Below are 72,089 nucleotides of genomic sequence, written 5' to 3'. Positions count from 1 at the left end.
GCCCTGAGATTGTCACATATTTTTTGTTGTCATTCCATTTCTGTTCTGCAAAGATCTGTAGACTTATTGGGGGGGGGGGGGTAAACTCAACACCTTAATCTTTTTTAAGGGGGAGGTTAGATATAGTATACAGTATATAGACTGTGCGTTGTGTACATTGACTGTCTTTTAATCTTTTAAGCCGCTTTGATTGCTCCTAGATGACTCTGTTGGATCGTAAACCCATCCAAGGGCAACTGATATGAACTGATATAAATGGAAACAATCATGGGATTTTGAAGGGTTGGATGAACATGGGTCTTACAAGAGGCCAACCTCAGCAATAACTGGCCTTCTACAATTCTTAAGTCCAAGACTGACCAACCAATTGTGTAAATAAAAATGTGGCATCCAGTAATGATGGAGGTCCATGGGACTGTATGACATGATCATGGGTCATACAGTAAAAGAATTGATCTAATAACCACATTCTCCTGCCCTCTGGGTTACATTCTTTCTATGATCTCCTTAGATGTGAAAATTGCACGGCTATTACCAGAACATGCTTTCATCATGTACAAGGTGGTAAATGCTCTTTTAATGAAAGGTGTGACAAAAAACAAAGATGGTTAAGTGGCATATAGCACTCTGGAAGGAGGTCCACTTCTAACCCATGAAGTTGCCATTCCATTGTGCTGCCTCATTTCCTACCAAATAGCTACAAGTTTATGAAAAGTGCAGATGGGAGAAAATTTCATGCAGGCTTGGCACCATCTACACTACAAAATTAATGCAGTTTGACATTGCTTTAACTGTCATGGCTCAGTGTCATGGAAGTCTGGGATTTGTAGTTTTATGAGATATTTCCCAGAGGCAAGCCAAGACATCCCCTCCCCTGCCGTTCTGCTTCCTTGCACAGGAATGGGGCTAGATTCTCTACATCAGGGCTTCCTCATGAAACACATTGCTCAACCTTTTCCAGAATGTTTTTGCATATTCTTTTCATCCCTATTCTGGGCAGTCAGGAAAGGTAAACCAACATCTACTTTGTAGTCAGATACTCTGCCCTGGAAGTTATGACAATTACATACATCCCTCCATATTTGCGGCTTTGATATTTGCCAATTTGATTATTCATGGATTTGATTAATATAATAATAATAATAATAATAATAATAATAATAATAATAATTTGTTTTATTAATATACCGCTATTCCAAAGATCATAGCGGTGAACAGCAAGTAAGCTAATTAGCAAGTAAGCTAATTTGCCCCCCAACAGTCTGGGTACTCATTTTAGCTCCCTCCTCGGAAGGATGCAAGCCTGAGTCGAGCTTGGGCCCTTTTGCTGGTCTTGAACTCGCAACCTTGTGGTTTTGAGTGAATGGCTGCAGTACAGGCATTTAACCACTGTGCCACCAGGGCTCCTCCAGTGCAACTCTATGGTAAACTTTAATTAAAAGTTTCACTGGAGGACCTAGAGATTCCTAGAGAGGACACTCTACTAGGCCTTTGTAGCTCCTCCATTGCAGGTCAGTGTCTGTCGGACGTTGACCACAGAGTTGAGCTGGAGGACCTAGAGATTCATAGAGAGGTGTCCTCCACATGGTGTTTTTGTTATTTGTGGTTTTCCCATATTCACAGGGGGCTTGTGCCTCTAACCCTAGCGAATATGAAGGGACAAGTCTATTTCTAAATGCTATAAATCAATCCCCTGGCATCACGATTGTCCATCTTTTTATCCAGCCACTAGATGTCTTCATCTTTCTTTGCCATATGTTTTGCTTCGTGTTTTAACTCGAACATGCCGTTCACATGTGTTTAGTGTGAATCATACATTGTTGTGATGTTGTTAGTCACCTGCAAGTTGGCTTGAACTTATGGCAACCCCGGCCGTTCACAGCTCTGCTCCAGATCTGCAAGCTCCAGACTGTAGTTTCTTTTCTCAGAACTGTCTTCCCAAGAGCAGGTAAAACCCCTTTTTATTCCAACAGGTCTTTAATAATGACTGTATGGTTGTTTTTTTAAAGGAGAAACAGGCTTTGTATAATGGGCTGGATTTTTATTTATTTGTTTGTTGTTGTTGTTTTTAATGGGTCACGTTTCTTGACAGATTTTAATTTCCTGGGCTGGCATTCAGTACTGCAGCTAAAGGTTTGTAACCCAGAGTTACTGATCCGCAAGTGTGTAGAGCAGTGGTTCCCAACCTTCCTAATGCCGTGACCCTTTAATACAGTTCTTCATGTTGTGGTGACCCCCAACCATAAAATTCTTTCCATTGCTACATGCAAATATGTGTTTCCCAATGGTCCTAGGTGACCCCTGTGAAAGGGTCATTCGACCCACAAAGGGGTCTCGACCCATAGGTTGGGAATCACTGGAGTAGAGAGATCTTGTAGCACCTTTGAGACTAAGGACTTTTCCACACTGGGAAAATTGGAAGGTTATCCCAGCATCAATCCAGGGTCATCCATGGGGTTTCATGTTATTTCGAAAGAGAATATCAAACAACGTGGGAGGCAATGTGAAAGCGATCTGAACACAATCATGCGTCATCCCAGGGATAGGTAAATTCCAGGAAACATTGAATTTATAAATCCTGTTCCGCTCCAAATTTGCAGTCAGTTCACTTTTGCTTGGTATGGAGTGCACCAGAAATGTAAAATCCTCCGGACGCGATCCTGTCCTCGCTGCGCAGGTGCAATCATGCTAATTCGCAATAGAAATCCAATGGGTATTTACTCATGTGATGGATTCATTCGTATTGGCACTGCTTTCTCTTTTGGATGCATGCTGTTCCCATTTGTGTGTGATAAGGTAGTACGCAATTGTGTGCATTTCCGAATTGGCTGCACTTTCTTCTTTCGGAATGGGGATGCATTCCTCCGTGTGAAAAAGTCCTAACTGAAAGAAAGAAGTTGGCAGCATGAGCTTTCCTAGACCTCAGTCCATTTCCTCAGATGCATTTGGCAAGTAGACTGAAGGCCACAAAAACTCATGCTGCCAACTTCTTTCTTTCAGTTAGTCTCAATGGTGCTACAAGATCTCTCTATATAATGATTCTACAGACTAACATGGTTATATCTTTGAATTCTGATCCATAACTGATAAGACTATATTGGGCTTGCCATTTCAGTGGTCTAGCAGTCTGTGAATTTGACCACCAAGGGATTGCCATGCCCTGTACTATGCAGTGGTGGCACGTGCACATCAGTGTGCTCATATGGATATGCACACATCATCTCCCGTTGAATAATATGGGACTTGAGCATCCACGTTTCCCCCATCCGCTAGGGTCCCAGAACCAAACCCCCATCGAAGGGAAAGGGTCACTGTATATAGCCTTACTGTTAACATACATGAATGTAACTTAGGTAACCCAGACTCCTTAAGAGCCAGCTGCCGGATCAGGGAAAGGAGGCGTGTTTAGCTTCTGATCAGTTGTTTCCAGCCACCTCCAAAGAGCAAATCACAAATGTGACACTCAGAAGAAGGGCCCCTGTTGCAAGTCCTTACTGTAATATTACTTACTGCTAGGATGGGAGGTGGAAACATCTTCCTTGCAACCTGTTTGGAAGCTGAATGGATCTCCTTCACCTGCTGGCTCTTAAGGTTATGTCAGGAGACTTTACTTATGGTGCACCTACACTGTAGAAAAAATGTACTTTGGCAGGGTACAGACTGCCCCTTTTCGCAGAGGATTGGGGCTGGGGCAGCCATACCAGCAGCCCCAGTAGCCCCAATCTGGTGCTTCCCTGTGGCCTGAAAAAGGGGTATCCTTGGGGCTCCATGCCCCTGGACACCCTGGGAGCCACAGCCAGAGGAGGAAGGGGCCGTTTGGTGGCTGCGGGAACGAGGCGCCCTCCCAGAAGGAGATCCATTTCGGAGCTCCTTCTAGCACCGCAGTGAGGCCGCCGTAAGCGACCTGGGGCTGTGTGAACACATCACGCTCACACCGTGCCGTTTGGATGTGGTGTGGGCATGACGTCATAATGACGGTGCCTGTGTACACAGGACGCTGTCATTATGCCGCCTCTGGCATGTATTAGGGTTAGGGACATGATGCACACTTCCTAACCCTAGTACTGGTGCTGGTATGCTGCATTTTGGTGGTCTGTACCATGCCTTTGACACTACTTTAACTGCTATGGCTCCATCCAACAGAATCCTGGGATTTGTAGTTTTATGAACCACCAGCGCTCTTTGCCGGAGGAGACTAAAAGACCTTGTAAAACTACCAATCTCAGGATAGGACAGAGCGACAGCTTGTAAAGCGGCATCAAACTATATTATTTCTATTGTGTAGATGCACCCTTTGTTACAGAACTAGGTTGCCAAGGTAGAATGCTGGTGACGATAGTTTAATTGCTTTTTAACCGTTGCATCCTCTGGATGTTTAACCTTGTTTTAAATGTTTAAAAGTTACCGAAATTCCAAATGCTTTCGGGGAAAGAAGAAAACATCTGTCACATACTCTTTTCCAGCCACACGTTTCAAATGAGCTGATTCTCCTTCTCTGTGTCAGGAAGAGTAAAATGACTCCTGGAAACCAATGAGTCAACATACCGAGGCAGATAGAGAAGCCGGGAGGCTTTCTGATTTGAAAACACGCTCAACCACCCTTAACTTGTAAACTCATGTTACCTGCACTCATTTCATCATAGTTATTTCTGTTAGTCAGCGATGAGGATTCCAGCATCAGTGCTAGAAAAATAGCTTTAATCATATCCTTTTTAAAATTTTAATAAAAGAAGAAAAGGAAGATGGAGAGAACAGTCAGGGTTCGGGCACTAAAGGAAAGCTAGGACTGATAGTTAATGAAAATGTCATCATTCTTGGGTCCTTGCTCATGGGAGGATGCATGGAGCTATATAAACAAGTTCACCATCCTTGATTCCCTCACTCATTCATCAGTTCCTACTACTGCACTGAACAAGGTAAAGACTACTACACTCTTTAATATTTGAAGACAGGGTGATGGGCACGCATGAAAAAGTGATAACAGATTGGGGTGATGAATGTGTGGTCTATAGACCCCAAGAGACCCCAGGGCTCTTGTTGAGATTTCCAGCCCCCCAGTTTTTGGCAGAATGCTCCCATGCTTTCAAGGTGGCGCAGTGTTTAAATGCTGGTATTGCAGCCACAGGGTTGTGAGTTCGATCCCAGGGCTCCAAGGTTGACTCAGCCTTGCATCCTTTCGTAAGTTGGTAAAATGAAGACCCAGCTTGTTGGGGACAATTGGCTTACAAATTGCAAACCACTTAGAGTAGCGACGGAGCACCTTTTAGAGACCGAGTGCCCAAACTGCAACCCCAAACGCATTTATTTATCGCAAACTGCTGCATTCCTCTGGCTTTCTAGTATCAAACTCTGACAAACTCTGTGCTGGAGTGACACTTCATGTGCCCACAGAGAGGGCTCTGAGTGCCCCCTCTGGCATGTGTGCCATAGGTTTGCCACTACTGAGTTAGAGCAACGGTTCCCAACAGAAAACACATATTTCAGATGGTCTTAGGAACCAATTTTATGGTCTGGGGGTTGCCACAATATGAGGAACTGTATTAAAGGGACACGGCATTAGGAAGGTTGAGAACCACCTACTTAGAGAGTGCTGGGTTTACTGATAAGTAGTAAAGAAATGTAAATGCTATTGCTATGATAAAAAAAATTGTCATATTTAGGACACCCGTAGGCCATTATTTGTTGTTGTTGTGTGCCTTCCAGTTGGTCTGATTTATTGCCACCTAAAGTTCTCTGAGGCTGAGAATGTGTGACTTGCCTAAGGTTACCCAGTGCTTTTCCTGGGCAGAGAAGTGTTGATGTATATTATCATGGGTCAGTTGAAAGATATAGCTGTGTTAGTCTGTGAAATCAGTACACAAAGAGATCTTGTAGCACCTTTGAGACTGAATGAAAGAAAGAAGTTGGCAGCATGAGCTTTTGTAGACTTTAGGGCCTTTACCAAAAGGCCAAAATGAAGCTGCTTTGGGTCACTTTGGAGATATGCTGTTTAAATGCTGCATGCATCCTAAGATGCCAGAAGCCATGCTCCAGTCCTAAGGACTGGAGCGCAGCTTTGGTGCAGCTTCTGGCTTCTTAAGACGCCTGTGTCATTTAAATAGCATACCTCCAAAGCGACCCAAAGCAGCTTCATTTTGGCCTGTCTGTACAGGCCCTTTGGTCTACTTCTTCAGATGCATTTGGGGCATCTGAGGAATGCATCTGAGGAAGTAGACCTAAGTCTAGGAAAGCTCATGCTGCCAACTTCTTTGTTTCAGTCAGTCTCAAAGGTGCTATAAGACCTCTTTGCATACTCATCGTGGATCAATGTTCAGCACAAAACGTCTTGGTTTCTTGCAGCACCTTTTTCCCTCCACATGGCCAAGGTGACGTGCTGTTCGCAGTGCCGCTCTTCCCCCTGCTGTTGTGAGATGTGTTGCAGGACCCCGTGTTGCGAGGGTGAATCTTGCCATTGCTGTCCTCGCTGTGGCCGCTCTCCTTGTTCCTGCAGCTCTCCATGCTCCGGTTCCGATCCCTACAGTTGCTCCAATGTTGGCAGTTCTGAATGCAGTTATTCTTAGCAAGACAGATGCTGAAGACATCCAAGGGAAGCCTTGAAGGCACAGCAACGAACTTCTAACCTGATGACTTGTGTCAGATATACCATCCGTTTGACAGTCTATGGATGGAGGCCTTGCATTGACTGCATCATGGTAGCAGTGGAAGGAGCGTCTCTATCATCAGTGGGCTGCCCAGTACCCAGAAAAAAGTGGACATGCAAAAAGCCCACAAGAACTTTACTCACAGAAATAACCCACTGACACAAATGCACACACCGAAAATTGCACACATTGAAAAATGCCCATGTTGAAAATTGCAATTTTCCATGTGAACTTTTTTTTCAATGCGAGTAGTTTTGCCGAGAACCCAGAGTTGATGCGTTATCCTTCTGACATCTGGGCAATTGTCTGTTTCTGTAACTTAAATGCCTTGGGTTTTGCAAGACCCTCCTTTGCTCTCCCAATTCCATTTTTTTAACCTTGCTTTTACCTTCTTTTATTCTGTATATCATTGTACTAGTGCTGGTTTATGACCATAATAAAAATGAACCAAATCAGCTCTCCCAATTCTTTGAGTGACTTCTTTGCTGATGCAAAATTTAACAGTGTATACGTGAAACAATATAAATGGTTGCAAAACCTCATGTGTCTTCCATTTACGTTCCAAGCTGCAAAAATTCTCACCCATCTTTGATTCTCCTCATGAAAGTTTCCCAATGTCCTGGTAATTTTTTTTTTTTTTTGGGGGGGGGGGCATATTTTCAAATATGCTTTCCATTCCTAATTTCTGGACAGAATAATTCCTCCAAGCCTTTTGAGATGTCTGCATTGCAGAGGCTAACTCTGCCGAAAATCTGGCAGCCGTTTTATTTTCCCCAATGTGATTTCTGGAGAGAAAGGAAAACCTTTTTCTTGGCCAGCAAATGAATACCAATGAATCTTCTTTCCATTGCTGTTATGTAGCAGCTGGTTCTGTGTTGTTCATCAAATTACTCATCAGAAGAATTCAACTAGCCAGGCCTCCAAGGAGAATGCTTGGTGAGCTGATTCATCTCCACTTGGGAGCAGGTCTTTTGTAAAGCTAAAGAGTCTGTTCATGCACTCAGGACTTTTTGGCTTGCCACTAGGACACTGATATCATGGCTAGGAACAAATCTAACCTGCATCAATAGAAGTATAGTGTCTAGATCAAGGGAAGCAATAGTCCCACTCTATTCTGCTCTGGTTAGACTTCACCTGGAATACTGTGTCCAGTTCTGGGCCCCACAATTCAAAAAGGATGTGGAGAAACTGGAGCATGTCCAAAGGAGGGCAACTAAAATAGTGAAACCATGCCCTATGAGGAACGTCTTAGGGAACTGGGGATGTTTAGCCTGGAGAAGATTAAGAGGTGATATGATAGCCGTGTTTAAATATTTGAAGGGTTGTTACATCGAGGATGGAGTAAGCTTGTTTTCTGCTGCTCTAGAGAATAGGACCTGGACTAATGGGTCCAGGAAAAGGGATTCCAGCTCAACAATAGGAAAAACCTCCTGACAGTAAGAGCTGTTCGACAGTAGAACACACTCCTTCCTCAGAGTGCAATGGAGTCTCCTTCTTTGGAGGTCTTTAAACAGAGGCTGGATGGCCATCTGTCAGGGATGCTTTGATTGAGATTTCCTGCATGGCAGAATGGGGTAAGACTGGATGGCTCTTGGGATCTCTTCCAACTCTACGATTCTATGATGCTATGATTCTTTCAGTGACTCAATGTGACCAATGAAAGCCTGCAATGAGAATCAGTGGTGAACAAGTGAATCCTGACTTCATTTCTAAGCACCACAGTTCCAGAAGGATACTGACCATCTGGAACATGTCCAGAGAAGGATGACCAAGATGGTCAACGATTTGGAAACCAAGTCTTATGAGGGATGATTTGAAGGGCTGGGTGGGTTTGGCTTGGAGGGGAGAGGGCCCAAGGGTGACATGACAGCCATCTTTAAATATCTGAAGGGATGTCATGTAGAAGATGGAGCCAGCTTGTTTTCTGCTGACCCAGAAATTGGGGGGGGGGGGGGAATACAGACGGGTGGCTTCATGCTGCCGGTCTTTACCCCTCATTGGCGCTTCGCCAACCGCACTGCATGGCACAGCAGTGCTCCCTAAAAAGAAGCTGCCTAGAGCAACTTGTTTTTAGGAGCGCCATAATGGTGTTCGCACACCCTGATGCTGCTGCTTCCGGCGAGCACCATTTGGGTATGCGGATGCCCATGTGTCATTGCCATGTGCCCTGTGTAGGCAGGGTCATGGCAAGATGGCGCATGGATAGCACTAGCAGGGGTGGGCGCGTATGGATGCCCAGCCCTCCAGACCCTTAATGCGGCTCCAAACTGGTGCTTTACGCCAGTCTGTACCAGGCCTAGGACACAAGCCAATAGAATGAAATCAAAGAGATCCCACCTAAATATTAGCAAAAATATTTTTGCACTTATTGTAAGAGCTGTTTGTCAGTGGAATGGATTGCCATGGAGGGTGTGGGTTCTCCATTTTTGGGGGGATCTTTAAACAGAGGTTGGATGGGGAACTTTCAGAGGTGCCTTTCTTGTGTATTCTTCCATGGCAGGGGGATGCATTAGATGACCTTTGTGGCCCTTCCAACTCTAAGATTCTATCATTCTGTGAGTGGGTGATAATCTAAATGAGAAAGAGGCAATACAAACCAGGAATTTATCTTTTTCTGTGCCTGAATGCTGGCCTTACATACATGTTAGGACTTCTCCTGCCACCTTCTGGAGGTGCAAGAAAAATCCCTGAATTTCCTGGTCAGTTGCAGAGCACAACAGGATGAACGAGGTGGAGAGTAGAGACCAAATGTGTATATGATCTACTAATGGGTATGGACACTTTCATATATTGCATGTGCAAATGGTCATTTTTCAATGACTCAGGTTGGTATGGGTCACTTTCAGCCCTGCATAAGGCAGGAGAATTGCTACTTGCTGCATGAAAACCAGACACCATTCCCATTATGCTACAGCAAGCTTCCCAATTTTTAGGAGAAGGAATGCAGAAATCGTGGTTACTATGGCCAAGATTGTCCACTGCAGCCTACATTTCATTTTCGTTCTTCTTGTTGATGTTGTTAACTGTCCTTGAGTTGATCTCGACTCATGGCGACCCTGTGGATGGGACATCTCCAAGACTCCTTACATTTGGTAACTTTAAGAATTCATTTCTATTTTGCAGAAATGCAAGGAACTCCTATTAGTGGATGAATAAAGTGTGCATCTGGGCACTGGCAAGAGTGCTGTAATGGACATTAAACACTTTGGATGTATGTTGGACACTTTTGAAGTGCTTCTGATGCAAACTGGGCTCTTTTGTTGTGCTCTGGCACTTGCTATATAGTGTGCATCAGGGAGTGCCCCAATGCGCTCAGTGCCTCTTGCACATCAGTCACTCCACCATTGCACAGTGGACACTCATACACTGTAAGGTCATGGCAGCTCTTTGATGAAGATGGAAGTTGATTAACTACTCAGTTCACTTTTGAGCACATGTAAGGCTATTTGCAATGGTGCAAGTCCCAAGCAGAATGGCAACCAATGCTTTATTAGTAGCATTAGTGTCTGTGTGTCGACAGAGGAATTATTCAAAGTGATGAAAGAGAAAAGAGACTGAAAACATCCTCTTCCACAGTTGTTCCACAACCTCTCGGTGAACATGGAAGTTGCAAAACCACTAAGTTACATTTTGCACACATATAAGGTCATTTGCAGTGATGCAAGTCACAAGCAGAATGTCCACAATCAATGCTTTATTATTAGTATCATTGTCCATGTCGACAGAGGAATTATTCAAAGAGAAACAAGAGAAGAGAGACTGATAACATCCTATCCACAGTGGTTCCCAACCTTGGGTCCTTCCAATGTTTAGACTTCAGTTCCTAGAATTCCTGGCTGCTGGTCAAACTAGCTGAGGCTTCTGGTAGTTGAAGTCCAAAATGCTGGGAGGACCAAAGGTTGGGATTCATTGCCCTAAAAGAATAAGATTCCTACTTCATATACACAGCAGGTAGACCTCATTCTAGCACAACAAAGGGAAACAAGAAGAAGAGAAGAAGAACACCCTGAAAATTAAACAAAGGCAGGTACAGCACTGAAGGCAACACATGAATGAATACAAGGAGTCAACCATGCATTGAAGGCACCATATGCATGAATACAAGGAATCAACCATGCTTTGGCATCAAAGATGGTGGTAGTCCTCCTTGTACCTTCAGGCCGCAAAACCTGGACTTCATTCAAGCTTGTGCTTCAGGTTTTTCAGAACTTCCATCTTCTGTGGGTTCCTCCACACCTCCATCTTTTGTGGGTTCTTCCACACCTCCATCTTCCTCAAGTTCCTCAAGTTCTTCTTCAGCACCTACGCTGCTTGTTTCATTATCCTCAGGTTCCTCGTGACCAAGAGCCAGCACAATTATACAGGGAGCATGAAAATCATGGGAATCGAGATCATAGCAAGGGGGGTGGCTGCAAGGAGACGAACGCAAGCAAGGGCAGCAGCAACAGCAAGGTTGGAAGCAACAAGTCTGGCCAGAGCAGCAGCAGAGGGAGCGGCAAGAAGACTGGTCCAGGCAGCAGGGGGAGCGACAGCACTCCCTGAAACAGCAGGAGCGATAAGAACACTTCTTGCAACAACATGGGAAGTAGCAGCACTGCTTGGAACAGCAGGGGGAATGATGGCACTCCTTGCAAGAGCATAGGGAGCGACGACATTCCTTACAAGAGCAGGGAGAGTAGCAACACTCCCTGCAATTGCAGGGGGAACGATGGCACTCCTTGCAAGAGCAGAGGGAGCGACGACATTCCTTACAAGAGCAGGGAGAGTAGCAACACTCCCTGCAATTGCAGGGGGAACGACTGCACTCCTTGCAAGAGCAGAGGGAGCGACGACATTCCTTACAAGAGCAGGGAGAGTAGCAACACTTCTTGCAACTGCAGGAGGAACGTTGGCACTCCTTGCAAGAGCAGAGGGCGCGACGACATTCTTTGCATGAGCAGGGAGAGTAGCAACACTCTTTGCAACTGCAAAGAGAGTAGCAGTGCTCCTTAGAAGAGCATCGGCAGCATTGGCATTGCTTGCAACAGCAGGGGGAGCTGTGGTGGCATTCCTTGGAACAGCAAGGGGAGCTGTGTTGGCATTCCTTGCAAGAGCAAGTGGACTTGCAACACCCTTTGCAGCTACATAGGGAGTTGCAGGAGTTGGAACAGCACGGCATCTTTGCAGCGGGGAGGGAAGGAGGAGCTGGAAGAAATCAAGAGATAACCCATGAATCTGTGAATCGTGTTAAATACACCACCTTGCATCCTATGGATCAGTCCCAAGTAGATTAGAGCCATCAGATCTATTGTTAAATAGCGAGTCAATGACTTGGGTCCGGACCATCTGAAAGACTTTATCTCCCCCTACAAACCTGTCAAATCTTTACTATCTTCAGGAGAAGATCTTTTGCTTGGTCCTGCCACCATCACAGGCTCGCTTGGTGAGGCCCCAGGAGAGGGGCCTTCTCAGTGGCTGTTCCAATGGTAGCTGTTCGGTGGCTGTTCACATCACCTCCGGGTGTCTGAGGCTGAGAAAGTGTGACTTGCCTAAGATCATCCAGTGGGTTCCCATGACTAAGAGAGGATCCAAACCCTGATCTCCAGAGCTTTCAACCAATGCTCAAACTACTACCCCACATGGGCTCTGCAACATGGCTGACATTCCCACTGGCTTTACATCTTGGACCAACATCTTTAAAACTGCTATGGAAGTGTGCGAAGCATAAAATCCGGATGTATGCTTATTTATAAAGCCAAGTGTCAAAAGGATTCCAGATAATATTGTAGTGGCTATACACACACACACACACACACACACACACACACAAACACACACTCTTTTGCTTGGTAGCTTTTATCAATGGTGATCAATGAAGCTGAGATCCATTCAAAACAGATTTGACACCAAGGTCTGTCAACAAACCTCTACTCTGCAGGATCTAGTTGATGGACTTGCTCAGGAAATGCAAATTTGGTGAATTCATAGTCAAGGGTGAAGCAAATGAATTTTGCCCAGATTGTTGTCTTCATAACAAAGATAACATCCCAGTGAATTGGCTGGACAAGGCGAGGCAAATTTGGACAATCAATTTGGTTCGGACGAGTTGGGATCCATATTTTGCGTCCCAAAGGTATCAATAAATTAGCAGTCAATGAAAACAGCTAGATTCTTTGCAAGTGAAATATACAATGCTTTAAAATATGATCTGAAATGCTATGGATTTTACAAGGCCCTAGCTTCTCTGCACAGCGATGAAGAGACGTTTTCTAGTAACCACAAAACTGATGTCGAAGGCTTTCATGGCCGACATCCATAGTTTTTTGTGGGTTTTTTTAGCTATGTGGCCATGTCCTGGAAGAGTTTATTCCTGAAGTTTCACCAGCATCTGTGGCTGGCATCTTCAGAGAATGCTGGCATGGAAGAGTATATATACCCCACTCTCTTCCATACCAGCATTCTTGGAAGATGTCAGCCACAGATGCTGGTGAAACGTCAGGAATAAACTCTTCTAGAACATGGCCACATCACCTGAAAAACCCACAAATGTCTGAGCACAAAACTGTTAGGTAGACCAATTTGTGGCCTTCAGATCCCTACATGCAAGATTCCTAAGCCTTCATTTGGAATTCTGACTCTATTAAACATCACTGTTCTATTTTCATACTTCCATATCTCTCCACCCTCATTTATGACCAAATAGTCAAGTATAACTTACCTTTCTCAGTAAGAGGTGATGTGGAGTCCAGTGAGTGAATGGAGAACTCCACAGCGGTGGACCTTTTTATACAGTGAGGTTCACCCTTCTCTGAGAAGTGAGGAACTATCCAAGAATGGAAGGCTTCATTTTAGGACTCTATCATGCTACCTTGTGGTGTATGAATCTTGACTTTACTCATATGGGCCATTTTGAGTCAAACTGTTTTTAAGTAGTCACGCTGTAATTCTCTCTCCTGCCCAAGGCGGCACTTGAAAGAATCCTATATGTGGAAATGACAGGCTGCAAAGGCACCATATGAGTTGATCTTTGTAATCTAGCACCTTAAGGGTATTATTTTGTCACGTTTGCAACTTGGAGACTGGAAGGTGTTCCAGCTCATCCCACGATGAAAGACAGCACACACCAGTTGCTAACACAAATGACAGATTGGAACGTAAGTGGCGATAGTGACGGGTGGAATTTAATTTTTAATATGAATTTAAAACAGCATTCTTAATTTTCCAAGACTTAGGGAGCTGGGAATGTTTAGCCTGGAGAAGAGAAGGTTAAGAGGTGATATGACAGCCCTGTTTAAATATTTGAAGGGATGTCATATTGAGGAGTGAGCAAGCTTGTCTTCTGCTGCTCCGGGGAACAGGACCTGGAGCAATGGATGCAAGGAAAAGAGATTCCACCCCAACATTAGGAGGAACTTCCTGAGAGTAAGAGCTGTTTGACAGTGGAACACATTCCTTCCTCGGAGTGTAATGGAATCTCCCTCCTTGGAGGTCTTTAAACAGAGGCTGGATGGCCATCTGTCGGGGATGCTTTGATTTGGATTTCCTGCATGGCAAAATCGCATTGGACTGGATGCCCCTTGCGGTCTCTTCCAACTCTATTATTCTATGATTCTATTATTTTTTTAAAATGAATATGAAAGAAACCACAATCAATAGACTTGCCTGTCTGGGTTCGATTCCACATGTTAAATTTGAAGACTTAATGGTTCTCTCCCAGTTGCTCACTTCAGTAATCCGATGGACATTTGCTTTATTACTGGAGAATGGGGGGGGGGGGAGGAATAATATTCTACAACGTGTACTTGACAATAATTATGTTTTTTAATGTATTTTTATAGTTATTGCTCTTTTTGCTGTTGTTCTTGTTGGCTAGAATCCATGATCGCAGTTACAACTGTATAACCTGGAGGTACACATTTGTGACCGGTTCGTATTCACGATCCTTGTATATTCAATAGTGCACAGAATGCATTGTTGTTTGTTGTTAATAAAGACCTCATTGTTTTGAAGCAGTCCTTCATAACTTGTGGACGGAGGCATGGAACTATATAAGGAATTCCACTTCTCTAGAGTTCTTCACTCATGTGTTGGAGTCAATATCCATCCCTTTGCTGACTATAGGAAACCTCCACTTTCTGTTTCTTCGATCTTGGGCATCTTGATCTTTTGGTGCTTGCAAGTTACAAACATATCCCATTAATTTTAAGAGGGCTCCAGTCTTTCATCAGCTTTTCTTGTCCATGAAGCTCACTTGGGGATCGCTCATATGTACATGCCCCATTCCAAGGCTCACCTATGGAAACAGTGGACCCCTCCTTACAGTCAAAAGTAATATATAGTTGGGCATTGGAACTTGTGAGGGATATGTTCCAGACCCCCCCCCCCCACCGCAAGTTCCAAAATGCATGCATATTCAGGTCCCATAGGCTTGAATGGGGCGCATGTATGCAGGGAGCATGCCACAGGTGTGCGCCCCGTTCATGTTAATGGCGGTCGCCCCTCCACACATTTCCAAGTCCATGGATCTCAAATCCGTGGACTTGGAGGGGCAACTGTATAGCATGCTATTTATGTTTTTAGGTGGCCAAAAAGTAGAGATACATACAGTACTGGGAAACATTGGAGGATACTTGCCCATAGGGAATTATTGAAGAATACTTGCCCATAGGGAAACATGTCGGGGATGCTTTGTTTGAGATTTCCTGCATGGCAGAATGGGGTTGGACTGGATGGCCCTTCTGGTCTCTTCCAACTCTATTATTCTATGATTGTATGATCAAACAAATTCTGAGAGTACTTTGTGGGCTATTGGAAGCATTGTTTCCCCATCAATTCATATCCTGTTCCATAAGAGTTCCCCAGAAGGAGGATCATGATGTATGAAGGTTAAGATACCAAATAGAACAGCGGTTCCCAACCTGTGGGTCATGACTCCTTTGGGGATCGAATGACCCTTTCATGGGGTCGTCTAAGACCATCGGAAAAAACATATTTCCGATGGTCTTAGGAACCGAGACACCACAATTTTATGGTTGGGGGTCACCACAACATGGGAAACTGTATTAAAGGGTTACGGCATTAGGAAGGTTGAGAACCACTGAAATAGAAGCCTTCATGTATGGTAGCCAGGCAATATTGATAGGATCATTGATTAGTGAAACCATACAATATGAAACCATGGGTCAATTCCTCAGTGCCATGCCTAGTAGCGTAAAGTGTGAGAGACGTGGTGGTTGCTTGACCAGTTTTGTCTTGGTTCCTTCCAACTCTACCTTACCTTCTAACTACAAAGTTGCCATGCTTTTCCAAGTCTTTTTGCTCCCTCTGCTGTTGCAAAGAGTAAGTGTTGCTCTGGACAGTCTTGCTAATGCTGCGCCTTCCTTTTCTTGCAGATCCTCTTGGTGTGATTCTTCTTATTGTGGTCCCAAATGTTATTATCAAAGCCAACATAAGTGCTGAAGAAATCCAAAGCAAACTTTGAACAGAAGAAAGTTCTGTGGACCTGAAGGTCTGGGTACGACGACCATCAACATCAACATTGGTTTGGGCCCAGCTAGTTGCCTTCTTCCATTTGTCGCGCTCAGTTCCCGGAGATGTGTGACTGTCTCCTTCAGTTTGCTGATCTTGTCTGTCTTTATTCTTTATTATGCCACGTGTGAAGAAGGCATGCGCCTTGTATATCTAAAGACGTGCCCCTCCCCAAATTTTCTTGGAGACCCGGGGGTATTTTGGCATGTTTGAGGGCCTTCCTGAACTATTCTGGATTCAGGAGATGACTTTTTAACAACAGGAACTGGGCCTAAATTCATCCATGGGGAATTTGCAAGAAACTGCCTCCAACTCACAGAGGTCACACTGTATAGAATATATATATATGGTAGAAATGCCCTCCATATCCCCTACAGCACATTTTGGAAGAAAAACAAATAAATCTGACTTGGGGAGTTACAAATCAGCCCTGGGGGTTTTACATGAAGCCCCCAAGCCACATTTTGCCCACCTCTAGCTATTGGTAGATGTGGCCTGTAGATAGAGGTCCTTCAAACCCTTGCAATGAAATACCAAGGACTGAGAATATTATTGTCTGCATGCTTCCTCCACTAGTTCTACCACTAAATATTGGCTCTTTCCTATTTGCAAAAATGAGGGACAGAACTATTCCATAGGCCTAAATGCAAGCCTTGAATCAAACTACTAGCCCAGCTAGACTACTAAGCGTCTCTCTATCTGGCACTGGCTCTCCAATGCTTCATCCAAAATATCTCACAAAACTACAGATCTCAGAATTCCATAGCATTAAGCCATGGCTGTTAAAGCAGTGTTGAACTGGATTAATGCTGCAGTGCAGATGTAGTCAAAGAATCTCAGACTTAATTCTGGCAACCTTTATGTAAGTAAGAAGAGCTGCAACAACTGGATTGTCAGCAAGGAGAGGACAAACAGGAATGCTGACCAAAGCAACAGAGGGAACTGAAGCGTTGCTTCCAAGAGTACCAGCAGAGGGAGCAATGTCAGTCCTTGGAGAAGCCAGTGGAGCTTCGAAAGCTTGCAACAAGTATATTGTTCCTCTCCAACCGAATAAAGGTATCGCTGTTTGGTGGGTTTTTGTTTGAATTCCTTGGAAAAGCAGGAGGAAGAGGAGCAACAATTGGAACTGCCAGACAACTTTGCTGGGAAAATAATCAAGGGATAGTCAGTGAAAGAAAAAAAAAACACATTCTGCAAACAAGAATGTAATCCATCACTGAGTATCTTCTCAAAGGAACAACTAGTAACTCTGACCATTTTCTTCCCACTGCAAAAAAAGTATTGGAGAAACACAGAATTTTCAAAGCTGCTTTGCAACTTTGGGCTTATTCTGTGCAAAATCCACACAGTGAATTGTTCAGCAAGTCCTGCAAAAAAATAATAATTCCATGCAGACATATTCTTTTCTTTGCACAAAAGGCTGCTTTCTGTGCAAATCACCCTCACGTGTGTGTTATGCAGAACAAATCCCCAATTGAAAGCCTTCGACTTCACATCTAGGATTCTATGATTCTATGACATTTGACATTTTTTGGCATATCAGTCTTTACCTATATCTTTCTATCCATCTCCTAGGGAGCATTGAAGGCTACAAAAACAACCCAGGAGGGTTGCATATGGCTCACGGGTTGCACTTCGCCACCCCTGATCTAGAAGAACCCTTGGTTATCAAACCTCACATTTTTTATAGCGTTCCACTTTCAGAAAGACTGTGAATGCAATCTGAGCTCCTTTGCCGCCTCAAGATTTCAGGGAGAAATAGTGTTTCCCGGATATCTCAAGCCGTCACCTTATTTCCTAGAAGGCAACCTATGTGGGAGTCAGGTTTTGGGTTGAGCAATGACGCCCGGGGCCATTTCAAGCACATTTGTCACCTTGCTTTATCATGATGCTTCAGTGCAAAAGCTGCCTGAGGCAACACTGGTCCTCTAATGATCATACTTGTATAAAAGGTGAGGTATATGCAGGAAATGTAACCTCAAGCTTAGATACACACTTGCATAGCAATCCTTTTTGATTATCCTTGAGGACACAATGAGATGAATGCATACGTTATTGAAAGCCCAAGCAATACAATTCACTTTCCCTAGCACTTCTATTGTTGTTGTGTTGTTGTTTTTTGGTAGGGCTGCATCTGCACTGCCGAAATAATCCATTTTTGACACTACTACCATGGCTCCTTCCTTCTGAAATCCTTATTTCTCCATCCTTCTATTAAGTCGCCCGACACCTATTTCCATTATGCATGAGGCCTTTGACTTACATACACTTTATGTTACTAGTCTTCATTACTGTTTTTATATGGATCTTATGGAGTTGACTCCTGGAAATAAAGATAGCTTAGGAAGAAACATCAGAAATCCAGTCCAACCCCATTCTGCCATGCAGGAACTCTCCATCAAAGCATCCCCAACAGATGACCATCCAGCTTCTGTTTAAAGACCTCTAAGGAAGGACACTGCACTACACTCCAAGGGAGTATGTTCCATTGTCGAACCGCCCTTACTGTCAGGAAGTTCCTCCTAATATTGAGGTGGAATCTCTTTTCCTGTAGCTTGCATACATTGTTCCGGGTCCTAGTCTCTGGAGCAGCAGAAAACAAGCTTGCTCCCTCCTCAATATGACATGCCTTCAAGTATTTAAACAGGGCTATCATATCACCTCTTAACCATCTCTTCTCCAGGCTAAACATACTCAGCTCCCTGTCTCTCCTCATAAGGCATGGTTTCCAGACCCTTCACCATTTTAGTTGCCCTCTCTGCTGTTCCCCCTCTTGCTGTTCCAAGGAGTGTCGTTGATCCACCCGTTGCTGCACCAAGCAGTTTACTCCTCCCCTGCTCCTGTTGCAAGGACTGCACCTTTCCTCCCCTGTTGTGATTCCAATTGTTGTGGCTCTTCCGACTATTGTACTCAATGCAGCTGCCCTATGCAACACAGTGCTCAAGAACATGGAGGGCCATTTTCAATGCAAGCCGAATCCTGCCCCCTGAGAATCATAGAATCTTAGAGCTGGAAGGGACCCCAAGGGCCATCCAGTCCAACCCCATTCTGCCATGCAGGAACTCTCAATCAAAGCATCCCCGACAGATGGCCATCCAGCCTCTGTTTATACAGCAACAGCTCCTTCACCATCAAAGGCCCTTTGACTTGTTGCACTTATTAATTTGTCAGTTTCAGTGCCTCAAGCTTTGTCCCTGCCTCCATTAATTATGTGTGCTTTTCTCTCCTCCTTTTAACCCACTTGCCTGCTGTGTATTTGCAATTCTATTCTTACGGCTGTCTCAGAGAATGGCATGATCTTTTTTCTATTTCAGTTTGTTGAACCTCTTTGCTTTTGACCCAGAATCCTATTGAATAACCAGGTTATAATAAAATGCCAAACACTAATATATGGTTGTGTTGAATTTATTTTCCTTGAAACAGAGGAACCAGTGTTGGTCACAAAGGAGATTTTGTGTCTCGCACGGAAGAAACATCCGCTCCAATACTTGGAATCCTATTGCCGATGTTTCATTTGTTTATGTTGCTTAAAGCTGATTCTGACTTATGGTGACTCTGTTACAGCACTTTCTTGGCAAGAGGAGGTTTGCCATTGCCATTGCCTTCCATTGGTTACCAAGTGGGTTTATGTGGCTCAGAGAGATTCCCCCATGCTCCTAGTCCACCAATGAAACCACTACACACCACTGACTGTGATAGTTAAAGACTGAACAGATTCCTTTTACATCCAAATGGAAAGAACACTACCCATTATACTCCCTCTGCTACCATTTCACTTACTTTTGTGACTAACACCTCCTTTGCTGTTCTGACCATTAATTTGTGAGACATGAGCTACTGTGCATTCTTTTCAAGATATGGTTGATAAATTCAATTCAGTTTAACAGAAAGTGTAAGTATAAGTGTATACGTGAAAATATAAGTGTCTTTGAGGCTCGACAGACCACCCCAAAAGGGTGGGCTGGAGGCACCTGCTTTTGCTCCGGAAGGATGTTACAGCAGCCAAACCTTGTGGCCTCCGTCGTGGGTTCCTTTTGGTGTGTGTGGTGGACGCCATGAGTAGGCCATTGGTGCACTTTCAAGCATCGATGACACAAGCGCGACGCCGTGACATGCAGATGGTGCGCAATGCTTATGTCATGGTGGCGGCCGCTGTGTGGACGGGAGGTCACTATCATGGCGGCACCATTACATACTAGGGTTCGGGAGCATGCGGTCACTCTGCACTCCTGAATCCTAGTTTTGGCCCCAGGGCGCCACAAAGTGCCTGTTTGTACTGGGCCGTTATTATAATAGTTATACACATTTGAATTTAGTATATCATTCTTTACATTTATACACATATTATGCCAGTAATCCTGGTCTGATACATGAAGACATTCCCCACATTCTGCCCAATGGTAGGGATGGGCACTACTGAATTTCCCCCACCCCAAGAAAAGAAAAAAAAGAAGCAATCCAAAGAGACCATGCACTTGGGTTTGAGAATTTATTATCTCTAGATATGCAATTACAGGACAGAGTAGAAGAATCAATAGAGAAAAGAGAGATGTTGAGAAAATGGAGCCATGTGTCCAAAGGAGAGCAACGAAAATGGTGAAGGGTCTGGAACACATGAAGCCCTATGAGGAATGACTGAGGGAGCTGGGGATGGTTAGCCTGGAGAAGAGAAGGTTAAGGAGTGATATGATAGCCCTGCTTAAATACTTGAAGGGATGTCATATTGAGGAGATAGCAAGCTTGTTTTCTGCTGCTCCAGAGACTAGGACCTGGAGCCACGGATACAAGCTACAGGAAAAGAGATTCCAGATTAACATTAGGAAGAACTTTTTGACAGTAAGGGCTGTTTGACAGTGGAACACACTCTTTCCTCGAAGTGTAGTGGAGTCTCCTTCCTTAGAGGTCTTCAAACAGAGGCTGGATGGCCATCTGTTGGGGATGCTTTGATTGTGATTTCCTGCATGGCATAATGGGCTTGGACTGGATGGCCCTTGGGGTCTCTTCCAACTCTACGATTCTATGATTCTATGGAATCCACACACCCTCAAAAATTACTCTGTAACACTCTAGACACCACCATGGTTCAGTCTGCAAGAATTACGAAACACAGCAGGGAAAAGCAAGGAAACAAGATATATTATGGGTTTGGAATTTTATTATTTCTCAAGTCAAAACTTGGAGGAGTCTTTCAACACAGAATAAGCAGAAAAGAGAATATTCCAAACAGCGTGAAGATCCAAAGAAAGTGGTTTAAGACACATAAGAAACATGCCTCCTTCCAATAGGATAGAGAAAAGAGTAACAGAAAGAGAAAATGAATGGAATTAAAAGAGCGAAGGAGGCAGGCACAAAGCTTCAGGTATTCAGCATGGTAAGAAAATGAAGGAAAGGCCATTGTGAAACCAGACCATGATAAGAGTGGCTGGATGAAGCAAGACGATGGAAGGACCGCATCTTGATGCTCATGATCTTACTTCTTGGACCTTCTGGATGACGGAGGTCTGCTTCCTACATTCAAAGCTTCCTTTGGATTTCTTCAACAACTGCATTGCTTTGGATAGCAGCATTTGGAATCACAGCAGGAGGAACCACAACAACTGGAATCGCAGCAAGGGGAGCAGCAACAGCTGGACTGGCCACAGCAGCAGGAGGAAGGACAAGAGCAAGAGCAGGGCTCACAGCAACAGGACTGGCCACAACAACAAGGAGAACAGCAGGAGGAGGAGGAGCAGGGTGAGCAGTAACACTGCTTGGAGCAGCAGCATGGGGAGCAACAACACTTCTTGCAACAACAAGGGGAACAGCAACACTTCTTGCAACAACAAGGGGAGCAACAAGACTTCTTGCAACAACAAGGAGAGCAGCTGCAGCAGGAAGGGGAGCAGCAAGAGTTGGAACAACAAGTCATGTTGTCGATGGGAAGGGAAGATGGAGCTGAAAGAAACCAAGGCAGATAATGTGAAGCAACCGCGACACCTTCCCAATATTATGGATGGCTGCTCCATGTTAAAAGATCCACATTAGATGATGTTCTCACATTATGATCCTCCAGTCATAATGGTTCTACCAATGCCTTTTGAATGTCACGCACAAAGATCCACATAGACTATAGGGGATGTTTCTCTAGGCCTCTCTTCTTCAGAATGTGTGTGGAACAGTCTCCAGATTACAAGATCTGGGCTTCTATTTTGCCATTGACCATTGGTTTGGGTCATGTTGCAAGAAAGCCATACTGGTCCCCAAATATAAAATGGGCCCAGTTTCCTAGCTGTACAAAGAGAGATATTTAGCCAAAATATTTAGCCTTCTACAAACCTGGGTTACCCAAGGATAACCACCTTTAGCAACCCGTCCCAAAAATTTCAGATCTTGGATCAGAACAACCATCATTTCAAGAAGAATCTCTTTTCATCCATGCACAAAATGCATTCAGGACATATTTCATTGAAGTATTCCATGGCTAAGAACTACAAGTTTCTCTCTGTCTTCAAGTATTAACAGACACTGGATACAGCTTACCTTGTTGGTAGGAAGACTTGATGCGGATGGGAGATCCAGTGAATGAGTGAAGAACTCAAGGATGATGGGCCTTTTTATATGATCCTCAGCAGTCTTTCCTGAGCACTGAGGCACCATCCAACATCCAGAGGTCTCCATTCATGCTCTGCGTTGGCGCTCCCACATGATCTTCTCCATCATGAATCCTGAATGTGTTCACATCCGCTGTTTTGCATTTGATTAATGGTATTTTCAGGTAGTCATGCTGTAATTTCTGCCTGTGGACAAGGCAGTATTTAAGGGATTTCTTGAATAAGGGTTATGTTACAATGAATGTTCACCAGATGAGTCTCTCACTGTGATTTGGCCCATAAGGATTTTTACTGGTCTTCATCACAGCAGCTCTGGATTCTCCACCAGACTCTAGGCTTCCTAGAAAAACAAGGGTTTTCATGCAAAGGCTGGTTAGCCTTCTTTCGGGAGCTCTTTCATGGGTTATTCCTGAATGGCAGAACTAAGATGGAATAGATGACCTTTGTCCAAATCTATGCTTCTATGCTTCCATATCTTGCCTTCCTGGCTCCTCCTTGCCTAGTTTTATTAGAAATGAAACTAATTATTCTTTCATTCGAAGACGTAACAACAAAGTACAAAGATATTGGTTATTCAACCCCACTATACATAGAGGTGCAAATTTTGGATATATTTTGAAAAGGATGTGAATTTTTCTCCCCTGCGCCTACAAGGAAAGAGTCCGTAATGAAATTCAGCCTGATGATGTTTTTTATCATCGCCATCACCGATACCATTCACCACAGTTTATTATTCATATGTTATTCATGAATTCCTCATAATTTGTGGGGCATGTGAAGTTGCAGGACACTAGAACAAGTTCCTTCAAATAGGCGCTATGGTGGTCTTCACACAAATTTGGGAAGAAATGTGGAAAATTAATTTTATCTGGATGTAATTCTCACATCTGACCATAGACGTATTTGTAACATCTAATAACACTGACACACAGGGAGAGGTGGAAATAATAATAATAATAATAATAATAATAATAATAATAATAATAATTATTATTCAAATATATCCTATGGAAATGAAGAAATGAATGGCCAGGATGTGAATTTGTCATAGCAATTCAGCCAACTAATGGTTGCAATTTTTCAGATTGTTATCCTGTGGAAAGGAATTTGTTCTAGTTTCCTGCAATACACATCTATCTCTAGTTATAAGTGATTAATGAATAACTGATGAATGAAAAAATGGGGGCGTTAGTATTGGTGATGGTGGTAGTAGTATTGGGGGTGGTGATGATGATGATGATGATGATGATGATGATGATGATAATGGGGATGGTTATGAAACACATCATGAAGGTGAATGTGATTACTGACTGTGAAGTTGAAGGCTTTCATGGCCGTCATCCATAATTTTTTGTTGGTTTTTTTGGCTCTGTGGCCATGTTCTAGAAGACTTTATTCTTGACGTTTTGCCAGCATTTGTGGCTGTCATTTTCAGAGAATGCTGGCATGGAAGAGAATGGAGTCACACATCTGAAGATGTCAACCACAGATGTTGGCGAAACGTCAGGAATAAACTCGTCTAGAACATGGCCGCAGAGCCCGAAAAACCAACAAAAGGTTATTACTGACTATATCCTTGAAGATGAAATGGCAAAAAATCACCTCCATATTCAATATAACCAAAATGAACAGAATTATCTATTGAGAATATCAGACATCTATCTAGGCCCAGTCCTTGCGTACATCAGTCTTAACATTGAAGAGCAATTAGTTTTATTACTAATAATACTATAGAAGTAGGAACAGTGGAGACATGATCTCTAGGAATCCTTGTGAGATATTCTGTGTCTGATGGAGAATCCAGAGCTGCTTTGATGAAAATGGATGGAAATCCTTAAGGGCTAGATCACAGTGAGACATTCATCTGGTGAACATTCATTGTAACATAACTCTTATTAAAGAAATCCCTTAAATGCTGGTTTGTTCAGCGGTGGGAATTACAGTATGATGCCCTGAAAATACCTGCAATCATATACAAAATGGCGGATGTGAACACATTGAGGACTCATACTCCAGAAGGTGATGTGGAGTAGACAACATGGAGCATTAATGCCAGCTTTGCATGCTTGGATAGTGTCTCATTGGTGATGGAAGGATGCTGAGAGTCCTATAAAAAGGCCCACCATCCTTGAGTTCTTCACTCATTCACTGGATCCCACATCCACACCAAGACTTCCTACTAACAAGGTAAGCTGTATTCCAGTGTATGTTAATACACAAACACTGGAAGAAACTTAAAGCTATAGCCATGCTAGTGTGTAGAATCAGTATGTAGAGAGATCTTGCAGAGACTAACTAAAGAAAGAAGTTGTCAGCATGAGCTTCTATAGACTTAAGTTTACTTCCTTAAATGCATTTGAGGAATAACACGTGTGTCTATGAAAGCTCATGCTGCCAACTTATTTCTTTAGTTAGTCACTAAGGTGCTGTAAGACTTCTCTACAGGAAGAAACTTCATAGCAATTCATAGCCATGCGTCACTTCAGTAAAAAAAGGTCCTGGAGCATTTTGTCAATGTATGGATGGAGATTCTTCTTGAAATGGAGGATGTTCTAATCCAAGATCTGATGTTGAAGGATGAAGGTGGTTATGCCTGGGTAGCCCAGGTTTTGTAGAAGGAGCTCTAGTTTGTCAAAATGTCTCTTATTCTGCACGTATGAAAACGTACACACTTTATGACTGGGGACAAATCTCGTTGACTTGCAATGTGATTTGAGAATAGTTTATGGCAAACTAGAAATCCAGGTCTTGTAGTCTGGAGACTGTTCCATGCATCTTCCCAAGAAAAAGGGCCTGGATAGATGTATATCCTCCGTTTTGGATGTGGATCTTTAAAACTGACATTCAAAATGCGTTGGTAGAACCATTATGACTGGAGGATCATAATGTGAGAATGTCTTCTAATATGGATCCCTTAACATGGAGCGGCCGTCCATAATATTGGGAAGGTGTTGTTGTTGCTTCACATTATCTGCCTTGGTTTCTTTCAGCTCCACCTTCCCTTCCCATCGACAACATGTGTTGCTGTTCCAACTCTTGCTGCTCCCCCTCCTGCTGCAGCTGCTCTCCTTGTTGTTGCAAGAAGTATTGTTGCTCTCCTTGTTGTTGCGAGAAGTGTTGTTGTTCCCCTTGCTGCTGCCCCAAGCAGTGTTGCTGCTCGCCCTGCTCCTCCTCCTGCTGCTGTTCTCCTTGTTGTTGTCGCCAGTCTTGTTGCTGTGAGCCCTGCTGTTGCTACTGTCCTTCCTCCTGCTGCTGTGGCCAGTCCAGCTGTTGCTGCTCCCCTTGCTGCGATTCCAGTTGTTGTGGTTCCTCCTGCTGTGATTCCAAATGCTGCTATCCAAAGCAATGCAGTTGCTGAAGATATCCAAAGGAAGTTTTGAATGTAGGAAGCAGACATCCATCATCCAGAAGGTCCAAGAAATAAGATCATGAGTTCCTTCCATTGTCTTGCTTCATCCAGCAACACTCATCATGGTCCGGTTTCAAAATGGCCTTGCCTTCATTTTCTTACCATGCTGAATTCCTGAAGCTTTGTGCCTGCCTCCTTCACTCTTTTAAATCCCTTCGTTTTCTCTTTCTGTTACTCTTTTCCCTATCCTGTTGGAAGGAGGCATGTTTCTTGTGTGTCTTAAACCACTTGGACTGGATGGCCCTTGTGGCCCCTTCCAACTCTATGATTCTATGACTTTCTTTTGATCATCACATTGTTTGGAATATTCTCTGTGTTTTCTGTGTTGAAAGATCCCCTCCAAGTTTTCACTTAAGAAATAATAAAATTCCAAACCATAAAATACGCTGTCATATGTTTGCTTCCCCCTGCTTTGTTTTGTCATTCTTGCAGATTGAACCATGGTGATGTTTAAAGTGTTGCAGAGTAATTTTTTGAGGCTGTGTGCATTCCCATTGAAGACTTGCACATAGAATCTGATTGGTTACTCCAATCTAGTCAATTTTAAGGTTGCTCTGGAAGGTATTTTCTTTGCTTTTGTGTATCAGCACTTGTCCCAGGTGCACAACCGTATTCAGGGACTCAGTTTTATCTCCCGTAACTATAGTTTGGCTATTGAGGAGCAACTAGGTATGTTCCATTTGCTGTCAAAGATCTGGGGAGGAAAGAGTAACCTACATCCCTTATGAAGCCTGCTCTTTCCTCCTGTTTATACATGCACGTGCTTCAGTTGTCCATGTGCATACCAGGTGTCCATGCACATGCATCAATTGATCAGTGGCCAAGGAGATGCATCCACACCCAAATAGCCCACCTTTGGCTGCTGTTTTGTACTCATGGAGGATGTGGAAAAGAAGAAGTTTCCATCCATGGTCAATGATATAATCATTCTCAGTTCTCACGGCCTCAATAGCTTTCAGCCTTCAGTCTCTAATATAGTGGGTTTAAGGGCTGAACCATGTCTATACAGGAAGCTCTGTGCTTATTTCAAAAAATCTTAGAATCATAGAGTCGGAAGAGACCCCAAGAAGGGCCATCCAGTCCAACCCCATTCTGCCATGCAGGAACTCTCAGTCAAAGCATCCCCTACAGATGGCCATCCAGACTCTGCTTAAAGACCTCCAAAGAAGGACAGTCATGTAAAAGAACTCTACTGTGGCCCAGGCTACCTTTTTGACTAGCAGCAAATTCTCAGAAATGCAAACTAGGACATTATGGGCTCAAGTGTAGAAATAGGGGGGAATTCCCATTTTAAAGCCAACTAAGGCCCAGTACAGATGGGTGCTTTGCGCTGGTCTGGCATCGATACAAGGGCTCCATAGGGCTGGGAGTCCATACACTCCCAGCCCTTCTAGCAGAACCTGTGCGCCATCTTGCTGGTGCCCCGACCACATGGGGCGCACAATGATGACATATGGGTGCCCACACACCAAAACGTCTTCGGCTGGAATAGGCGCAATAATGACGCACATGCATCATTATCGCGTCCCTTCCAGGAAGCTGCTTTCAGCAGCTCCTTTTTGCTCCCAGGAGGGAGAACATCATTGCCACGCCATTTGGTTGCTGCAGCAACGATGCAGAACAAAGACGGGCAGCACAGAGCTAAATCACAATTTTCAGATTTTGCATACAAGTTGGAATAAAGATTTAAATTTCCTTATTTTACTGAACTCTATACAAAACTTCTTTATATGCAGAATCCACAGCCCAATATATTTTCAATATACCTTTCTTGACAATCATCTAAGTAAGTTCCAACTTCCCAAATGGCTTCAAGTTTCCAGATTGATGGAGTTTCCAGATTGACGGAGAAAAACATGTTCTATGCGTGTTGAGAAACCTGATGAGAGGAATCCTGAACTAACAAGAATCTTCCCAGTTTGAAACTTATTCTGTGCAAAATTCACATGTAATTATTTGTGCCGAAAGCATTAGAAAAAATTTCTATGTACATTTCTATGAAATGTTATTTTCTGAGCCGACAATGCATATCAGATAATAATAATAATAATAATAATAATAATAATAATAATAATTTTTATTCCACTTTTTCACAAAGCAATCAAAGCGGATTCCAACAGTATAATTCAAACATCAAACAATTAAAAATTTCCATTAAAAAAAACCCCAACCCTCCCTCCATCATAAAAACAGTGATAAACCCATAAAAAGAGATTGAACATCCAGATTTAAAACTGTCCAATAGGAATACACTAAAATTTTGGGCAGATTAGCACAAGAAATGAGAAGGGATGGGGGGCATGGTATCAAACAATGTTGACATCAGATCTATAGAGATATCATTAGAGAGGGGAGGCAAGTCTATTGGATCTAATGGAGCTAACCTAGTCTGGGAAGGCCTGCAGGAAGAGATCCATCTTAATAGCCTTTTTAAAGGCTTCCAAGGTGGTAATATGGTAGATCCCGTCTGGCAGGTCGTTCCAGAGTCTGGGAGCGGCTGACGAAGAAAAATGCTTTTTCCGGTGAAGAAAGTGCTGTCATTCTGCACAAAATTTGTATGTGGTTGATTTGTATAGAAAAAATGCTGTTGTCTGTTCCAAAAATCCATGCACAATTTTGTGCATGAGTTGCGGAAGGAAGAAAACTGTTAAGATTCCCCATTGCTTCATTCCAGAAGAAACTTAATGGTTACATCTGTAACCATCCTTGACCCTGCAAAGGTCTCCAAATATGCCAAGAACAGTGTTGTCAGAGTAGTCCATGGAGTGGCATGTAAAGCAACTAACTCATTGGTTAATATACTCAAGTCCTCTGGGAGAAATTTACTTCAGCCAGCAAGGACTAGGTTAGCAACTGTCAACCAGAGGAAAATTTAATGAGCCAACCCTAAACTTGTGGAAAGACCTGCCAGAGAGAATTGACAGCTAAATAGACTGGCTAAATTTAAAACAGTATTAAAGACCTCTCTCTTCTGGCGTACCTACTCAGTCAATTTTACACTATAATATTTTAGTTTTGTATTTTAAATGTTATGTCTGGATGACTTTAAAATGCAATGGCCATCTTAGACAACCGGACATGTTAAAGATGGCCAGTGGAGCTCCAAAAGCTTGCAAATGTATAATACGCATTTTGGCGGTACGTTAAAGGTATTGTCTGGGAAAGTGGCCCAATGGCTGATAAAGCCATCTCAGTTCCCAAACAAACAAACTCCTGATTGACAGAGCCTGCACTAAGTAACAAATCTTTGAGTCTAAGTGCAGTATCACAAGAGATGTTACCCAAAGGGTTGTCAAGAAGTCCAAGTATCAGATAGGCAGGTCTACAAGGCAGTCCAAGGCCAAGGGTTCCAAATAGTCAAGACAGGCCACCAGTCCAAGAAGCTAAATTTCAGAAGCCAAAGATAGAGTCTTCCATCAAGAAGGTCGGATAACACTGGCAACTAGACACACATGCCCCAGCTGCTTAAATAGGCAGGCAGCAGGTGTTCAGGTGTGTCTGATTAGCAGCTTGTTTCTGATAAAGCCTCCACAATCTTCGAAAGCTCCCCTTTTTGCCTCGATGCTCCCGGAAGGAAGGCACACTTCCTTGATCCTCCTCTATGTTCATAGACTTGGCCACAGGCAGACTTGGCTGCTGAACCTCTGGAAAGGCCCCAGACTGTTACAGCAGAGCTAGGACCTGTCTCAGGCTTCCCAATTGCAGGTTCAGGTCCCAGAGGCTATGGCTCATCCTCTGAGTCAGTGGTGGTGAACCTATGGCACGCATGCCAGAGGCAGCACTCAGAGCCTTCTCTGTGGGCACGCATGCTGTCGCCCCAGCACAGTTTGCCAGAGTTCACTAATAGAAAGCCAGAGGGACTTGACACTTTGCAATAAATAAGTGGGGTTTGGGTTACAATTTGGGCATTTGGTCTGCAAAAGGTTCACCATCACTGAGTTCTCTGAGTCATCCTCCAGGCTGGGCATGACAGGTCTCACTGTCTTGTGGCTTTGGGATGGCACTGTATTTTGCTCTATGGCCAACGTGGCTCCCCTGGATATATTGACTGTGTTTGTGTCTTTTAACTTATTTGCTTAAATGGTTTCATGTGTTTAGTTATATATCGTACTAGCTGTACCCAGCAATGCGTTGGCATGGCTGAATCTGGTTAAATGGAAAAGAAAAGAGAAAGCGCACATTTCTAAAAAAATTAATTTTGCAATGCTTGCGGGTATGCAATATTTTGTGTTGTTCCATTGCCTGTGTAGATATACAGATTGTCTGGTTTGCGGACTCTACAACTATGCAACATATAATTGTCCACATGAGAAGTAATCCGTGTCTAGATCTAAGCCACACAAGTGTAAAGCTTGGCCTTGAGCTTTGTTGATGGTGATTGCAAATGCCAATCAAATTGGGAATTGCAATCTCTTAAATTGAAATGACATATCTGTTGGGGGGCTTTGCTGTTACATCCAACAGATGGTGCTGTTTTTAAACAAGGCCATATTTTTACCTGTCACAAGTGTAACATCTATATATAAAAACATGTTAGGTATATAAGAGCATGCCTGTATATGAATGGAACATAGTGTCAAAATTTCAAAGCAATCAGTGAAGAACTTTCAGAGATTTAAGATTTTGAACAAACAGACATTTACATTTTTACTTATATAGATTATCATCTATGTTGTACCCTGCCTGAGGCTTGGAAAGAGGCAGGTAAGATGGCGGTGGAGGTGGTCATGATGATGATGATGATGCAAGAGCAATGGCAGTTGGAATATGGAGAGAAGGCCTCTCACCGCTTGGTGGAGCTGTACTTGGCTGCCTTTCTCTCCCTCAAAGGCCAAAGCAATGGCAGTAGGAACATGGACAGAGAATTTGTCACCAGCCACTGGGTCTCCAAAATGATGGAGCTGTGTGCACTCTCTTCTCCCCCTCAGAAGCCAGAGCAATGGCAGATGTACTTTGCTCACCTTAATATACATTGACTGATTGCATGTACTGAAGACCTCTCATAGTAGCATTGTCAACTAGAGGAATAAGATATTAGGGGCAACCAAGGAGATGTTGTCCACACAAAGTAAGTGTCCAAAAAGCTCAAGTGTCGTTCCAGGTAACACACCCCCATTTGAAAAGGGTAGGGAAATAAAGCAAAGGACATCATATATTACGGTCTGGAATTTTATTCTTGGAGGGGTCTTTCAACACAGAAAACTCACAAACAAAATATTCTAAACAATGTTATGGTCAAAACAAAACCATTTAAGACACACAAGAAACATGCCTCCTTCAAATATGAAACAGGAAAGAGTACAGCAAGAGAAAACAAATGGAACGAAAAGAGCAAAGGAGGCAGGTGCAAAGCTTCAGGTATTCAGCATGGTAAGATAATGAAGGAAAGGCCATTGTGAAACCAGACCATGATGAGTGTTGCTGGATGAAGCAAGACGATGGAAGGAACTCATGATCTTATTTCTTGGACCTTCTGGATGATGGATGTCTGCTTCCTACATTCAAAACTTCCTTTGGATATCTTCAGCAACTGCATTGCTTTGGATAGCAGCATTTGGAACCACAGCAGGAGGAACCACAACAACTGGAATCGCAGCAAGGGGAGCAGCAACAGCTGGACTGGCCACAGCAGCAGGAGGAAGGACAGTAGCAACAGCAGGGCTCACAGCAACAAGACTGGCGACAACAACAAGGAGAACAGCAGCAGGAGGAGGAGCAGGGCGAGCAGCAACACTGCTTGGGGCAGCAGCAAGGGGAACAACAACACTTCTCGCAACAACAAGGGGAGCAACAACACTTCTCGCAACAACAAGGAGAGCAACAATACTTCTTGCAACAAGGAGAGCAGCTGCAGCAGGAGGGGGAGCAGCAAGAGTTGGAACAGCAACACATGTTGTCGATGGGAAGGGAAGGTGGAGCTGAAAGAAACCAAGGCAGATAATGTGAAGCAACAACAACACCTTCCCAATATTATGGACGGCCGCTCCATGTTAAGGGATCCATATTAGAAGACATTCTCACATTATGATCCTCCAGTCATAATGATTCTACCAACGCATTTTGAATGTCAGTTTTAAAGATCCACATCCAAAACGGAGGATATACATCTATCCAGGCCCTTTTTCTTGAGAAGATGCATGGAACAGTCTCCAGACTACAAGACCTGGATTTCTAGTTTGCCATAAACCATTCTCAAATCACATTGCAAGTAAACGAGATTTGTCTCCAGTCATAAAGTGTGTACGTTTTCATACGTGCAGAATAAGAGACATTTTGACAAACTAGAGCTCCTTCTACAAAACCTGGGCTACCCAGGCATAACCACCTTCATCCTTGAACATCAGATCTTGGATTAGAACATCCTCCATTTCAAGAAGAATCTCCATCCATACATTGACAAAATGCTCCAGGACCTTTTTTTACTGAAGTGACCCATGGCTATGACTTGCTATGAAGTTTCTTCCTGTAGAGAAGTCTTACAGCACCTTAGTGACTAACTAAAGAAATAAGTTGGCAGCATGAGCTTTCATAGACACACGTGTTATTCCTCAAATGCATTTAAGGAAGTAAACTTAAGTCTATAGAAGCTCATGCTGACAACTTCTTTCTTTAGTTAGTCTCTGCAAGATCTCTCTAGATACTGATTCTACACACTAGCATGGCTATAGCTTTAAGTTTCTTCCAGTGTTTGTGTATTAACATACACTGGAATACAGCTTACCTTGTTAGTAGGAAGTCTTGGTGTGGATGTGGGATCCAGTGAATGAGTGAAGAACTCAAGGATGGTGGGCCTTTTTATAGGACTTTCAGCATCCTTCCATCACCAATGAGACACTATCCAAGCATGCAAAGCTCTCCATTAATGCTCCATCTTGGCTCCATGTTACCTCATCACCTTCCGGAGTATGAGTCCTCAATGTGTTCACATCTGCCATTTTGTATATGATTGCAGGTATTTTCAGGGCGTCATACTGTAATTCCCACCTGTGAACAAAGCAGCATTTAAGGGATTTCTTTAATAAGAGTTATGTTACAATGAATGTTCACCAGATGAATGTCTCACAGTGATCTAGCACTAAAGGATTTCCATCCATTTTCATCAAAGCAGCTCTAGATTCTCCATCAGACTCAGAATATCTCACAAGGATTCCTAGAGATCATGTCTCCACTGTTCCTACTTCTATAGTTTTATTAGTAATAAAACTAATTGCTCTTCAGTGTTAAGATTGATGTACGCAAGGACTGGGCCTAGATGGATGTGTGATATTCTCAATAGATAATTCTGTTCATTTTGGTTATATTGAATATGGAGGTAATTTTTTGCCCATTCATCTTCAAGGATATAGTCAGTAATAACCTTTTGTTAGTTTTTCGGGCTTTGTGGCCATGTTCTAGACAAGTTTATTCCTGATGTTTTGCCAACATCTGTGGCTGGCAACTTCAGAGGATGCTGGCATGGAAGTGAGTGGGGTATATATATTGTGTGATTCCACTCTCTTCCATGCCAGCATTCTCTGAAAATGCCAGCCACAGACACTGATGAAACGTTAGGAATAAACTCTTCTAGAACATGGCCACAGAGCTCAAAAACACAACAAAAAACTATGGATGCCAGCCATAAAATCCTTCAACTTCACAGTCAGTAATAACATTCACCTTCATGATGTGTTTCATAACCATCCCCATTATCATCATCATCATCATCATCATCATCACCACCACCCCAAATACTACCACCACCATCACCAATACTAACGCCCCAATATTTTCATTCATAAGTTCTTCATTAATCACTTATAACTAGAGATAGACGTGTATTGCAGGAAACTAGAACAAATTCCTTTCCACAGGATAACAATTTGAAAAATTAAGACCATTAGTTTTCTGTATCGCTATGACAAATTCACATCCTGTCCATTCATTTTTTCATTTCCATAGGATATTAATATTAAGTAGATGTTATAAATACGTCTTTGGTCAGATGTGAGAATTACCTCCAGATAAAATTAAATTGTACATTTCTTTCCAGATTTGTGTGAAGACCACTATGCTGCCTGTGAGAAGGAGGTTGCTCTGATTTCTCTCAATTATACCTGTCCCACGATTTATTAGTAATTAATGAATAACTTATGAATAATAAACCGTGGTGAATAGTATCGGTGATGGTGATAATGAAGATAAAAAAACATCATCAGGCTGAATTAAATTAAAGACTCTTTCCTTTGAAGACACAGGGGAGGAAAATTCACACCCTTTTCAAAGTATATCCAAAGTTTGCACCTTTATGTATAGTTTGGGTCGAGTGGGAGTTTATTAACATTAAAGATAACCAATATCTTTGTACTTTGTTCGTTCGTCTTGGAATGGAAGAATAATTAGTTTCATTTCTAATAAAACTAGGGAAGGAGGAGCCAGGCAAGCATGATATGGAAGCATAGAAGCATAGATTTGGAAGAGCCCACAAGGGCCATCCACTCCATCTTGGTTCTGCCATGCAGGCCTTTGCATGAAAACCCTTGTTTTTCTAGGAAGCGAAGAGTCTGGTGCAGAATCCAGAGCTGCTGTGATGAAGAGCAGTTAAAATCCTTCTGGGCCAAATCACAGTGGGAGACTCATCTGGTGAACATTCATTTTAACATAGTCCTTATTCAAGAAATCCCTTAAATACTGCCTTGTCCACAGGCAGAAATTACAGCATGACTACCTGAAAATACCATTTCTCAAACGGCGGATGTGAACACATTAAGGATACATGAACCAGAAAATGATGTGGTAGAGCAAATGCGGAACATTAATGGAGACCTCTGGATGCTTGGATGGTGCCTCAGTGCTCAGGAAAGACTGCTGAGGATCATATAAAAGGGCCACCATCCCTGAGTTCTTCACTCATTCACTGGATCTCACATCCGCATCAAGTCTTCCTACCAACAAGGTAAGCTGTATTCCAGTGTTTGTTAATACTTAAAGATAGAGAGAAACTTGTAGTTCTTAGCCATGGAATACTTCAATGAAATATGTCCTGAATGCATTTTGTGCATGGATGAAAAGAGATTCTTCTTGAAATGATGGTTGTTCTGATCCAAGATCTGAAATTTTTGGGAGGGGTTGTTAAAGGCGGCTATCCTTGGATAACTCAGGTTTGTAGAAGGAGCTCTAGTTTGGCTAAACAGCCCTCTTTGTGCAGCTAAGAAACTGGGCACATTTTATATTCGGGGACCAGTATGGCTCTCTTGCAACATAACCCAAACCAATGGTCAATGGCAAAATAGAAGTCCAGATCTTGTAATCTGGAGACTGTTCCACACATGTTCTCAAGAAGAGAGGACTAGAGAAACATCCCCTGTATTATATGTGGATCTTTGTGCCTGACATTCAAAAGGAATTGGTAGAACCATTTTGACTGGAGGATCATAATGTGAGAACGTTATGTAATATGGATTCCTTAACATAGAGAGGCCATCCATAATATTGCGAAGGTGTTGTGGTTCCTTCACATTATCTGCCTTGGTTTCTTTCAGCTCCACCTTCCCTTCCCATCGACAACATGTGTTGCTGTTCCAATTCTTGCTGCTCCCCCTCCTGCTGCAGCTGTTCTCCTTGTTGTTGCAAAAAGTGTGGTTGTTCTCCTTGTTGTTGCAAGAAGTGTTGTTGCTCCCCTTGTTGTTGTCGCCAGTCTTGTTGCTGTGAGCCCTGCTGTTGCTCTTGTCCTTCCTCCTGCTGCTGTGGCCAGTCCAGCTGTTGCTGCTCCCCTTGCTGCGATTCCAGTTGTTGTGGTTCCTCCTGCTGTGGTTCCAAATGCTGTTATCCAAAGCAATGCAAATGCTGAAGAATCCCAGGGAAAGCTTGGGCATCCATCGACCGGGACATTCACTAAGTAAATTTTGAGAATGAAAGATGATGTCCCTCCATCATCTTCTTTCACTCTTTATGGTCTTATTTCACAATGGCCTTTCTATTCTTATCTTAACATACTGAATACCTGGAAGCTTTGCACCTGCCTCCTTTGCTCTTTTTAATGCCATTCATTTTCTCTTTCTGCACTCTTTCCTGTTTTATATTTGAAGGAGGCATGTTTCTTGTGTGTCTGAAACAGCTTTGTTTTGAGCATACCATTGTTTGGAATATTCTCTTTTTGTGTTTTCTGTATTGAAAGACCCCCTCCAAGTTTATGCCTGAAAGATAATAAAATTCCAAACCGTAATATATGATGTCATTTGCTTTATTTCCTTACCCCTTTCAAATGAGGGTGTGTTACCCATAACAACACTTGAGCTTTTTGAAGCCTGCTTTGTGCGGAGAACATCTCCTCGGTTGCCCCTAATATTCCTCTAGTGGAAAATGCTACTATGAGAGGTCTTCAGTACATGCAGTTAGTCAATGTATATTAAGGTGAAAAAAGTACATTTGCCATTGCTCTGGCTTCTGAGGGGGAGAAGAGAGTGCACACAGCTCCATCATGTTGAGGACCCAGAGGCTGGTGATGAATTCTCCATCCATGTTCCTACTGCCATTGCTTTGGCCTTTGAGGGAGAGAAAGGCAGCCAGGTACAGCTCCACCAAGGGGTGAGAGGCCCTCTCTCCATTTTTCAACTGCTATTGCTCTGGAATCATCACCCTCATCATCACCATCACCATCACCATCATCAATCATCATCATCATCGCCTGCTTACCTGTCTCTTTCCAAGGCTTATGCTGCAGGATACAACATAGGAGTTTATCGCACCGGCCCCTGGAATGGGCCTGCCAAATTAAAAAAGGGAGCATGATGAGAATGAGAGGCAGCATAGAATGCAGTTTACAGCACAGTTTATCGCTGCCAGACGTTCGCATCACGTTCCCCAGGCAGCGATTTTCATGAACTGTTTAGAAGCGTTCCTGAAAATCGGCCCCTCTCGGATGCATCCGGAACATGATGGTACTTCTGGTGGCAGCGGTGGCAGTGTTCTCTTATGTGGTAAACTGCGTTCTATGATGCCTCCTGTTCCCATCACGCCCTCTTTTGTAACTCAACAGACCCGTTCCAGGGGCCTGTGTGATAAAGTATAGAGATGATAATATGTGATACAACCGAACATGTGAAACCATTTAAACACATAAGTTAAAATACACAAACACAGAAAATATATGTAGGGGAGCCATGGTGGCCATAGAGCAAAATACAGTGCCACCCAAAATCCACAAGACAGTGATGTAATTATTCATTAAGTTTCTTCTGGAATGAAGCAATGGGTAATCTTAACAGTTTTCTTCCTGCCGCAACTTATGCGCAAAACTGTGCATGAACTTTTGGAACAGACAACAGATTTTCTCTGCAGAGAATGGTGTTTTCTATACAAATCAGCCACATACAAATTTTGTGCAGGATAAAGCCCAATGACGGCAGTTTCTGCACAGGAAAAAACATTTTCCAATATGCATTGTCGGCACGGGAAATAAAGTTTCATAGAAATCTACATAGAAATGTGTTTTTTCTGCTGTTTTCTGCACAAACAAGTGCATGTGAATTTTGCACAGAATAAGTTATAAACTGGGAACGTTCTTGTTAGTTCTGGATTCCTCTCATCACGTTTCTCAACAGTCATATAACATGCTTTTCAACCATCTGGCAATTATTTTCAAGTATTCATTCCATCCCTAGGGCTGGTTAATACATGGATAGGAGGCCTTCGAAAAGACCGTGCATGGGTCTCCAAGTGAGGCTAGGGAAGAATCCTGCCTCAGTCCCAGGAGAGCTGTTGTCAGAGTTGACAACATTGGGACGGAGTAAGTGTGTGCAACTATGTGGTGGCCACATGGTCCACCCCATATACGTATCAAGGCCAAAGACCTCCATTTTCCTCCGCAGTCCCTCTCAAAGTGATGGCAAGAAGTGACCATCACTTTCTGTCCCCATTTTGAGAGGGGCTGTGGAAGAAAATGGAAGCATTTGTACAGGGTTCCTGGGCGTTTGTGAACACGTTCTATTTTAACACATTTTCACACATCTAGGGACTCTCTGTGTGATTTTGGTGCAAAAATTGCCTGTGAATCCATGCTATTTTTAAGAATGGATTTGGGGCTTGGGAGGACTAGTGGTGGCCTTCTGGGGCCACAAAAGTGGGTTTCAAGGGCCATGTGAGACTAGTTACTATAAATTGCATTCACTAGGATAACAAGACCAGTGGTTTCATTCTAGTCTCAAAAGCCAGGCAACTTACAATTCTATTTTTCCTGTCCTTCCACCTTTTCTAACCAAGGTTTGAAATGTTCTAGTTCTCTGGAAAAGAGAGACAACTGTGATTTTTCAGTAATGGATTCTGCGTATGTGTCCTGTGGACAATGCAGCTAACTCCGCACTCCTAAAATAATGCACATTCCTCCTATTCATCCCTCTTTTGGCCTAATCAATATCATTTATCCAGCATGAAATCTTTATTTGGTGGTCCCTCCACATTCACTGGGGTCAGGGTTGAAGGACCCGGAACAGTGAATGCAAGCTACAGGAAAAGAGAATCCACCTCAACATTAGGAGAAACCTTCTGACAGTAAGAGCTGTTCTACACTGGAGAGTGGTGGGATCTCCTTCTTTGGAGGTCTTTAAACAGAGACTGGATGGTCATCTGTCAGGAATGCTTTGATTGAGAGTTCCTGCATGGCAGAATGGGGGTTGAACTGGATGGCCCTTGTGGTCTCTTCCAACTCTAGGATCCTATTACGTTATGACCTCCATGAATTTGGAAAAACAGGAAATAAAAAAACCACTATTCTTTTTAACTAAGAGAACACCTCTCTAGGAATCTGCAGGTTCTCCAGTACAACTCTGTGGTTAGCATCTGCCAGAAGGTGATCATAAAGTCATGCTTCATAACCAACAAATGCCCAAAGAAGTGTTTTTCTAGGAACTTCTAGGTTCTCCAGCACAACTCTATGGTCAACGTCCGGCAGAGTTGCGCTGGAAGACCTAGTGATTTCTAGATCAATCAATCCGCAAATAATCAAATCCGCAAAAATTAAAGCCATGAATGTGGAGGGCCAACCGTACTATACATTCCACATGTGAAGAATGAAGACACATCATTTCATACAAGGCAGTGTCCTATATTCCTTCCCATGCTTGCTACACAAAACCCCTTCAATGGAGATACTAGGCTTTGGACCTGGCACATTCTCCATAAAAAGGCTGAGATGGCAAGGATGTCATTTGAAGTCTTCAGTCTTGAAATCAGACAGACAGGGACTATAACAGTCGCCATCTCTGAGTAAGACATACGCTTTACTCGCTGAGCAATATTTTCCCCAGTTCAATTAAAAGAAATTCCAGAACATCAGGTAGAGTGTTAACTTTTATTATGCCCCTGTGTCTGTTGTGAGAAGTTACATAAAGACAAGAGATCTAGAAAGAGTTGTAAGAGAAAAGAGATTAGCCCATGTGCTGAGACAATGAGTAAATCAGATGCACATCAGATATGCTTCCTCCACAACATAAAGAGGAGGGTGGAAGAATGTATTGCTAATTAAAGGAGACGGGCACATTGCTTAAGGCGCTGAAGTTGGCGAAGTAGTCTGCGAAGGGAGTCGACTGGTGTTTGTCAGCGAAGGTGGTGCTTCTAAGATCGCCGGGCTGCAGAATCCAGCTTGCATCCCGAGCTTTCATTCATGTTGTTCAGCAGCAGTGTTGCTTAGGATAGCAGCAAGAAGAGACACAACAGCTGGAATCACAACAGGGGATGCAGCAAGGGGAGGCGCAGGGATCGTAGCAGGAAGACTGGCCACAAGAGCATGGATTGTAGCAAGAGGTGCAGGAGCAAGAACATGGATCGTAGTAGGAGGACTGGCCACAAGAGCGTGGCTTGCAGCAAGAGGTGCAGGAGTCACAACATGAATCACAGCAGGAGGACTGGCCATAAGAGCATGGCTTGCAGCATGAGGAAGGGCAGCAGGAACAGCAGTGATCGCAGCAGGAGGATTGGTCACAACAGCAGTTGGAATAGCAAGACATGTTTGCAATGGGAAAGGAAGGTGGCGCTGAAAGAGAGCAAGGGATTTCCCTTCAACAATGCACAACATCTTCGGATATATTATACATCATCTATTGCATTGCGTTAAGGAGACCAAAATATATGTGTGTTAATTTGACTCTTTTTTTTTAACTGGTGTATATCTCTTCATAGATATATTTATCATTAAAGGGACTGGTTCCATCCTATAATAATAATAATAATAATAATAATAACAATAATAATAATAATTATTTTATCCCACCTCTCCCACAGGATCGAGGCGGCTTACAACACAATAAAATACAGTAATACAAAATATATTGATGCAAAATAAAACCCACTGTCCCTCCCTACAAACAATAACATTATAATCCCACATATTATATTATAATACACTTTAGAAAAAGGAAGGTGAACACGTTAGAAAAAGTTAATCGCAGTTCTAGACGTCTGATTTTGACAGACCCCAGAAATTAAAAGACGTTTAGTAAACCAGAGACGATATTTCCAATGAAGACGCCGTTTCTCGATTATGAAAGAAGCGAAGTCTTCATGCATGAAATCATGGGTTCAAGCTCAGCCATTCTTTCTGTTCACCATCTCTTTGGTCCACCAAAGTAAGTATAGGTTAGTAAGGGTAGTTTTAACTTTGGAAAGAGAAGGAACACGAGAAGAGAAGGAACAAATAAGAAAGACTGAACACTTGAACAGAGCTTACCTTCTTTAGCGGTAGGTACTGATGCGGATGCTAGGTCCAGGGAGTGAATGAAGGATCCATTGCAGGCGGCCTTTTTATTTAGCTCTCTGCATCATTTACCAGCAATGAGGCATTTCTCAAGAATGATGATGCCTCCATAGGATAGGCCAAGGAGGCACCACCTGAGGTTATGTGGCTCTTGACGTGTCTTCGTCTCTTTCATTTCCAAAAATTATATGATTCACGATATTCTGCCTGTAATTCATCTGTTAATAACACAACACCATTCATTCTTTACCAGTCGCATACTTGAAAGATTACTTCTATGGAGTCATTCGTAAAAATTTCCACGAATGTATCTGGAATATACTATAAGAAGAACAGAAGAAAGAGAGATGCATGACCTATATTTTATATACACTCATCCCTCCATATTTGCGGATTTGATTATTCACGGATTTGATTCATATGTTCTCTCTAGGAATCTCTAGGTCCTCCAGTGCAACTCTATGGTCAACTTTAACTATACATTGAACTGAAAGACCTAGAGATTCCTAGAGAGAATACTCTACTAGGCCTTTGTAGCTCCTCCGGCGCAATTTCTATGGTCAGTGTCTGTTGAACGTTGACCATAGAGTTGCTCTGGAGGACCTAGAGATTCCTAGAATGGTGTTTTTGTTATTTCCACTTTTTCCTTATTCACAGGGGTCTTGTGCCCCTAACCCTAGCAAATATGGATTTATGTATTCCTATCCTATCCTATCCTATCCTATCCTATCCTATCCTATCCTATCCTATCCTATCCTATCCTATCCTTTATAACTGATAATGGCTTGAATTCTAATGATTTCTTTCAAGGAGAGTAATCTCATTGAATAAATTATTGAATGGCGAGTAAACAGATAGGTAAATCTGAGAGAAGGAATGGATCCCCTCTAGTTGCAGCTAATAGGAATCAGGCTAATGTAAGCGAGAGGAGGTATACTGTGGGTCCTAATAGAGATCATAGATTTCATTATCTGTTGATTCGTCATTCAATGGTTCACTTGGGTCTACTTCAGTTGGGACAAGCTCAACAGAATCTGGTCATTATATGTATGTATATGCATATAGGTCCCATTATATTGATGAATGTGATGCTGGAGGAGAGGTCTGCAGATACTGGGGATGGACAAAAAGACAAATTAATCCGTCCAAGAGCAAATCAAGCCTCAGATCTCACTAGCAACCAAAATGACTAAACCGAGGCCATTGCACTTTGGTAAATATCACGAGACAACACTGAAAGAGATGTCCATGGTGGGTAAAAGTGGAAGGTGGCAGGAAAAGAGAAAGACTACATTGTAGACAGATTAATTCAGTCAAGGAAGCCATGGCCATCCTGAATTGGCAAGACCTGAGCAGGGCAGTGGATGACCAAGGCTCTTGGAGGTCTCTCCTTCATAGGGTCGCCATCAGTGACCATCATGATGACCAACAACTCCAAATGGGCTATATTACTTCTTACCACTTGAAGGCCCACTTTTCTAAATGCATGAAAATGATGAACTATTCTGTCATGCCGTGCGGTGAAACTGAATTGTCACCTGGGCACCAATTGTCATCTGGGCTTGCTGAGGGTTGGTTACATCTCATCCCTAGTTGACCCCTTCCTTGATGCTTCATCATGTATCTGGATAACAGTCATAATGTTGCTACTAACCCCCCCAAGGGCGCCATACATACCTAGTTTGACTTCACTAGTTGTCATCTATCTTCCCTAGTAGCATCACGTGGATTTCCTGTTGAGTGCATACATGTCTTGAAGTCACCTGTGTAAAATTTATGCTGATCTTGTGATTTTCAGAGGTTTTTGTTGTCCAAGAAATACCCAGAGGTGTTTCTTCTGGTTCCTTCCTCTGAAATATAGCCGATAGCATCTGGTACTCATTGGTGGTCTCCCATCTGACTACTAACTAAGGCTGACCCTGGTTAGGTTCCATGGTCAGGTGGGATCTGCTGATTTTAGAGTATTTAGGTCCTGAAATCCCTGTTGGGAAGGAGGAACAATTGCAATGCAAACCCACATCTTTCCAGGAGGTCAAGCCTTGCCGTCTGATCTCATTCCAAGCCCTGAATATTCATCACATTTAATGAATCCCTTGACTGTGTTTCAAGACTCATGAGCAAATTACCATGTTTTCAGCTGGATCTAGGCTTAATAACAGACCATGCGAATGGACTTTGTTAGTCAGGGATGCACCGACCAGATGATGTCACAGAGCATGGAAGCGCATCGTGATGGCAGAGGAAATGTAGGCCATGCTTTGGCGCTTCCTCACTTCCTCAAGGAAGGCTGCTTGGACCACATTTCACTCACTTCACTGCCTCTTTCTTACAATCATCTACTAGTAAGTAAGGTAAGAGAGACTCCACTGATCCTTATTATTTGGGTATTTTAGGGTGGTTACTGCATCCGAGACTTGTGTTTTAAGAAGGTCTGCAAGGCTTAATTTGTTTGATTTTAGTGCCAACGAAAGTTGTACTGTATCAAGATTCCTTCCCCTTTAGGATATCATTTCTGACTTAAGGCAAAGCTAAGACTAGCCTATCATGGGTTTTTCTTTGCAAGATTTGTTCAGAGTGGGTTAGCCCTTGTCTTCAGGGTTGTTTAGACTGTGAGTTCCTGCATGGCAGAATGGGGTTAGACTGGATGGCCCTTCTGGTCTCTTCCAACTCTATGATTCTTCGGAGGCTGAGAGTGTCCAACTTGCCTTGGATCTCCCAAATGGCTTCCTTAGCTGAGCAGGGATTTGAACCTTACTTAATGCTTAAACCACTAAGGTCTAATCTGCACTGCAGAAATAATGCAATTTTGTACCCTTTTAACTGCCATGGCTCAATGCTGTGGCATTCTGGGATTTGTAGTTTGGTGAGATATTTAGCCACCTATATCAGAGCGCCACAACCAAATGCAAAGCCCAGGGTTCTCTCGGATGGCGCCAAGGCCATTAAATCCATGTTGAGCGGCATTATTTCTGCAGTGAAGTTTTGATCCCATGGGGTCTCTCAGAAATTCGGTCTTCTTTTCTATTGTCTCCAGAATGTATGACTCTATCACTGGCTATATTAATAAAATGGAGCAGGAGGCAAAATATTTCCAAATGTGAGATATCTCTGTATTTAGATAATAATAATAATAATAATAATAATAATAATAATAATACTTTCCCCCAAATCTCGTCTTCACACTAGAAAGATTTGCCCTCCAAAGGCGGATGTGGCAGACAACCCAGGTAAAGAAGTAATATGTACAGTGGTTTCTTAAGCACAGTTGATCTTCTGTATCCACAGATATTTTTTATCCATCAATTCAACCATCCACATCTTGCAAATTATACACACACACACACACACACACACACACACACACCTCAAAAGCAGACCTTGATTTTGCCATTTTGTATAAGGGACACCATTTCCCATAATGCTGTATTTAATAGGGCTTGAGCATCCATAGAGTTTAGTATCCACAAGATGTCCACATATTTTTTAGGCATCCACAGAAGGTCCTGGAACCAAACCCCAGCAGATTTGAAGGGCTCACTGCAATTTCTTTGAGCGTGTGTATCGAAGAACCATGTTTAGCCTCCCACAAACCTCAACTTCAATTCATATAGGGCTGTGTCTTGCTTCTATTTTAGCATTGCCCTCATTCCATAAAGATGGGCCATAGCGACTGTTGCAGCGGTTGCTCTTCCTGCTGCAGGACTGCACTTCTCTGCTGCTCTGTACCCTGTTGTTGCGAACAGTCCTGCTGCTCCCCTTGCTATTGCTAGTCATGCTGTCCCCCTTGCTGCAGCCAGACATGCTGCGATCCCTGTTGCAAATCCTGCTGCAAACATAATAAATAATAATAAATAAAAGTTTTATTTTTATACCGCCCTTCTTCAAATCAGGGCGGTGCACAACAGAGTTAACAACACAATACATCAAAGCAAATGCAATATACAAAAAACCATATCACAATAAAAACCTAGACATATTAAAAACATTACAACCTCGTGCCAGGCTAATGCTGGCAGAAGGAAAGGGGGGAGGTGAGTAAACAATCTTGCTGTGACCCCTGTTGCAAATCCTGCTGCAAACAATCCTGCTACTGTGACCCTTGTTGCAAGTCTTGTTGCAGCCAGTCCTGCTGTGATCCCTGTTGCAAACTTTGCTGCAGCCAATCTTGCTGCGACCCCTGTTGCAAATCTTGCTGCAAACAGTCTTGCTGCGATTCTTGCTGCAAACAGTCCTGCTGCGAACCTTGTTCCAAAAAGTCCTGCTGCAAACAATCCTGTTGCGACTCCTGCTGCAGCACCAAGTCTTGCTGCAGCCAGAGTTGCTGCGAACCATGCTGTTCCTCTGGGAAGTCCTGTTGCAAGACTCAGAGCAAGGGTTGCTGCGGCACGAAATGCTAAGGAACCAGCAAGACTCCAAGCCTGCCAGTTTTAATCACATTGCCAGAGGTTGCAATTCTTCTTAAGACGATCAAGATATTTCATTCCACCAAAAGGGCTGCTCGGAGCTGTTCGCTTGCTACCTTCAGAGTCCCCTCTGCTTCTTCCTCTTGGTGTATTGGGCCCTTGTTCGGTCGCAACATTTTCTGTTTCCAGTCTTGCACTGCTGCTGCACTAAATAAGCTTTGAACCTCCCTCCTTCGCACACCTATTACCTTCTCCTTGTCTTCTCTTTAATTGCTTTTCCATGTGCATATTACCCACGAAGGAGGGAAGCCTATTTTGTCTGTCTAGGGTGGAGTTTTTCCTGTTCTCCTCTTTGTGTTGGCTCTCTTTTTACCATTGTGCTTCAATAAAATCCTAAAAACTCAACTTGTTATTCTCCTGGACTGTCATTCTCAAGGCTCCCCTTTTAAATATCTTTGTGTTTCCACCAAGCAATGGTGTGATCTGAATGCAATTCAGGCATTGCTTTGACCTTTTCATGACATAAGAAGGAACTAAGAGTGAATGTCATCTTGGAACCAGAGGGAAATTGCTGAAAGGCGGTGGGTGGAAGACGTTTTCTTGCTCATCTGACAAATGATATGAGACACTCCCAAAAATAAAGTGAACGTCCTGGATGCCTTCTGCCATCAAAGATGCATCCATGCATACATCTATACACCCATTTATTTTATTTTATTTTATTTTATTTTATTTTATTTTATTTTATTTTATTTTATTTTTAGGTCTCCTTGGTTGCTCAGCACCTCTTTCTCAATGCTACAAACACGTCTATTCTCTTGGCCCCTCAGGTGTTGTGTTTCTAAGATCACTGGGGATGTAAAAGCCATTTACCAACTCCCTCTGACCCATCTCTAGACAATGGCTATGGGTTATCAGCATATCTCTAAAGCGTTAAAATATTCAGGGAAGGAGATGGTCATGAGAGTTCAGAACCTCACCTGACTTCTAAGGTTCTTTGAAGCCAGATCTCCATTTGATTTTCCCCGCGCAGGACTATCATGTTGGTGTCATATACCCAAGATAAGTTCAAAAGCACAAGGACTTGTACTTCTTTTGGCTGTTGTGCAATGGATTTCTTCAGTTCATGGTTCCATAAATGGAGTTTCCTAAGTATATCCATCTCACATAGACCACAGTCCTATAGTTAGTCTCAACTAGAGTGCTGTTGTTGAACCAACTGGATTAATCTATGGTGTTGATGCACCATTCAACACACAACCAAAGGGATTCCAGCCATATTGTTTCACATTCTTGAATGGTGCACAACTCTTTGTTGGTGCCTTCAGTGCACTATTTTATTCACTGGGGTTGAAGAAACTGCCACTGGACATTCCCCACTGAACAAAGGACAATAAGCCTGCATGGATACACCATTGGTGGCACAATGCCAGCATTCAAGCATATTGGTGGCTACACCATTGGTGGCACAATGTCAGTATTGGAGCATGTTCGTGGATACACCACTGGTGGCTCAATGTCAGTATTAGAGCATGTTGGTGGATACACCATTGGTGGCACAGTGCCAGTATTCGAGCATGTTGGTGGATACACCATTGGTGGATCAATGCCAGTATTCAGCAGAAGAGTGTTGTAGCTCAACCACCTTGTAACTGTGGGAGTGTAGACTTGACCACATGAGCACATCATGGCATCTCAGCCCATGCACTATGGCATTCTATGAATAGCATAATGTGTATACATACAGTCAGCCCTCCGTATCCGTGGATTTGATATCCATGGATTCAACCATCCATGGCTTGAAAATATTTTAAGAAATGTATGAATTCCAAAAAGCAAACCTTGATTTTGCCATTTTATATAATGTACACCATTTTAATATGTCATCGAACATATGGGAATTGGGCATCCACAGATCTGGTATCCACAGGGAGTCCTCTAATCAAACTCCAGCAGATACCAAGGGCCCACTATATTTTACTTGACAAACACCATGAACACGTTGACTAAATATATTTGAATCAAATCTACTAAAAAATTTGCAGGAGGAGCAATAGGGGATCTCCTTTACTCCTAAGTATCAGATGGAGTCCACTTGGTTAGGACAGGTAGTGGCAAGATACCAAGGGAAGGTGAAGCAAAAGGTCATTCTCAAGGGGAGTTAACCTTGGCGTTGGTTGTGACTCCCCATGTTTTATTCATAGTATTCTCATCCTGAAGCCTAAGCTGTTTTCCTATACTCTTGGTTTTTCCTTATGCATCAAAGATGGAAGGGGGGGGGGGCAACTGTTTCAGCCTGAAGATCAAAATCAATTGCAGAGTTCTGGGGCGGGGGCACAGTTTATGAAAAGCAGGATGAAAGCCAAAAGAGTGGGACCCAAAATACTAGTCTATGAGCAATGTCTCTTCTGTATGCTGCAGTCTGGTATGGCAAAACAGGTTTCCACTAATACTAGCCTTAAGCCAGTCTCTAGATCTTCTAAGGTGATTCAGAGGCTTGACAGATGAGCAGCTCTGTGCCACCCGTCTTTACCCTGAGTCGGTGCTTCAGAATCCGCAAGCTGCAGCACCGATGCGCTGCCAAAAAGAGGCTGCCTAGAGCGCCTTCTTGTTTCCAGCATTGCAAACAGGGAAGGACACCGCCATGACACCACTTCCTGCTTGCGACGTCTGGATGCTGCGCTGCGCTTGCGTCATCATAGCACCCCCCATGTGGACCGGAGGCCACCATGATGGTGACGACGACGCGTTACGGTTTGGGAGCATGCGGTTGTTGCATGCTCCTGAACACTAGTTTTGGTCTGATTACAGCACTTCCCACAGGTCTGTACTGGGCCTAAGTGAAATATTTTATGGGAGTAGAACATCAAGCCAGGTCCCACCAGCCACCATTATCGTCATCCTCCTAGTATACCGAAGGCACCCTAGAAGGTGATAACAAAGTTCCTCCAACCCTGATGAGGTATTACATCGGTCTCACACGACATTATACTTTTTACAAGTTTATGTCAAAAAGTATCCACCGTTCCCTTATACAAGGAGTTCCCCATTCATCCGCAGCATTGCAGACCAGATAAATCATAGAATCATAGAATCATAGAGTTGGAAGAGACCACAAGGGCCATCCAGTCCAACCCCCTGCCATGCAGGAACTCTCAATCAAAGCACCCCTGACAGATGGCCATCCAGCCTCTGCTTAAAGATCTCCAAGGAAGGAGAATCAACTACACTCCGAGGAAGGAGTGTGTTCCACTGTCGAACAGCCCTTACAGTCAGGAAGCACCTCCTAATGTTGAGGGGAATCTCTTTTCCTGGAGCTTGCATCCATTGCTCCGGGTCCTAGTCACTGGAGCAGCAGAAAACAAGCTTGCTCTCTTGGAGTGGGACCAACTCTCATGAAACAAAATGTTCCCTTGCCTTGTTTCTTCTATCTTTCCTTCTCAGACTGGCTACATAAAACCCTTCAAATGGAGATGCTGGGGACTGATTCTGAGGTGTCTGCTTTCACATGGTAACGTTCTGAAAGATGTCCATCCATCTTTTGTTTAAAGATCGCCACAGAAGGAAAGTGAACTACCCCCCAAGACAGTCTGCTCAATTGGGGTAATAGTTCTGCTATTACAATGTTGAACAGTTCTTACAGTAAATAAGTTCTTCCTGGCACTTATGTGGAATCTGTTTTCTTGTAATTTGAACCCATAATTTTGTTCTTCTAATGGAGCAGGGGAAATTAAGCTTGCTCTATATCCTACATCTCTTCAGATATTTGAAGATGGCTATCATGTTACCTCTCATTTTCTAAACAAACCCAGCTCCCTTAGTTGTTTCTCATAAGGCTTGGTTTCCAGCTTTATCTTGGACACCCTTCCCTGGACATGTTCCATATTTTCAATATCCGTTGGGCCCATTCACTGCCTTTCTTTTTAAGGAAAATAAATCCAGCAGGACAAGATACTACGGTTTAGTATTTTATTATCAGTAGGTATTCAGAGAAGTTCCAGGATAACAGAACAAGTATTGAAAGAACTGGAAGAGAAGAGAGTACATTGTGTCCTCTAGGGCTGCTGCCACACTGGAGAATTAATGCAGTTTGGCATCACTTTAACGGTCATGGCGCAATCTTATGGAATCCTAGGATTTGTAGTTTGTTGTGGCACCAGAGTTCTTTGTCGGAGAAGGCTAAGTATCTGACAAAGCGACAAACCCCAGCTTTCCACATTGTTGAGCCATGGCAGTTAATGCGGTGTCGACTTGCATCAATTCTCCTGTGCAGATGAAGCCCAGGACAATAACAAGAAAATGATAGTAGAGATGCAAATAGCATGCCTCCTTCATCAAGTGCAGCAAATAAACATCTAGAGGAATCCATGGGTAACTAAAGGAGGCAGGTACAAAGCTTGAGGAGCTTATGGGACCATTGCAATGGACTTCTGGGGTTCCCAGTTCTTCAGCACCTGCATTGCTTAGGATAGCAAGAACAAGTATCACAGCAGGATGAGCCACAACAGCTAGAATCACAGCAGGGTTTGCAGCAAGAAGTATGACAGCTGGAATAGCAGGGATCACAGGAGGACTGGCTGCAACAGCATGGTTTGCAGCAAGAGGAGGTACAGGAGCAAGAACATGGATCATAGGAGCAGGACTGATCACAAGAGCATGGTTTGCAGCAAGAGGAAGGGCAGCAGCAAGAACATGGTTCATGGCAGGACTGGCCACAAGAGCATGGTTTGCAGCAAGAGGAAGGGCAGCAGCAAGAACATGGTTCATGGCAGGACTGGCCACAAGAGCATGGTTTGCAGCAAGAGGAAGGGCAGCAGCAAGAACATGGTTCATGGCAGGACTGGCCACAAGAGCATGGTTTGCAGCAAGAGGAAGGGCAGCAGCAAGAACATGGTTCATGGCAGGACTGGCCACAAGAGCATGGTTTGCAGCAAGAGGAAGGGCAGCAGCAAGAACATGGTTCATGGCAGGACTGGCCACAAGAGCATGGTTTGCAGCAAGAGGAAGGGCAGCAGCAAGAACATGGTTCATGGCAGGACTGGCCACAAGAGCATGGTTTGCAGCAAGAAGAGGGACAGGGGCAACAACCTGAATCACAACAGCAGGACTGGCCACAAGAGCATGACTTGCAGCAAGAGGAAGGGCAGCAGCGACAGCAGTGATCACAAGAGCAGGACTGGCCACAAGAGCATGGTGAGGTACAACACTCCTTGCAAGAGGATGGGGAGCAGGAACATCTGGAACAGCACATGTTTCCAATGGGGAGTGAAGAAGGCAAGCTGAAAGATTCAAGAGATCTGGTATGAACCATGAACAACATACTTGGAAACATTAGGCATGATAGATTGTTGACTCAAGATGATGTGAAGATGATTTGAAATCCCTATCCACATTGACCTACCTAGTGCAGGTATGCATACACAGACATATATATCTATATATCTACTATACAGATATATATATATCTATATATCTATACAGATATAGATAGATATAGATGCTGCTTGGCCACATGTGTCCTAGAGTATGGAGAGTATGGCTACCTACTTTCTCTATTTTGAAAACAAACATACAAACAAATAAATCCTTCCTTCAAAATACACTAAGACCTAGAGTCTGGTTCATCCAGGTGTTCCAAATGTCAACCGAGACAATTATCTCAAAAAAGATGAAACAAATAAGACTGAACACTGGAACAGAGCCTACCGTATTCAGAAATGGGAACCGGTGGATATACTGGATCCAGTGAATGAGTGAAATACCCCACCATTGGGGACCTTTTTATACAGTTCTCGGCATCTTCCATGAGCAATGAGGCCCTACTTAAGAATGAGGTGGCCTTCATTATCCCTTAGTGGCCTCCATTCTCATCTGGTGTGTTGTCCATTGTCCACAGCTGTAATTTGGTAAAAGTATATGATAATTAATATTTTGGTAATAACAGTGGAAGTCATGCCCCTGACCAACAATGTTTAGAGGAGGCCATTAAAAATACCCAATTATACTGAGATACTGAGATGAGAGGTCATCATATGAGTTTCTCATTGTCATCCCAAACCTAAATATTCTATAAACCCCCTTAATTTTCCTCTTGACTCAGAACATCTGTCATTTGTTTCTTCATGTGATAAAACTCTAAGACCACCAATTGTGTAGGTCAAAAAAATTAAATGTTCTGATATGTCAGAACCCCATGATAGGTTCACCTTAGGTTCACCATAAGCTGGAAATGACTTGAAGGCACACAACACAGTGACATGGGAAGTAATAGTGCCACTATATTCTGCTCTGGTCAGGCCCCACCTGGAATATTGCGTCCAGTTTTGGGCACCACAATTCAAAAAGGATGTTGAGAAACTGGAGCACGTCCAAAGGAGGGTGGCTAAAATGGTGAAGGGTCTGGAAGCCATGCCCTACGAGGAACGACTTAGGGAGCTGTGGATGTTTAGCCTGGAGAAGAGAAGGCTAAGAGGTGATATGATAGCCCTGTTTAAATATTTGAAGGGATGTCATATTGAGGAAGGAGCAAGCTTGTTTTCTGCTGCTCCAGAGACTCGGACCTGGAACATTGGATGCAAGCTCCAAGGAAAAGAGATTCCACCTCAACATTAGGAGGAACTTACTGACAGTAAGAGCTGTCCAACAGTGGAAGATACTCCCTCTGAATGTAGTGGAGTCTCCTTCCTTGGAGGTCTTTAAACAGAGGCTGGATGGCCATCTGTCAGGGATGCTTTGATTTGGATTTCCTGCATGGCAGAATGGGGTTGGACTGGATGGCCCTTGCAGTCTCTTCCAACTCTATTATTCTATGATTCTATGAAAGACATGGATATGGCATTTGAAGAACTCCTGAGGAGCTAAGTGAGGTCCCTGCTCCTCTACAGTTGTTCATCCTAGTTCTTGTGGGACAAAGACTGTCAGAAACCTCTAGGTTTCTTCGGAAGTCCCTACAGATGAAGGACTTGCTCTGTGTTCAGCTATAGGAAAATGGCTAGAAGTTTGGCTGCTGGTCCTCTCATTCTATTGACCAGAAAATGGCCAGGTTTGCGTGGCCAAATGTGGGAAAAGTTGAGGATTTTTTTTTGTGGGAGGATTTTATTCATTGCATGGTCAATAGTGAACGCCAACTTCCATAGTGATGAATATCTGTGTTGTGTTGCCTTAACTCCACAAGCCCTGAGTTATTCCATTGTAATTCACCAACAGGATACTAGCCATAATTTTGGACTGAATCCTGTGGTTAGTTCCGACAAGCGTAGACTCATTGTATCAGTTATAAAGTGGTAAGTCAACGTATGACCTAAAAACCCTCAAGGCACCAGATCCAGGCTGGTCTTGGAAGCTAAGCAGGGTCAGCTCTGCTTAGTACTTGGATGGGAGACAGTCAACAAATGACAGCTTCTGTAGGCTAAATTTTGGAGGAAGGAACTGGCAAAACCACCTCTGAGTATTACTAGCCTAAGAAAACCCTACAAAATGTATGGGCCACCATAGGTCAATAACTGACTTGAAGGCACATATATACACACAAGTCCAAGTATAGATCAGTCTCATTGGTCCAACAGGTTTATTTTAGGTGGGACTAACAATTAGGATTCAGATATAAAATAGATATTGAAATACATAATATGGTGTGTGCATGTGTGTATGGACATAAGGAATATATATTCAAGTTATGGTTGTCGTGTGCCTTCAAGATGTTTCTGACTTAGGGCGAACCTAAAGCAAAACTATCATGGGGTTTTCTTGCCAAGATTTATTCAGAGGAGGTTTGCCATTGCCTTCCCTTGAGGCTGAGAGAGTGTGACTTGCCCAAAGTCACCCAGTGGGTTCCATTGCCGAGCTGAGAATCGAACCCTGGCCTCCAGAGTTCGAGACCAACACTCAAACCACTATGCCATGCAATGTTTTAAATATATTTAAATACACATTTCATATTCTAGGTGGTATACAAGATGCAACTGAATTAAACATATGCTTTATTTATGAATCAAATGGGCAAATAGTGTGTCATAACCTGACGGGAAGCTAGAAGAGATCATTGGGGCTTGGATAAAATAGCAGGGATGTTTCTCTGTCAGACCCCATTAGCTAATTCCTTTATGTCTCCTCATCATAATTCATGTATACTGTCTTCAATTTATGGTGAATGCTTTACTTGTGACTTATGTCTTCCTTAACCCTTGTAGTTAGCAGTAATGTCCGAATGGACCTCCTCTTGGAAGTGAAAGGAAATGGTGAGGAAATCCTCCAGTTACCAGTAGGATAAGCAAACACAGAGAGCTTTTCTGCCTTGTCACCCAATCCTGACCAACAACTCAGATGAATATACATAATCTGAAACATACACTTTAATTAAAATCCCCTTTGACTGTGTGTTAAGGCTCATGAGCAAATTACTGGGTTATTAGCTGCATTAAGGCTTAATAACAGACCATGAAAATATACATGGTTCATCACAAATGCAGTGCAAGAGGATTCGCATACCGGATGATGGCGCATAAGATGGAAATGCACCTTTCATGGCAGAAGAAGCGTCGGCCATGCTTTGACGCTTCCTCACTTCCTCAGGGAAGGGTTCAGAGGGATATATAAAGAAGACCATCTCTCAGTCTTTCATTCACTTCATCCGTTCTACAGCCTACTGCTACCAAGTAAGGTAAGAGATACTCTACTGATGCTTAAGGTTTTGGTATTTTAAGGAAATCACTGCATTAGGAAATGGACGTTTAAAGTTATGGGAAATGTAATCTAGGTTTTGGACCTTTTGCCCATTGTGTTGGTCTTTAATTCCCAGAATCCCCAGCCAGCATGGCCAAGGGTCAAGGATTCTGGGAGCTAAAGTTCAATACATCTGGAGGACCAAAAGACAAAAGCTATGGATATAAGTGATAGAGAGACTCTTGTAAGGCTGCCATGTTGGACCCTTCAAAATGTCTATTTCTCCTCCATTTTGTATACATGGGGATCCCAGATTTGAAGATCTGGAACCAGTTCTCAGAGTGAGGGAGAGGAATCTCTTGGTGAGAGCGTTGCCCTGAAAAGTGTGTGCATATTCCTCATTGATCAGGGTTTGCGTTGTTTTATTTGAATGGTGCACACTGTGCCTTAATGTGTCATGTTTAATGGCATGATCATGGTCTACATGGTGGTTGCTTTGGTTTGGGGAAAATATTTCTAGCACCTTGCTTCATGATAAAATGCTTGTGGAGAACGGGACATCCCAGCCACATACACTTACTTCTTTGTGGAATATCAATACTGTGAATGCATATTCCATGAACACATTTAATAAAATGGCTCCTGTCCGGGCCTCTCAAAGGGGTGTTTTCATTGGAAGCGAGCAAGCAAAAATGAATTTTAGAAACGTCATCCAAAATCAGAAGAGCTTTCTTGGGGGGCGAAAAGAAGAGACCAAAATGTAGGGATGTTGTGTTGCATGTGGGAAGGACCATTCTCAGTTTCATTGGGCAGCATCATGACATCACAATTTATCGCACAGGACTCTAGGAACGCAAATAGTACAGAACGAAAGGAGGCGTGATGGAAAGGAATGGGGTCGTTCCATACCGGAATGCTGCTGCCACCGCCGGCGGAAATCCTCATTCCATTCCAAACCTGTCCTCCAGAAACTGTTCAGAACGGTTCCTGAAAATCGGCCTCTCTGGCATGGATTTGGAATTGAATGAGGACTTCCGGCAGTGGTGGTGTTCCGGCATGTGAGAAAATGTGTCCTTTCCCCATTCCGTTCCCATCACGCCCCCCTTTCGTTCCCTGCCATTTGCATTCCTGGAGCTCTGTGTGATAAGCTCTTATGATTATTGGCACCCTGAGTGTTGTGATAATGTTTCAGGGATCCATGATGGCCTATGTCACGAAAGTGATTTCCTAAACCATTACAAGGAAGAAATCAGAAGAGGCAGCTGCCTAAAGGAAGGACCATCAGCCAACTGTGCCAGTATGTAGGTCTTTGGGGAGATCATTCTGCTCAGGCCCCACCTGGAATACTGTGTCCAGTTCTGGGCACCACAATTTAAAAAGGATGTTGAAAAACTGGAGCATGTCCAAAGGAGGGCGACTAAAATAGTGAAGGGCCTGGAAACCATGAAGCCCTATGAGGAAAGACTCAGGGAGCTGGGGATGTTTAGCCTGGAGAGGAGAAGGTTAAGAGGTGATATGATAGCCCTGTTTAAATACTTGAAGGGTGGTCATATTGAGGAGGGAGCTAGCTTGTTTTCTGCTGCTCCAGAGACTAGGACCCAGAGCAATGGATGCAAGCTTCAGGAAAAGAGATTCCACCTCAACATTAGAAGGAGCTTCCTGACAGTAAGGGCTGTTCGACAGTGGAACACACTCCCTCGCAGTGCAGTGGAGTCTCCTTCCTTGGAGGTCTTTAAAAAGAGGTTGGATGGCCATCTGTCAGGGATGCTTTGATTGATACATTTTATTAAAAATACATTATATGTATTTTTTAAGAATCATAAGTCTCTCACAAATCCTTATTTCTCCCCCAAACATATATGCTTCAATTTTAATAAATAACATTTTGTGTTTATTCCATTTCAGCGTTGTATTCACTCCACAAAGATGGGCCACGGTGACTGCTACGACGATTGCTCTTCCTGCTGCGGGACCACACTCCTCTGCTGTTCAGTGCCCAGTTGTTGCGAACAGTCCTGCTGCTCCCCTTGCTGTTGCCAGTCCTGCTACACCCCGTGCTGCTGCATCCCGGTTTGCTGCTCGCCCTGTTCCAGCCAGTCCTGCTGTGACTCTTGCTGCGGTACCAAATCTTGCTGCAGCCAATCCTACTGTGACCCTTGTTCAAAATCTTGCTGCCAACAATCTTGCTGCAAAAAGTCATGCTATGTCCCTTGCTGCAAACAGTCTTACTGCTGCGGCTCCTGCTGCAAGCAGTCTTGCGGTGATTCTTGCTGCCAAAAATCTTGCTGTGATTCTTGCTGCAAGCAGTCTTGCAGTGATTCTTGCTGCAAAAAATCTTGCGGTGATTCTTGCTGCCAAAAATCTTGCTGTGATTCTTGCTGCCAAAAATCTTGCTGTGATTCTTGCTGCAAGCAGTCTTGCAGTGATTCTTGCTGCAAAAAATCTTGCGGTGATTCTTGCTGCCAAAAATCTTGCTGTGATTCTTGCTGCAAGCAGTCTTGCAGTGATTCTTGCTGCAAAAAATCTTGCAGTGATTCTTGCTGCAAGCAGTCTTGCGGTGATTCTTGCTGCAAAAAATCTTGTGGTGATTCTTGCTGCAAGCAGTCTTGTTGTGACTCTTGCTGCAAAAAATCTTGCAGTGATTCTTGCTGCAAGCAGTCTTGTGGTGACTCTTGCTGCAAAAAATCTTGCAGTGATTCTTGCTGCAAGCAGTCTTGCAGTGACTCTTGCTACAGTGACCCCTGCTGCTGCCAGACTCTCTGCCCACCCTGCTGCCCTCCAGTGAAGTCTTGTTGCAAGACACAGAGCAAGGACTGCTGTGGCACAAAATGCTAAGTATGCTCCAGTCTACAGGTCCTCCAGTCCTACAGCTTCAATAGCATGGCCAGAGACCAAACCAATTCCTCACACTTCCAAGTTATGCTGTTTCCCGTCAAGGACTGCATATCTTCACTTGGTGGTTTCTGATCTCCCTCCTCTTCCACCACTACCATGATCTCCGTCTTCTCCTCTCCTTATTGGTTTCTTGATTTTTATTTATCTAGAATGCTTTCTCCAACCAGATAGAAATTTCCAGCTGGACGACCATCAGGAACCACAAACCAGATTTTGCTCTCCTGCTCTCTTCCTGAACTAAGAATGCCAAGCTTTCAACCTCCCTCCTTCATGTAGTCATTAGCTTCTTTTCATCTTCCCTTTAATTGTATTTTCTGCCATGACTGCAATTTCCTCAAGGAGGGATACCTATTTGTCTTTTCTGGGGTGAAATTTTTCCTGTTTTCCTCTTGGAATGGAATATGTCTTCAATCATATTTCAATAAAATTCTAAAGTAATTGAACTCAATACTCTCCTTGATTGTCATTTATGGAACTTAGGCACTTCCAGAAAACCAACAAACAATCCATATTGTTGGAGTATTCTTCTTGGATAGAGCTTTAGAGGCCTTGGAAACTTTGGGGAAAGGGATGCCAGATGTACAGAAGGTGATGCTGCCCCTGGTGTGTCCTGGACTAGCAAAGATATAAAGACATCACTTTTGCAAAATAACAGAAACACTATAGTTTTTTGTGGGTTTTTTGGGCAATGTGTCCATGTTCTAGAAGAGTTTGTTCCTGACATTTCACCAGCATCTGTGGCTGGGCATCTTCAGAGAAGATGAAGATGCCAACCACAGATGCTGGAGGAACGTCAGGAATAAACTCTTCTAGAACATGGACACATTGCCCAAAATAACCCACAAAAAACTATAGATTCCGGCCATGAAAGCCTTTGACTTCACAACAGAAACACGGATGGCATAATGAGCAGAATAGAGTGGTACTATTATTTCCCTTGATCTAGACCAGTGGTGCCCAAACCTTTTCCAGCTACCACCCTCTTTTGTTTTGGGCGATGAACCTAGGGACCGCCATACATATTTCTTGATATTAAGTCTACTGTTCTACTGCAAATTCAAAACAACTAATCTCGGTCACTGCTCCCTTTCCACCTGGTCACCCTGGGAGCAGCAACCATGCAAGATGGCTGAACAACAACCAAGCAGCCTCTCACCCATGCCACCCTTCCAGCAAAGGCCAGTGAGTTCAAGAGGCCTCTTGGCCATTGCTCAGCCTGCTGCTTCCAAGGTATCCAGGTGCAAAGGGAGAAGCATCTTCGTGGTGAGGAAGAACTCTCAATCCTTCTTCTTTGTGGTAGAGATGGGTGTGTGTAGGGGTTTATAGAGGCCACATGCTCTGGACTGGAGACTGGCACAGGGAATGGTTTCAACTATAGGAGCTGCTCTAAGGGGAAAGACTCTTTCCAAGAATTGACCCCAGATACTCCTTCCCTTCCTTTCTCAGAGACATGTCTTCCCCACACAGCTTCAAGTGTCCCCCCCACCCCACATACATATGCAAACACTGGAGATTATCACACACAGATGGGATAGGGATGGGATTGCTTCCCCATCTTTACACTGTCATTAACCTATTAGTGACTGTAATATTATGAAAGGCTTTCAAATCATTGCACCGAATCCACCATTAACCTGTCCTTAAAGCAGCATTGCATTAACAAGAACTGCCGTCAATGCAAAATGCTGGCCAGTTTCACTTTAATGATGGGTTAATGCCAGGTTAATGATGGGATCTGCACGGCCTCATCTGAAAGTCCTTTGCGCGATCACAGTCAGTCACGCTTTTTGGATGGGTTAATGACAGGATCTGCTTGATGTCATCTGAAAGTCCTTCCCATGATCATGCGGGAAGGATGGGACAAGAACAGGACAAGGACGGGATATCCCCTGTTTGATAATCTTCATTGCTTCTTCTGTTACTGTTTCTCTCAGCCTATTTGATGAAAAACAAAGTGGCAGAGCAGCTCCAACCTGCCAGCCAAGTCACAGCAAAGTTCACAGAGCTCAAGCAGGAGCCCAAATTTGAAAACTCCTTTTTGCCACCACTTCTCCACCACCGCCACATCCCCAAAAGATCACCACTTTGATCCATAGGAGTGCTGCCCTGCACTCAAGCCTTACAAGCATTTCCCAGGCTGCCCCCACCAGTGGAAGATGCAGCTAAGGAGGTGGGTTCATAGAATCATAGAATTATAGAGTTGGAAGAGACCCCAAGGGACATCCAGTCCAACCTACTGCCATGCAAGAACTCATAATCAAAGCATCCCTGACAGATGGCCACCCAGCCTCTGTTTAAAGACATCCAAAGAAGGAGACTCTGAAGGTGTTCATGTAACGAGTAGGAGACACCGCCACACAAAATGATCTGGAAGGCTGAGTTGTGTTTTACAGAGACCCTGAAAGAAAGTACCAAGCATCCCTCATTCCCACCATGGTCCTAAAGGTTGCTGGTTCCCCTTGTTTTTCTTGCACACCAATAAATTGACTAAAGCCCCCCTGCCGCCCCCTTTCTTTCCACTATCCCCTGAGGGGTATACCACCCACTTTGGGAATCACTGATCTAGACTCTGCACTCCTGTTGATGCAGGAGAATTGCATTAGCTTTCTTAGCTTCCACACCACACTGCTGACTTATGGGAGCCTATCGCACAGGGCTCCAGGAGCGCAAATGACATGGAATGAAAGGGGGCGTGATGAGAACAGAACGTGGAAAGGACGCATTTTATCGCATGCCTGAATGCCGGCAACACCGCTGGAAGTCCCCATTCCATTCTGTGCCAGAGAGGCTGATTTTCAGGAATGGTTTAGAGCAGTTCCTCAAAATTGGCCTCTGGGGGACAGATGGGGAATGGTGCGAGGACTTCCATTGGACTGGATGGCCCTTTTCCAACTCTATGATTCTATGACTTCCGGCAGCATTGGTGGCATTCCGACATGTGATGAAATGTGTCCTTTCCCCATTCTGTTCCCAGCATGCCCCCTTTTGTTATGTGCCATTTGCATTCCTGGAACCCCGTCTGAAAAGCTCCATGTTTTACTTGTGGTCCACAAAGACTTTTAGATTTTCATGCACTGCTGTCAAGCCAGGTGTCTCCCATCCTATAGCTGTGCATTTCACTTTTACTGCCCTGTACAATTTTTCAGTCAGCACTCCAAATTGCTGCATTTTTCAGTAGCTAAGCAGCTTTCAAATCATCTTCAATTAACCATCAGAGCCAAGTGAGTCCTCTCACATACTTCACATTCCCCTGGCTAGAAAGCATGCTGACAAAACCGATGTAGTTCTGCAATGTAGGTACACCCAAAACAAAAAAGTCACCGAAAGTCTGGGTTTTAATGGCTTTTTATTTGTCTGAAACCAAGAAGATAATGACAGCTCCAACAGCCATTCTGAAATTAAGAATGGTTAAGAATGGTTTTCAGGAATTAAGATAAATGCAACATGCAATTACGACAAAAAGGAGGGAAAGCCATAGGCGTATAATTTGGCAAGATAAGTGTAGGAGATAAACTAATAGGTCTTCAACCTATTATGATACTCTTCTCCTCCCAGTGGTTGAGTGCGGAATTGGTAGGACTCCTTAAAAAGGTTGGGAAGGAATCCCAGTACAAACTGCAATAGATTCATGGATGTTCCAAGAACTTTTAATAGTTTATTCTTATATACCGCTATTCCTTATACAAGATCATAGTGGTGTACAGTTTTGCCGCAACCAGCTAAGAATCTTCAACTGCCCACAAGTGTGGGTAGATATGAGTTTGTTTTATAGCTGTGGGTTTGAAATGCTTAAGTTATGCTAAAGCGGCAAATATTCCAAGTTTACTGATTTGGTAGGGGCAGTCTCGATTGATTCATCAGATCAGATTAATTCATCGGATCATTAATTGATTAATTGATTGGATCACCCAATCATTCCACTTTATCAGCTGCTTTTAAAATGCCCCAGTTTTTCTGGATACGGTATTTCAAGTGGGGCGGAAAAGGAATAAAGAGATACATTGAGGAAAAGAGGACAAATAACCACAGGAGAAAGTTTCATGGTTTCAGAATTTTAATGATCAGAGTTGCTATATAAAGATTAGATATGACAGATTGCCCATCACCAAGAGGAAAAGCAGAATGCCGTGGATCTGCTGGAGGGCATCTCAAGAATATTGGGGGGGGGGGGTGGTGGAGGGAGAATCTTCCTCTTCTTGAAGGAGGTAGGCACAAAGATTAGGCAGATTAGATATCAGCAGATGAGACCAGGAAGATAAGCCTGTTTTGATGCTGATATTCCAGATGTTGAACTAACAACCAGCCAGCTGCTTTCACGTTCAGGTTTTAGGACAGCAACTGGTAGGTTTTACTCTTATTCTTATTATTTCCCAAGCCTCATTAGATTTGCTATGATCAACACTTGGATTGATAAATGTTGCAACCACAGGACTGGCCACAGCAGGACTGAGAGCAGTGACACTGGTTGCAGCCACAGGGAATGCAGTAGCATCGAGCACAACAGCATGGTTGGCTCAAGGTGCATTGGGAGGACACACAGTGAGGACAACAGCAGGGCACACCAGTGCAAATGGCATAGCGGACCTGGGAACTGCAGCATGGGGAGCATCCACATGTGGGACAGGGAGACTGGGAACATTGGCAGGGAGAACATCCACATTTGGAGCAGAGAGACTGGGAACAGCAGCAAGGAGAGCATCCACACTTAGAACATTTAGAACTGGAAGAAGAAGACTTGGAACAGCAGCAGGGAGAACATCCACACTTGGAACAGAGAGACTGGGAACAGCAGCAAGGTGAACATCCACACTTGGAACATTTGGAACTGGAAGAAGAAGACTTGGAACAGCAGCAAGGTGAGCATCCACATTTAGAGCAAAGAGACTGGGAACAGCAGCAAGGCGAGCATCCACACTTGGAACATCTGGAACTGAAAGAAGACTTAGAACAGCGGCAGGGAGAACACCCACATTTGGAGCAAAGAGACTGAGAACAGCAGCAAGGCGAGCATCCACACTTGGAACATTTGGAACTGGAAGAAGAAGACTTGGAACAGCAGCAAGGTGAGCATCCACATTTGGAGCAAAGAGACTGAGAACAGCAGCAAGGCGAGCATCCACACTTGGAACATTTGGAACTGAAAGAAGACTTAGAACAGCGGCAGGGAGAACACCCACATTTGGAGCAAAGAGACTGGGAACAGCAGCAAGGTGAGCATCCACACTTGGAACATTTGGAACTGGAAGAAGAAGACTTAGAACAGCGGCAGGGAGAACACCCACATTTGGAACAAAGAGACTGGGAACAGCAGCAAGGCGAGCATCCACACTTGGAACATTTGGAACTGGAAGAAGAAGACTTGGAACAGCAGCAAGGTGAGCATCCACATTTGGAGCAAAGAGACTGGGAACAGCAGCAAGGCGAGCATCCACACTTGGAACATCTGGAACTGAAAGAAGACTTAGAACAGCGGCAGGGAGAACACCCACATTTGGAGCAAAGAGACTGAGAACAGCAGCAAGGCGAGCATCCACACTTGGAACATTTGGAACTGGAAGAAGAAGACTTGGAACAGCAGCAAGGTGAGCATCCACATTTGGAGCAAAGAGACTGAGAACAGCAGCAAGGCGAGCATCCACACTTGGAACATTTGGAACTGAAAGAAGACTTAGAACAGCGGCAGGGAGAACACCCACATTTGGAGCAAAGAGACTGGGAACAGCAGCAAGGTGAGCATCCACACTTGGAACATTTGGAACTGGAAGAAGAAGACTTAGAACAGTGGCAGGGAGAACACCCACATTTGGAACAAAGAGACTGGGAACAGCAGCAAGGCGAGCATCCACACTTGGAACATTTGGAACTGGAAAAAGAAGACTTGGAACAGCGGCAGGGAGAACATCCACATTTGGAGCAAAGAGACTGGGAACAGCAGCAAGGCGAGCATCCACACTGAAGACACTTGGACTTAGGAGAAGACTTAGAACAGCAACATGGGGAATATCCACACTTAGAACATTTGGAACTGGACAAAGACTGGCAGCATGAGCAAGGAGAACATCCACACTTTGAACACTTAGTACTGGAAGAAGACTTGGAACAGCAGCATGGGGAGCATCCACACTGAAGACACTTGGAACTAGAAGACTTAGAACAGCAACAGGGTGAGCATCCACACTTGGAACATTTGGAACTGGTCAAAGATTGGGAACAGGAACAAGGAGAACATCCACACTCGGAACACTTGGAAATGAGAGTAGAAGACTTGGAACAACAGCAAGGGGAACATCCACACTTGGAACACTTGGAAATGAGAGTAGAAGATTTGGAACAACAGCAAGGGGAACATCCACACTGGGAACACTTGGAAATCTTAGTTCCAGAACAAGACTTAGAGCAGCAACAGGGTGAACATCCACACTTGGAGCATAGAGACTGGGAACAGCAGCAAGGAGAACATCCACACTTGGAACATTTGGAAATCTTAGAATTGGAAGACTTAGAGCAGCAACAGGGTGAACATCCACATTTGGAACAGAGAGACTTTGAACAGCAACATGGAGAACATCCACATTTGGAACACTTAGAAGAAGTCCTAGAACAACTGCAAGGGGAGCATCCACATTTCGAACAGAGAGACTTTGAACAAGAACAGGGGAAGCATCCACATTTGGAACAGCTGCGTATCTGGGAACAACGGCAGGGGGAACATCCACACTTGGAACAGCTGCGGATCTGAGTACAGCAGCAGCAAGGTGAGCATCCACATTGGGAACAACAAGGAGTCTTGGTTCCAGAACAGGCCATTTTAGTGTAGTAAATCTGCAAGAGGCAAAAGATTATTTTGTTATATGCAACCTTTCCAATATTCACAGATATGCCTTGTTCAGTAGCATCTATATCTTTGTGCTAGATTGGGATCAATTACTTCTTGGTTAACTAATCTCATGGTATACATTCTACCCTTCAGTGCTAAAAACCTTGTTGGTGGACATTGTCAGTGAGCTTTGCCAATACCATACACACACACACACACACACACACACACTGTGTGAAGTGAATCTTCAGGAAATATTTCAATATGCACAGTGTAGGTGCAAATAATAATGTGAGAAAGATCCTCCTAATGTTGAGGTGGAATCTCTTTTCCTCTACTTTGCATCCATTCCTCTGGGTCCTATTCTCTGGAGCAGCAGAAAACAAGCTTGCTCCCTCCTCAACATGACATACCAGGGCTATCATATCACCTCTTAAACTTCTCTTTTCCAGGCTAAACATCCCCAGCTCCCTAAGTCGTTCCTCATAGGGCATGGTTTCAAGACCCTTCACCATTTGAGTCACCAAGGACAGAAGGAAGGAAGGAATGGACCAGAAGTACAGAAAAGGTATCTGTTGGATCTCGCCATGCAAGTAGTTCCAGAGCAACCATTCATTAACTCCTGCAGCAGGAACAACCTCCATCTAAATTCTCTTTTCCTCCCCGGCTCTCAGCAGTACCATTCAACTTACCTTGTTTGGCAGTGAGAACTTGTAAGCGCAAGGGAGATGCCAGCGACTGAATGAAGAACCAAGAGGTGGCTGAACGGTTTTATACATCTCCAAGGGCCCTACCCTTAGGAAGTGAGGAACAAGAGAAGAACGGGCCAGTTCGTGATGACTTACCAAAAACTCATGTCCATGTGCCGCACCATCTTTCGAGCCAAATCCTTTGATCTTTTTTTCCCTTCACCTCCGTATCTTTCATTATGAGAGGATTTTCCTATGGTATATAATTATAGGCCTTTCACGAGCATCACAGCATCGTTCTTACATCATCCACACCAGAGGGAACTTGAATAATTTCTTCCACGCACAGAAACACTGGGAGAATGGAGTGATCTTCCAATAGTGCTCCATGCGCTCAGCATCACAGTAATTACTCAGCCACACATGATTGTTCACATTCTGGTCACCCTTTCTGACTTTTCTTGCTGGAGGTCATATGTTTTTTGAGTAAAATCCTAACCGTTGAGTTGTAATTAGTCATAACATCTACATTTGACTAACGTTATGGGGAAAAAATGGAATGAGGAATCAGGAGACTTCAAGGTATCTTTTTGGATTTACCCTCACCCCACGTCTGTTATGGCACTGAATCTACTTAATGGTTTCATTGTCACTTAAAAGAGGATATCCAAGGCTTTGAACCTAATTTGGTGACAGCTATCACCTCCTCAGGTACCTACTTTATATTTTGGACTAAAACGCTGAACAAATGTCAACCTTGTGCAACCAAGGAACAAATTCACCAAGCTATTGGTATTGGACCCACTAGCCACTATTGATTGTGATCCAAAAACATCTGGAGATGTTTCTTCAACCTTCTTTTAGAGAAAGGAATTTACTGTCCACAGTCAGTGTACGAATGCCATATCTAGGCTGGATGATTCCTCTTTGGAGGAACGTCTGGAGATTGCCAAGACAAATGTCACGGAGTGGAAGCCCACTTTTGGGACCCTTGGGAGATCTTTGGCCTAATGGATACAGCAGAGTCTTCACTCAATCCATGAATACATTCCTATCTGAATCAGTGGTGGATACTGAACAGTCAGATAGCCCCAAGGAGTGCAAATGTCCAGTCTTTGTCATGGAGTCCAACTTTGTCAGCTGTTAGGTGCAGAAGTGCATGAATGAGGAATAAGGATTGCTTGTGAGTAAAGGGATATTCATGAGAAAGGCACATCTCATGACCAGATCACCTTTGCTCTGCTGCCACTGATGTTTTGTGTCTAGGTGGGGCTCTGAATGCCCAGTCATAAAAGCCTTCAATCATAGGCTGGAACCACGTTTGGACACTGAGGCTGGAATGCTGTCCTTCTTACATGTGCGCAAGTTCCCTCGCACAAGTAGGTGGACATGTTTGGCCAATGCGTAATGGCCACATTCAGCTCAATGTTGCAAAAGTTGAGGTATACATGATGCTACTGTATGGCATGGTGCACTGAGTGTTTCATGTGTTGTATTCCACTTTGTTGAGCATTGCACAGTTGTGCATCAGTGTGCAATGTTCATTGATTGCACAAGGTTGAAATTCTATAACAAGGTAGTGTCATATAACTGAGACATAATTAATGAATATAGTTACCCTGTATATTGGGTGTATTGGTTTGAGCATTGGAGGGTTTGAATCTTGGCTCAGCCATGAAAACACACTGGGTGACTTCGGCATCTTACACTCTCTCAGCCTCAGACGAAGACAATAGCAAATCCGCTCTGAAGAAGCTTGCCAAGAAAAACCCATGATAGGTTCATCTCAGGAACTCTGCAAGTCGGAAATGACTTGAAGGCACACAACAGCAACAACAAGGTTACCCCATGGCTGGTATTCTGTTAGGAAAATATGGGCAAATAAGTGTCCCTTATGTAGTTTTTTGTAGGTTTTTCGGGCTATATGGCCATGTTCTAGAAGAGTTTATTCCTGAAGTTTCTTCAGCTTCTGTGGCTGTCATCTTCCGAGAATGCTGGCATGGAAGAGAGTGGGGTATATAGGGCCACACAGTGTGTGTGTGTGTGTGTGTGTGTGTGTGTGTGTGTGTGTGTGTATACTTTCTTCCATGCCAGCATTCTCTGAAGATGTCAGCCACAGATGCTGGCAAAACATCGGGAATAAACTCTTCTAGAACATGCCCACTTAGCCCGAAAAACCAACAAAAAACTGTGGATACTGGCCATGAAAGCCTGTCCCTTTTCTGATGCTACAGTGCTTGGTATTGCCTCTCTCCCTCCACAACACCCAGAGCCCCACTCTGACTTAATGTAAAAACTCTGAAACCACCCCACACAGCCATTGCATGATTTACACTAATCAGCCCAAGGTCAGAAAAACATTTGGCTCACTACCCATAGACAGGCACAAAATAATATCATAACCACTGAGGTCCTAAGGTTCTTCCTGCAGTCTCAGGCCCGTTACAAACGGGCTTAATAGTACGGACTGGGTCCGTACTAGGGTTAGAAAGGGGCATCACTTCTTGACGCCCCTAATCCTAGCATGAAGCCCCAAGGACACCCCTTTCCAGGCCGCCGGGAAGCGGCCTTTTGCCACTTCCCCGCGGCCTGGAAAGTGGCGGATCGGGGCCTCAGAGGCTACTATTGTGGCAGCTGAGGACCTGATACAGCAGGGGAAGGGCTGGTTACAGGCCGCGCCAAACGGGCGGTCTGTAACCCGCCTCAGTGTTGCTGTGATCATTTTGCATCTGGCAATGATGCATAGCCCAACATTTTCCTGATCTTACCTGTTTGCTATGAAGCAATGTACAGCCATAGGTGGTGGCTTCAGAGGCTATTTAGTAAGTTGAGAAGAGCGTATATTGTTTGGTATAGCACAGGTTCACATGCAGAGATTTACATCATGCTGAGCGCATGTTGAATTGAGGTTCTTGTGTCCCTGATGTAGGATCACACCCCAAGTCTTAGTTTTGTGGTCCATATAACTGACTAGTTCTTCACTGAACCCTTCCCCTTTCAGTTTGGATCTTCACTTCTAGTGTTTGTTTGTTTTGTTTTATAGAGGATTTTTGTGCAAGATCCAAGATGCAATGCATTTGGGCTTTTGACTGCTTTTAACCCTGCTTACTGTGTTTGATATGTATATGAATGCTTGACTATCTTTAGACTTCATCAGAGTTATGATCCTTGCTAAGACCAACTTGAAAACCAGTGTGATGTAGTGTTTTGATCACTGGATTATAACTGGAGATCAAGGTGCGAAACCTGATCAGCCATGGAAACCCACCAGGTGACCTTAGGTGAGTGGCACACTCTCAGGCCAAGAAAACCCCATAATAGGTTCACCTTAGGGTTGCCATAAGTTGAAATGACTTGAAAGCACTCAGCAACAACAACAACCTGCTCTGTCTAGACAATGGGGGGACACAGATGGATGGCTTCATGCTGCCCGTCTTTACCCCTCGTAGGCACCGTGCCAGCCACACCACGTGGCACCGACATGCTCCATAAAAAGAAGCTGCCTAGAGCGGCTTCTTTTTAGGAGCGTCACATGTCCTGACACCGCCACTTCTGGCGAATGCTATTTGGGCACATGTATACCAGTGCGTCATCGTGTGTGACCCATGTGGGGCCCGCTATTAGGGCTTGGCACGTATGGACGCCCAGACCTACAGAGCCCTTAAATCGGTCCCAGCATGGCGCTTTTGCCCGTCTGTATCAGGCCTAAATCTTTAGCACATTTTTAGAATAGGTGCTCCCTCAAGTGGTTTAAGATGCCTACTTGCCATACTACATGATTATCTTCACCTAGTATTTAGCATATTGTTATGTCCCTGGAAGGTTAAAAAGAAGCTTGATTTTCAAGTCTGAAGCATGCATTGCTCCCATTGTACTTTATCACAAGGAATACTCATTCCCTTTAACATCTGTGGATTCCATAAATCAGGACAACTCATTACTCCACATTTTAAAATATTTTGTTCGCCTAAGTTTAAGGTCCTAAAATTGCAGTGTTGCATTATGCATAGACATTGGTTCTGCTTGAACAGTAAGTAAAAATAAAGAAATGCATACATAGATGGAGCTCTCATTGAGAACATCCTCAGGTAATTCCACATGGTGCAAACTTGATAATAGGAACAAATTAGAAGGTGCAACATATTTTCCCATCCGTACTAAACATTACGTCTTTCAGGCTCCTTCATTATTTTTTATATTCAAGTATGTGAGTTAGGTGGACTAATTTATGAAGTAGGGAAAAGATAGCCTTCTGACCATAGAGGCCGAAGTGTAGTAAGTGTCAGGAGCCTCGTGATTACTGTAATGGCCCTCAAATTCCCATTCATCTTTTTATATGCCAATGTGCTTGTTTGAAGTAGAGTCATCTAACTACCTTTCTTGTGAGGATCTGGAGTCTAATAACACGCAGCTTCATGGAAGCTTCACGGAATCATATTCATAAGCTAATTCTTTTCTTATTAGTGAGAGAAGAAGTGATCTGAGTCAGAGGTGAAAGATAGCATGGCAGACACCTACATGCTTTGATGGTTACCGTTCAAGAGGCCATTCATGATGGTTCATTTCGTACCTGAAGGACTATACCTGAAGGCCTTCCCGCCTGACCTTGTGTAAAATATTCTTACCCATCCCTATACTCCAACTCATTGAATTGCTTAGATGATAACTATTATTATTATTATTATTATTATTATTATTATTAATAATAATAATAATAATAATACTATTATTATTATATCTCCTCATATGAGCCTGCCCAAGCTCTAAGATCTTCATGGGAGACACCCTCAAAAGCATAGTTGGTGGGAACCCAGGAGGAAGTGTTCTCTGTGGCCTCTTCTCTATCTCTTGTCCCACACTAGAGCTTATCGCATTGCCCCCAGGGATGTGACGGGGTGAAATGAAAGGGAGTGGGATGGGAACAGAAGCAGGCCAGGGACGTATTTTACCGCACACCAGAATGCCGATGCCGCCAGACGTTCCCATTCCGCTCCCGATCCGTCCCAGTGGAGGCGATTTTTGGGAACGTTTTTGAACAGTTCCCGAAAATCGCCTCCTTTGGGACGGATCGGGAATGGAATGGGAATGTCCGGCGGCAGCAGTAGCGTTCCTGCACGCGATAAAATGCATCGCTGGCCCTCTTTCATTACCATCCCTTTTGTTCTACCTCCATCACGTCCCTAGGGGCAATGTGATAAGCTTATCAGAAACTCCCTTCCTAGGGAAACCAGAGTGGTTCCTTCTCTGTTGCCTTTTTGGCAGCAAGTTCAGACCTTCCCATTCCACCAGGCCTTTGGGAGTGGGTGGTTGGCAAGACAAGGGCTTTGTACAATGCTGTGTTGGCTGTAAAGTAAAGCTTTCAAATGATTTTAATTCTTCATCTGAGTCAGCCTCCACTCATGGCGACCCTATGAATGAGACATGTCCAAGTCCCCATGTTCTCCATTGATTTGCTTAGGTCTCCTTTTTTCAGCCCTGTGACCTCCATGACTGAGTCTATCCATCTGACATATGGTCTTCCTCTCTTTGTGATACCTTTTATATTTCCTAGCATTATGGTCTTTTCCAATGATTCATGCCTTCTCATGATGTGGCCAAAGTATGACAGCCTCAATTTAGTCCTCTTGGCTTCCAGGGAGAGTCCAGGATTGATCTCTTCTAGGGCCCATTTGTGTCTCTTTTTGGCCATCCACGATATCCTCAGCACTCTTCTCCAGCACCACATCTCAAATGAATTGGTTTTCTTTTTGTCAAGTCCCACTCTTTCATGGCCGGCATCCATAGTTTTTTTGTGGGTTTTTCGGACTATGTGACCATGTTCTAGCAGTTTACTCCTGACGTTTCGCCAGCATCTGTGACTGGCATCTTCAGAGAATGCTGGCATGGAAGAGAGTAGGGTCACATAATATATATACCCCACTCTCTTCCATGCCAGCCTTCTCTGAAGATGCCAGTCACAGATGCTGGCGAAACGTTAGGAATAAACTCTTCTAGAACATGGCCACATAAGCCCGAAAAACCCACAAAAAACTATGGATTTTATTTTTATCTGCATTCTTCACTGTCCAGATCTCATATTTGTACATGGGTATGGGGAATACAAAACTACAGGATGCTGTAGGATAGAGCCATGACACTCAAAATGGTGTCCAACTGCATTATTTCTACAGTGTCAATGCACCCAAACTATTACCTTTTCAGTAAAGTCGTCATGTTAGGGTCCCTGGTGGTAAAGTGTTTAAATGCCAGTACTGCAGGCACAAGGTTGTGAGTGCGATCCCAGGGCTCCAGGGTTGACTCAGCCTTCCATCCTTTCGTAGGCTGGTAAAATAAGGACCCTTCTTGTTGTGAGCAACTGGCTTACAGACGGTAAACCATTTAGACAGTGCTTAGTTCACTGTGAAGTGAACTGTGGGCGGACTATTGTTTAGTCTGTTGCAGTTTACTGTCCAAAGTAAAAAACTGATAGACTTGTTATCATCTCACATAGCCCTTTGAAGGTTTATGGCTAGGGTCACGATTTGCATCTTTCTGGATCCTATTACATTCTATCCCACAATTGTAAAAAATATGCTTTATCACCGGAGGCTGAAACATCACCCTTGCGACAACAACCAGCAAAACTGGGCAAAACACAAATAACTAGATTGTGAGAATGCTCTTCTTTAGAACAAACTGGAAGAGTCCTCAGATGGATGCAATTCCTCCTTGCCCTTTTGCATTGCTGGAAGCAAATTCCCAGTCCAAAAATAAAGTTTACTGAAGCAAGCTGAGATGTGTAAGCCAAAACCATGCGTTTGAAAGAAGATGAAAGAAGAGTCACATTCTGGCTCTGGAAGGAAGTGAGAAAGCCAGGTCTGTATTTGATCAAACTTGTCTTCATAGAGGATCATGGGACCGATGGATACCAAAGGGTTCCCTAGGCTGCATCCACACTGCAGAAATAATCCATTTTGACCCCACTTTAACTGCCATGGCTCAATTCTATGGAATTTTGGGATTTGTAGTTTTGTGAACTATTTAGCCTTCTCTGTCAGAGTGCTCAGGGGACACAACAAACTAGCAGTCCCAGGATAGCATGGGGCCATAGCATTAAAATGGTGCCAAACTGGATTATTTCTGCAGTGCAGATGAAGTCCAAGAGGTAGATTCAGTTTGGAATGATTCTATAGAAAGAAACCAATAAACCAACAAACTACCCTCTTTATTAGGGTTTTGTCTTGAACCAGAACGATGAGCTGCTTTGAACTTGATGCTTGTGGCCTTCATATCTTTGGTGCCATGCGCTGGCTCTGAGTTTCAGACCCAAATTTAAACCAACTACCAAAGGTGATGAACCCTATCCCCTAAATAGCTTCAGAACTTCTGATAGCACCATTAAATGTCAGACAAAAACCAGAGCAGGTTCACCACTTAGTGGTTTAAAGATAAATATGAGCCAACAGTGTGATATGGCAGCGAAAAAGATCCAATATAATTCTAGGGTGCATCAATAGGAGTGTAATGTCTAGATCAAGGGAAGAAATTCTCCCACTCTATTCTGCTTTGGTCAGATGGCTCCTGGGATATTGTGTCCAGTTCTGGGCACCACAATTCGAAAAGGATGTGGGCAAGCTGGAACGTGTCTAGAGGAGGGCAACCAAAATGGTGAAGGGTCTGGAGATACTTAGGGAGCTGGGTATGTTTAGCCTGGGGAAGGTTCAGAGGTGATAGGATAGTCCTGTTTAAGTATTTGAAGGGATGTCATATTGA

Source organism: Sceloporus occidentalis, unplaced genomic scaffold, assembly GCF_023333645.1.
Source record: "Sceloporus occidentalis isolate IW3139 unplaced genomic scaffold, rSceOcc1.0.p SCAF_20, whole genome shotgun sequence".
Taxonomy (NCBI): domain Eukaryota; kingdom Metazoa; phylum Chordata; class Lepidosauria; order Squamata; family Phrynosomatidae; genus Sceloporus; species Sceloporus occidentalis.
The sequence above is the reverse complement of the archived record's forward strand: the minus strand, read 5'-3'. Positions refer to the sequence as shown.